This window comes from Myripristis murdjan, chromosome 11, assembly GCF_902150065.1.
Source record: "Myripristis murdjan chromosome 11, fMyrMur1.1, whole genome shotgun sequence".
NCBI classification, from domain to species: Eukaryota; Metazoa; Chordata; class Actinopteri; order Holocentriformes; family Holocentridae; genus Myripristis; species Myripristis murdjan.
Genome location: NC_043990.1, coordinates 22,456,450 through 22,528,538, shown reverse-complemented (window position 1 = coordinate 22,528,538; position 72,089 = coordinate 22,456,450). Strand labels below are relative to the sequence as shown.

General features: G+C 41.7%; 1 protein-coding gene across 1 annotated transcript; it reads left to right on the top strand.

Annotated features, from left to right (window-relative positions):
• The first annotated feature begins 21,466 nt into the window (after window positions 1-21,466).
• LOC115367300 (uncharacterized) lies at window positions 21,467-52,502 on the top strand. The gene is made up of 5 exons (XM_030062971.1): window positions 21,467-21,528; window positions 22,210-22,331; window positions 23,193-23,432; window positions 52,201-52,333; window positions 52,415-52,502. The coding sequence occupies exons 1-5, from the start codon at window positions 21,467-21,469 to the stop codon at window positions 52,500-52,502; spliced, it is 645 nt and encodes a 214-aa protein (XP_029918831.1).
• The last annotated feature ends 19,587 nt before the right edge of the window (window positions 52,503-72,089 follow it).

Sequence of the window (72,089 nt, the reverse complement as noted above, 5' to 3'; positions counted from 1 at the left end):
TCCATAGTGTATAGTATATACATCCTGGGTATGAAGATCTGTCAGAATGAAATCCTCTATAGGTGGCTCAGTTCTAGTAGTGACTGGACTGGAGGTGAGATGCTCATCTTTGACAACCCACTGCACATATCCTCTCCTCTTCCCCTTTCCCCGTCTTTCTATCTGAAGCCCATTGTCACGTCCTCTTGTGTCTCTTCCCTCCCTCCAATCTCAACCCCCTACTTTTTTTCTGATTTTTTTTTTTTCAACCCTGTCCCCTCAAGCCACTGAGCATCTGTCACTTATTTTCTCCCTTCCATTCCACCTTTTCTCCTTTTCTTTTCCGGGCACAATCTCTCATCTCAGTTTTCCTCTCATTCCTGCCTGTGTGTGCCACTATCTTCTCTTTGGCCTCTAGATTAGATTTCTTACCTATGGGTATGCCATGACTAGCACACACTCTCATATTCACATGCACACCACCATACACACACCCGTCATTTTTTTTTATGCAGACACACATCCTGTCTTGCTAGGAATAAATATGTCATTCATATATCACTGTATTGCCTGAGGCCAAGCTGTTAAGTCGCCTAGACATGGGCCATCATCTTGGAACCTGAAAAGGCTCGCATTCACTCCCACACACTCTTTCTTCTTCCACCATCCCTCTTTCAAATAGTGTGAGAGCATTTCAAACAGATTAGCATCAAACATAATGATGAAACCCAGTTGTAACACCACACTGTCAGTGTGGCCCTTGTCATTCAATAAAGTAGACATGAGTAAGGTCCTTGTACATCCTTTTATCTGTCTTGTGCCCTGACTAGATGTCTCGGCTTTACTTTATCTGCAGTCATGGCACGGTGGACAAAGAACCGGCACAGCAATTTGACACATGGCCTCAACAAGTTCTGAAAGGTGAAACTAAAAGTGCAGCGAGGGGGAAAAAACTGGACTTAAAGACACAGAATCTGTAGCCTCTAACAAACCCGGCTTGCTGGGCACAACGTAGCTTTACAGTGCAAAATTAAGTTCTGAAGATGCAGTCCGTTGTCAGGCTGGCTGAAGATGAGCTTGCCAGGCTCCATGTGAACAAAATGTTTCATTTCACAGTAAAGATTCATTTTGCAAGTGTGGAGTTGCTGTGCATGAGTCCATCCCAGCAGCTCTGCAGAGTGTCAGAGGCAAGAAGACACATTGCTCTCTCAGGTGATAGATTGGAAATCAAAGTTTTAATCATACACTCTGGGCCGTTGCCTGGCAACAGGCCTCCCCTTGCTCAACTTGTCTGTTGGCTGAGGAGAAGCAAAGATGTGAAGAAGGGAAGATGAGCCAAACAGAGGAGAGAGGATGAGGAGAAGCAGCTGAACTATGTGAGATGCCTAATCAAATGAGTTGCAATCAAACATAATATGACATGGGAACAAACTGTGATCAGCTAATTAAGATACAGCCTACACAGTACATAAAAAAGATGAACATAAAATATTGTTTTATTTATTTTCTGGGTATAGCATGCTAATGGGAATATCACTGAGGTTCCATAATGTTTCAATTTATCAGAGAACTTCCGAGATAAGAGTAATGGACAACTAAACTGGATTTACATCTTTAAATATGAGAAAAACAAGAGGAAAACAATAGGTATAACACTTTATACATACACAGCCTTTGCTCAGCAAAAGACTACAATTTCCATGGTGTGTTATACCACAGCACTGATTCCAATAAACTAACTCGCTCTCCAATTGTACAGCGTTTTACAGATCCCCCAAACTGTGAGAGAGCAGACTGTTACAGTATTCATGCAGATGTGCATTTCAGAGCCAGCTATCATGTCAAAACGGGACTAAGAGCAGAGTGACAGTAGAATAGGTTTAGAGCATAACAGCTGTTCAGATCGTGAGATTGGTCGGGAGTTAAGGCTTTGAGTGTCGTGGGTGTCATAGAAATGTCTGGCGGACTTTTCAACACAGTGGTTGAAACATTCAATCATCAGTTGTGGCACTCACATAATAGAGCCTTACTTTTAGAAGGTAGTCAGCCCACCTGATCTGGATTGGCTGTAATCAACAACTGAATGAAGTTGGATGTGGCTTGACATCGGGAAAAACTTTCTGGACCACTCTATCTTCAAGAGCAGCCAACCCAGTACTGAAGAAGCCTTTCATCATGGCACTGGATTCTGATACTTTTGCAGAGCAGATAAAAACTTTCATCTGTTTACAAAAGAGTTTTCAGTAACTAGCACTTTCCATGCATTTCTGTGCATGTTTCCCTCCATCTATTTGTCTCATGTGAACAGCAGCTCCGGCTACACACGTTTGCAGATACTACAAACATGCTATAATAGCACAGAGCTGAAAACATGATGCACTTTCTGCTTTCCACTGGACCCATGTAGACGTAGGTGTGTGTCTTGTACAATTTTTGTTCTGTAACATCCTCTGTCTGTTGCTTCCTCCAGTCTGCATCTTGACTTGACAGCCCATTCCACCTCTTGCTTCTTCCGCTTTGCACTGAGATGCAGCAGGCAGGCTGCGGGGCCCCTCACGCTGCATGCACATTTGCTGTCTAATATGACCTTTGCTGTTTAACATGACCTCCGACATTGTTATTGCTCATCATTCAAAGTTATTGATTGTGTAACGTCATTGATCATTGCAACAGTTTTTTTCCAGTGTTGACATTTAAGCACTGCTTACTGGAGGATGGAACATATACAGTTCTGAACTGCATGAAAATAAGCCCAAGCGCAGCCTACCAAGGCGTCAGATGAGTTTTACATTCATCTAACATGACAAGCGATGCACCCCTGCCCCCTCCAATTATTTTCTGACTTCTGCAGCTCAAAACACGGCCCATGGCTATGATGTCTTATGTTTGATAAAGCAACATTAGTGATGGATTTAGAAGCTCTGTGGCTCACTTGCTGCAGGTTTTGAACTGATAAAAGCATTTTCCTGCTAGATTTTTTCTGATTAGCGGAGATAATGATATGACACACCAGGATAATTTGCTCAGAACCCGATGCTTGGTGGAGCCCTGCCACAAAAGGCTGAAACTGTGGTTTGACAGCCTTTTTTGACAGGATTTTCACACAATAATTTCCGATGTGTAGCATCAGAATATCTCAGAAGTCCATGTTTGGCAGGCTCCACACTTAAAATATGTTTTAATCGTGGCACCTCACTTGGAGCCCGTGTAGAAAACAATTTGTTGATTTATCAGATTTAATATATAAATTTGTTCATACACAGCCATGAGGATGAACAATGTGTCTCCTCTTGGTGAATATAATAATGCTCTTGCTGTGGATGCTGTGTGTCAAATGTGTTCCACTTCAATTCCTGAATCAATTAATCTCCCTGAAACAACAGGTCAGCGATACTATGGATTTGCCCTGACCGCCGTCATGTCCGTCCCTGCCCGTGAACACGATAACTTCGATAGTTTTTATTTGACTGTTTTCAAATTTGCTGTGTACATTGATGGCCTGAAGAGGAAGGCTGTATTGATTTTGGTGACTCCATGATCTTTCTTCTGCCACCATCGGGCCAAAGTTTCAGCTTGTGAAGGTTGTAATTTCAGTAGTTTTTATCCAGACCTTCTCACTCTGTGTCGGGACAGGCTAGTCACGAGGTGCCATTAAGGATTCAGGTAGTTTCATTATTTCCAGTTTAATATTTTACTCCTCACTTGCAGTGAAAGTCAAGCTTGCTACCATTTGCTATGGGTTGAGGGCTGCGCAGTTCATTGTGTAAGCCTCTAATGTATTCCGTAAATGGGTTTGCATGGCCACAGACTGATATCAGAATGGCCCAAATCGAGAGTCGGCCGCTGCAGTGCACAGTTAAGCAGTTTTGATCTCTTTGCATTCCAAAATTCCTCGGTTAATGCCTCAAAGTTGTACTTCGGAATTCACACGGAGTCAGCAAGGCTTTCACAAATTGTTTTTGCCATGTATCATCGAGGGGATTTCTACAGTTCCCACAGTGAGCGAAATTTCAATACATCTGTCTCTCCCTAAGGCGCTTCCTTATTTCTTTGGTCCCCCTATATTTTTTGAAAACATCTCATAGGAGTCCAAATGCACCTCTGAGCACTTTAATAAAAGGTTTAGAGTCCTGGGTTCTGGGTAAAGGCCCCTATCTCTCTCATCTGCCCTGCATCATCCCCACCTCCCTCCATCCTCCACCCACACTGCCTACAACCTCTCCCCATTTTCCATAAATAAAATTAAAATAAACAAAAATATTTTCCACTCTTTGCTGCATTTTCACAGCCCTCCAAAGCACCTCGACTACCACTAAATAACCGCATTCTACAGGATATTGCTATGAGTCTGACCATAGATTTGACTCGCCACTTTTTGTAATACTTCCTTGAAATACGTTGCTGAAATAAAGTAGCAAACTGTTTCCTGTCAAAAGACTCAGTCGTGACCATTCACAACCTGATCCCGCTCTTGTACAAAAAAATCCTCTCCCCAGGGGGTTGGAGAGGGGCAACAGATGAAAGTGTAGATGCAGCAGCCGAAACTGACATCCTTGTTTCATCCCCCCCCCCATCTGTTTGATTACAGTTGTATCAGGGTTGCCGGTCCTTAATGGTATTCAAGCTCGCCGTGTCTCCCTTTGATGATGCGTACGATGGGAAACAGAGGGAGATTCAATCACAGGGCGCCCCTGCTCTCTCTCACGCTGACGTACAAAGGCAAACACATGCCGAAACCCGCCGTTGCGCACACACACACACATACACATCCACATATTATTCTCTTTCTCGTTCCCAGTATTCACTATATCATATTCTCTTTTTTTCGCAGCTTTTCTCCCTCTCTTGCACACAACCTTACACATGTACAAATCCAGATTTTCCCTCTCTTATCCCCTAGATGACGTTAGCGAAAGCCCTGAATTTGTCCCATGTTGATCCCCTCCTTTTCCTGACACGCACACACACGTCGACAAAGAGAGCCTGTTCTCTATCTCCAATAAACATTTGAGTGCGAGCAGGCCTTTAGTCAGTGTGAGTCACTGCGGAAAGGAAGTCTCCTTGCATGACAAGAAATGTGTTTATCTTCGGTGTGTGTGCATGTGCGTGTGAGTCGTGTCAGACGTGAGGTGTTCTGTTACAAAAGATGTGATGAAGGTGGCCCTGCCAGCAGTAAAGAGGATTCAGTGCAGAGTTGTGGTGCAGATTCAATTAGCCTTGTAGGCGCCATGAAATGGTGATAATACAGGCGGGTAATGTCGACAAGCATCAAATCTTTTTTATATTAACAGCAAAGAGGGGGAGAGAAGGAGCTCCGCTGAAAACCCCCGCCTTTCTCTGTCTTTGTTTCCCTGCACTCTGCATGTTTTGTCCTTCACGTGTGGCGGCGGTTAGGGTCACCATGGCCATAAATCGCTGGCTGTGGGACGCCTTGCCAATGTCATTCATCAATGTAATTAGCGTTGGGTGTACGACCCTGCTGCTACGGTTGCTGCCACGACATGGGTGCCTGCTTTCTGACAGGCTGTCTAGGGGTCTCTCTTTCTCCCTCTCCTGTCCTTTCTTTCTCTTTTACTCAGTTTGTCTCCACCGAGGGGCGGGCGCACCTGCCACAGCCTTTCACCTGGCCTGCTACATTGCTTTTCTGCGTGGAAACTTTGATTTGGGACTTTGCGTATGGTACGTTTGTCCAATGGTGTGTACGGACAAGACAAAGGGAGAGGGTTTCTCCGTCTTTTGCAGGGGCGTGTGTACACGGGCGCACACGGCAAGTCTGCATGGCTGTTACAATGAGAGGGAGAGAGCAGGTTGGAGAGTTGTGACATTTGTTCATTTGTCATTTCAGTTGAGTGGCGCAGTAATTACTGCCATTGGGGCTCGCTCCTGTGTTTGGGTCCGGGCCAGAGAGGGGAGAGCGAGCTGTAAATGGGAAAACACAATGGATGAGTTTGGGAAAATGGAGGGTCCCTGGTTATTTTACAGGAAAGGGAGTGCTTCTCTGTGTCCCTTCAATGATAACACCCACATGGTGGGAACAGCTTGGGCTGTAGTCAACACAGGTTTCGTTGAAAATAGGTTTGGATGAAATGGGATCCACATACAAGGATTCCACAAATGGAAAAAGCATCTGCAAGTCCCCCCCCCACACACACAATCACACAATCACACACAGGCAGAGCATATACACAAATATGCGCAGCATTGCACAAAGATGGAAGTAAAGACAGACATGAAGGAAAGACAAAAGCTACGCAGGATTAGAGCACAGAGACAAGAGAACAAAGTGTGAACCAAGTGTGAAGAAAGTGCTCATTCTCTCATTCATCCTTTTCCTCCCACGTTCTCATCCATTACACATTCTTTCTTCTAAGTATGTGCTGGTTAATTGCCGGGTCTTGGCTGAAGAGGTTACGGGTGTTATGCAGCACTGCAGTAAATGAATATGGCTTGTTGACTCTGAGTCACACTGGAGCGTGCTTTCAATATACCAGAATGCCAAGTCCATTAAAGTGGGAAGGGTTCATTTGTCACAGTTTCCATTGGTGCTGCTGTAATGACCAGGTATGTGGGTGATGAATGACCTGACCTTTTCCTCCTCCTTATACAAAAGTGTCCCTGGAAGATTCTTATTCTCTATTTGTAGAAGTCTCAAGTGCCCACACAATCCAGCGCCGACTTTTTGGAAACAGACTGTGATTTATGCTCTTTGAAATTCATATATCATTAATCTAAATATATCAGTGAAGCGTCCTCAGTGTGCCATGAAATTCGTTAATTTTGAGTCATAATTTGGGAATTCATTAAATTGGTGATTTTCACAGAAAAATACTCGCAGGATACAAGACCTATTATTCATGTCTGTTCCCTTTTTCTTTTTTGTTTACCTCCCACAACGAGGTAAAACCCTTGACACGGGGTGTGCGATTGCCCCTGTCCATCCATCCATCTTGTCCATCTGTCCATCACTCCATCAGCAGCATAACTGCAAGCAAAGAAATTATTAATGGAAAATATACTTTTTTATGTTTGTCTCCTTTTCAAATAACATCTTGTGAAGAATATGACAGGCAAACTTTAAAAACATCCAAGGCACACTGTTATGTTGAAAAAATGTTGATAGGCCTTTATTGTTACATGGCCAAGTATGATTTAAAAACCGGGCTGCTGGGTGCACCCTGAACAAATAAATCACACTTTTTAAGGCCTTTTAACATTTTTTTTTTCCAACTGAACAGTGTGTCTTGGATGTTTTTTTTTTTTTTAAGTTTGCCAGTTGTATTCCACATGGGATGTTTATTTAAAAAGCAGACCAACTGAAAATAATAATAATAATAATAATAATAATAATAATACATTTTCCATTGATCCAACCCTATCCAAAGAGCTTCTGATTCCTGTTTGCCTGTTTGAGGACCCACGCAGCCCTCTTAATCCCCCCCTTATCTTTTGTACCTTTTTTCCAGAAGAAATGATCATTTAGCTTTTAAGGCATACTCTAACATTTGGGGAAAAATACCCTTTTTGCCGACTTACTCAGATTGAGACAAGATGTTCAATACCATTTTCACCTCGGTACATCCACTGGTTCAGTTCCTATGTGTAGCATTTCATGTTAGCGTAGCATAAAGACTTGAAATCTATGGGAGTCATTAGCCTTGTTCCGTCAAAGTTAATTTGGGCTGGATCTAGCTGTACCTTCAGCAATGCACGAATCACTGCAATAGATGGAAGGATACATGTGCTCTGCAGTTACAGTTCCACCATCTAGCTTCTTCTTAAATGACTATCATTAAAAAAAAAAAAAAAAAAAAAAAGGGAAAAATGGTGATTTGGGCCAAAATGTTAGAGTATTTCTTTAAGGGGTTCATGCCAATGGATGGGGTTTAGAATAAATATGTCCATAGTTTTACAAATTCATCCACTACAGCCAAAACCCTGTGGGGTCAAAAGGGGCGTGTCCCATGGGAAGACCAACTAACCTCAAGGGGGCCTGGCAGTGGGCGGGGCTAAGCATAAACGAGGCTGTAGTTTTCAAATATATCATCACAAACGTGGCGATGGAAAGTTGGTCATGGATCAAGGCAGCAGGAACAAACTTTCTGCAGTGATTTATGAAAAGGGGCGTGTCCTACGATGCCAATGTTGCCGGCTTAGCACAAACAGGGCCGTAACGCCGAGCTGCAGCCTTGATGGAAGTCTTTGCTCTGCTAAACGCCTAACTGCTTTTTTCCCCTTCCTCTCTTTGGTAATCGTAGATGCAGAAAATCTCAAATGGTTTACCTTTTCACACAGCACTGATGTTTACCACAACACCCGCACAGCAGGACAAAGTACAAAAACCTGTAAGCATGCTGTGTGCCTTTCACAGCGGCTTCTGCGGTTCAAGTGATCTGTGCGGCTGTTTTTCATTTTTAAACAAAACATAACGCGTGTTGTTTTAGCTGCTACACAAATGTGTTGTGGGGATCTAGTTTTTTCTTCGGGGGCACCGGCAGCAAGGTCTCCACATCTGTTGTGCTGTGTGACTTTGTCATGTCTATGTGCTGTGACCTCCTCGCACAAATCACACTGCATGTCCTCATCACTCCAGAGCTATTGATCTATTGACTATCCATCATCCACCCATGTCATGTCTGCATTTGCGATGCGCATGTTTGCTGTGGATGACTTACAGTGGTGGTTGAGGCAATCAGTGCACATTATGGCATAAGTTATGCTGCCATTACAGGGCTGGGAAAGGAGTCATCGCACAAAAAAAAGGGTCAAATTCATAATAATAACTGGGAGGTGAAGATGAAAATTGCAGGTCATTTTGAAATGAGCACGGGCAGAAATGTACCATGCACTCTCTCACACATACAGCACACACACACACCAGTTTAAGGCTAGCAGTCTCAGAGGAGGGGTAGAGGTTAACACTAACATACAAATACTGTGTGAGAACAATGGCTGTAAAATCCCTGTTCTTCCCCCAGGCGCCGTGCCACACCGTCCTCCTCTGTAATTCTGTCATCCCGGATGATTGAGCCGGCAGCAGCGCTCCGAGGATTATGCTCCATGTTCGATCGTGAACAGGCAGAAAACCAAGGAATCAGCATATGTAGAGGCTGGCTGGCAAATTCACCATCAGCCTGGGAAAATAAGTACCTGGCAACAGCACGTAATTGAATGATATTAAGAAAATGATATAAGAACGGAATGGGGGCACACAGATCAGGGGCTTTGAGTGTCTATCCATGTGATAAAGCCACGCTGGAGACAACTGAAACGAGTAGGACAGATATGTTTCTCTGCCACGAATTCCAGTGTGGGTAATCTCTCCGAGGCTATATCAGAATGCAGTTTCTTTAGGCGACATCGGGGTTCATGTTTGTACATCCTGCGCTGCGTATGGTGGTAGTCTGGTATCATTTTAAACATAAAAATAAAGACATTCATGCATGTACAAACACAAGCAACACTGCGGGGTGACAGAAAAAGGCGCTGACAGACAAGGAGCGAGTGATAAGGAGACGGAGTGAGGGAGAGAGAGTTGAGGAGGCAAAAATAGGACAATTGAAGATGTACACAAAGCTTAGATTCCCCTCCCGTAATAGAGACAAAAAGAGCTGAATGAAAACCTATTTTCCAGGCCTTCCCTGCACACAGACAAAATCCATTTGCATTTCATTTCAATAATATCTTGAAAGCTTTCGCCGAACTAAGTTATGCCCAGGCACTCATAAATAATTAAATCGTTACTGTAATGACTTCAAATACTTCAAAATAACATTCATCTGTTTTTTTTTTTTTTTGGTGTTCACTTTTATGAATAATTGGAATGGAGAGCAAATGGTCTTGATTTGTTTTTCTTCTTTCTTTCTTTCTTTCTTTCTTTCTTTCTTTCTTTTTCTTTCTTCTCATGTTTTTTTTTTTTTTTCCCCAAAAAAGCCTCTTAATATTTGGGGCAGTTGAGGGGAGCTCCAAGAATGTTAGTAAATCTCCACCATCATCAAAATGGACCTGTTTAAACTACAATAGATGCTCATTATTATGGGCAGAGAGCCAGGAAACAATATGGCTTTGGAATGTGCTTTTCAAATGTCATTTATTCCAGCTCTGCAAAGTGCTGTGATGTGAATGGCTAACTAGGATATATCCAATTTCAGACATCATGCCACTCCTTCCCACATCAACTCTCTCCCATCCCTTGTCAAATGCAGGCTCTCTCTCTCTCTCTCTCTCTCTCTCTCTCTCTCCCTCTCTCCCACAGATTTTATACAGCATACCAAGTGACCTGCTGATTTGCTCCCCAGTGCCTGCAGAGCGAAGGAAATGGGGATAGAGGATGGGGGGGGGGCTTGACAGACATGCATACTAATATTCAGATGAGCGTTTATTCCTTATGGACCTCTGGCCAGCGCTTGAGCCCCAAGGGTTTTCACCACAACACTATTTATCCAACAGTAATGACAGAGTAGACTCCATCAGGTCAGGGGGGAGAGAGAGAGAGAGCGAGAGGGAGAAAGAGAGAGAAAGAGATGCAAATGTATTGATGTATCCATGATTACTTGCATAATTCTCATCACAGCTGACCACTACTGCCACTTCTGTCACATTTGCCGTCTACCGGATATGACCAGCACGTGCAGATTAAACACAACTTCCTGTAAAGAGTTGAGCTGGTGTTTGTATGTGTGTATATTTCTAAAAACGTCTATGGCTGACCGGCTTTGCCTTGTAATTCCTTGATTGGGAAGAGATCCTTGCTCTTCCCCTCTCTCTCTCTGGTAGGCTCCCTCTGCCTCCTCCTCCTCCTCTCCCACTCCTTTTTCTTCTGCCAAAGCAGGCTGAGGTTGGAATACAGTGTTGATTTGCTGCAGGGCAGTAACCACACATGCTGACCTCCACTACCAATGCTCCACAGATACCAGTGCCAAGCCCCCGCCACCCCACACAGAGACACCCCTCAAGGGGGAGAGAGGGGCTGGATCTCTGGCACTCTTGGCCTGGCAAGGCAACACTAGCACAGAAGGAAAGGGAAGGGTTGGAGGCCTGGACCGACCCTGGTCCACCATTTTGCCCATCTGCTGTTTCAAAGCCCGTAATAACAGACCAGCATACAAATGTGTGCTCTCTGTAGTTAGCATTCACCTGCTTGTGTTATACAAATTTGGATGCCGAAATGAGCTGAGCTTCAGATAATAGAACAGGGAACTTTTTCATAAACACTCCAAGGCCGCACTATGGGGCTATATTCATACTATGCTATTGCTTAATGTTCTCTCTTCCTACACATATGACCCACAGGAGCTTGCTCTCCTGGGGTTGTTGAAAGACATTCTGAAAAATTACAAAATAAAAGGAGACAAGACATAGTGTTGTAAAGATTGTTGTGAATTAATGATCTCTGAGAGTGACACATTATCTAATGGTTTATTTTTCCCTTCACGCTGCAAAGAGATGGCAGCTGCTACCTTTAGGCCTGCAGTTACCTCCCAAATCGGTTAGGCAAGGGATTTGAGGACAGGTGTCGCTACAGTGAGAGTACACATTCTGCGTTTGCTATGCTGCACTGTATTTAACATGCATGGGATGTGTGGAAAGTAAAGCAATCAGTAAATCCACCCATCATTTGTCTATGAGTGATTCCACGCATCACCAACACAGCTTCACGTTTTGTGAAATAGTGACACTGTGATACTTTCATCTCTGACCATACCTGCCACATATGGTAAACACTTCTAGACAACATATGGTCATGTTGGCTAGTGTGAGCCTTCATCTAATTTTCCACATCCCAAAGTGGTTTTACATGATAATTAATACATGTGGTCTGGCAGGACTATAATGCCATCGCAGGATTCAGCATCTTCCAATTCAAGCGATGTTAACTCATGCATAAAAACTATCTGTGCTCCCTTGAAAATTCTACACTGGGACATTTTAAGGCAAGCCTCCATGGTGTGTGTAAGCCTTTGCATGCTAACCAGTGAGTCACAGTTCTCACCGACAACTGTCGCACCGCTTGGCAAAATAATGGACTGGGCAGAGGGAAAAATAAAACAAAATAGAATTTGCATTACATGAGCGGTACATTAAATATTCATTTGGAGCAGTTTTATGGACCCAGACCGTGGCTGCTGGAAAGGGATTTGCTGAAGGGTAAGGCGAAGGGAGGAGAAGGAGGTTTCGATGTACTAACTTCCCTCTTGTGTAATGCATTTTCATAAAAGTCTATTATGGCGCCCTATTATCTTACAAAGGTACATTTGATGCCTAAATGAACTTTTAAAACATGAAGTGCTAAGGTTCAATTGCCCTTGTCCCATTCATGATGGTGAGGATTTACTCTGCAGTACGGTGCAAGTCCACTTGCCGCAGCATATTCACACATACATACAAACACACACACACATACACACGCATTGGTCACTGAGTAAAAGGCTGACACAGGAGTAAAACACTTTATGTTTGAGAACGTTTAAGTGTAACACTGACTCATTGGGCTTTCAAACAGCCATTAACCTGCTGGCATACCATAAAATGCCTTTCCAGAGATGGCGATATTGGCTTTTAATGCAGTCATGGGAACGGCCGAGGACACCATAAAGGCATGTAACCTTTGCTGAATCATTAGAACATTGATTAGTTTAGTTCCTGCATTGCAATATTAGCATTGCGAGAACTGGTGTCTGCAGTTCATTGTGCCATTTAAGCATGGTCAAGGACAAGGATACAACCAATACACGGCTCACAGGGGGGAATTCAAGGGAATTTCTTATATTATTTTCAAAGACAGGCCTTTTTTAAACAGAGTGCTACTGGAAAACATTGTGACTTGTAACAAGGCTTTCACAGATTGTGAGCATGAATATCCCAAAACCTGGCAACCTGGTATTCAGAAGGCTAATTTCTGATATTAAACCAACACATGTTGGCAGAGTTGCTCCAGTGACAATAACAACCAATTTTGTAGAGATAAAATATAATATGCCTTGATGAGTTGAACCTGTCAGATTATCTGGTTTTATCTCTTCCCATGAACCCTGAATAGAGCGAGAGCATGTAGCTTATTTACTGTTCTGTCAGTGGATCAAGTACTATATTGTTCAAACATCTCAAAAGTAAAAAAAAAAAAAACAAAAAAAAAACTGCATTAATATATTTGCAGTGTATGACAATTATTATTTAAATTTTTCAAATTGTGCCGTAGCAGATATTTCCTGTGTATTGGGTTTTAATTGTGTCCATTCCTCGTCTGGATGTTTTGTTTTGTTTTGTTTTGTTTCTTTTTTCCAAATATTGGTTTGCTCTGTTTTATGAACAGTGAGAAACCTGAGGTCCACAGTGATTACCTTAGTTGTTTTGAAATGTTTTTTTTTCTTATGATTATTCATCTAAATGTCTGTTTCTGTGTGTATGGAGTTTGAGTGTATAGCACTGATTTACTTTGAAGGTCTTTGTGACTCCACTCTCGGTGAACTCAGTGATTGGTGATTGCTTTCACCTGTTTGCCTACCTGGCCTACTTTAGTCAGGCCTGTGCTGCATTTGTATGTGTATGCACTGATGAAGGCTGGATGGCCAAAAGCACTTTGTGCCATGTCAGACAACTGATCCAGTAAATCTATGGCATAATTCATTTCTGAGGGTGACCCTCTTGTCTTAACATAGCCATGGGAGGCCGGAACAAAAGGAGTACAGGGTGAATTTTGATTGGTCTTTTAAGTAACATATTTCAAAGCTGACACTCAAATTTGCTTAAAATGAGCACCAATCGTTTTTTCGATTCAGCACAGAAGGGGGGGACTTTCTGATGTCAGTAGTGTCCACTGTGCACTGCTAACTATTTTCCCAGCCTAGTGATCACCTAATGTCATTAAAAAGCTTGGTACCACAGTTTTTGACTGTATGAAGTCTGTAAGGTTAATATCCCCCTCCCTCCCCCCTCCGTCATAATTATCTGTCCTCCACAGGCACCAAAAAAGGGTTTTTTTGTGCCTTTGTGAAGCTGTGTGTGTGTGTGTGTGTTTGTGAGACGCCTCGCCCTTCAGCAGCAGGTGTGTTTTAACAAGCTAATCAAACTGTGCCCACCTGTTTTTAATTCCAGGGAGACGTTTTTGAAGACCCGTGGGCAGCTGGTAAAGGCCAAGGATTTCACACAGCGACTGTAACACACATGGTTACGCCACAGAAAACACACACTGCCCCGCATGCACAGATGTGCATGACCACACACACACACACACACGCAAGATTTTATCTGTTTAACATTACACTGCACTCCAGGAAATATGGTTAATAGAAGTTCATGGGAACAGTAATGAGTGGAGCTGCTGCTTTGGGTGTGCTTATTAAAGTTCTGTCAATAACTGGGATCCCATCCAAATATTTGGTTGCAAAATATGAGGAAATGAAATGGAATGGCTGAATGGAATGACATTCTGATTAAGAATTTGCTGTTTATTACAAAAAAAAAAAAAGTTTTTAAGCTTGCTGAAAATGGAAAGATTTTTGATAATATGAGTTTGAACAACATCTGCCCACCATGACCTTCCAGAAATGTCATAATGTTTTAAGTTCTGTCTCTGTCATGTACCGTATAAGGCACCAGCCACCACGACTGCATGGCCATTAGTTGGTGCATTAGAATATTGGCAAGTGCATCGCTTTGTTTTCAGACAGCATGACATACGACTGCCATTAGCTGACGCAAAAGAACGGTACCAATTCCCCCAATAACCATCAGTTTGTTGACAAATCCTATTTTCTTGTGGATTTGATTTCTGATATTTATGTTAACATAACATTTGTTTTGTGTGTCATCTCAAACATTCACTCAGAATTGCTTGACATTTAGATAGAAATGCAGCTCATGCCACAGGAAGAAATTGCCTCAGTCGATAATATTGCCGTGCATGTATTCCTACTGTAGCTGTTACAGTAGACGCATTCAGCCGGTGTGTATGTGTGTGTGTCAAGTGTGCAGAGGTGCGTTTGCATGCAGTTGATTGTGATTTTGATTGCTCGTGTGCATGCACGGGATAAACCACACACCTGACTGACACATAATTCTGTCCCTTAGCCGTGCCAGGCCATCTCTTCCCCTTGTCTGCAGTATTGATTCATTAATTTCTTTCGCATTTGTTCCCCCATTCTTTCTATCCTCCTCCTTGCCCAACCCATTCTTATTATTTTAATGATGACAGACTTATGCATTGGCCAGGCGCATGTAGAGTAATTATGGGGAAATGAACCTGCGGGATGCACGGGCCATTGACCAGCATATTGACTTTGACTGCCACCACAAGCAATTAAACTTAAGCTGCTCAGCGTCTATAGCAGCCCCCACCTTTCTTTATTACACCCTCCACCCTCCACCCCCCTGGCCCCACCTCACATGCACACACACACATACACACACATTGTATGCAAGCTCTACCGGCCACTAGGGTCTAGTTAGTCAGCATTTCTCTCCAGGTCAAACAAACCAGCCACACCTTGCTCCCTAAAGATCAAAATATATCTTTCTACTCATGTGTGTGCATGTCTCTTTTCTCCCACCTCCAACCTCAGTGAGCAGTGAAGACACTGACATGCCCTTGGCCCTACCCGCGTTGTGGACTTCTTAGTTCAAGTGCTCTACAACTATTTTGACACACCTTCATCGAATACTTCTGTCCTGCAGCTGGCAGCACGGCGCCGACAACAGGGATATAATCCATCTGTCGGGGAATCTCTGAGTCACTGAGTGCTGGGTTAACGCTCATCCGGCAGGACGGATGGAGAGAGCTGAGTGCTGCAGCCATGGTTGTTCTTTTGAATCAGTTTTAGAAGCAGTATTAGCGGGACGTTAGCCGACCCAAAGCCACAGAGATGGAGCGAGCGTAGAAAAGCAGGGTTGTGGGAGGAGCGTGGTACTTTTTCCCATATCAGTGTGGAACTGAAACTGTTTCTGCATTAAAATCAGAAACACGGTTACCACACCGTTGTTTTTTTTCCTCTTGTGGCTGGTTGCAGAGATGGATCAATAAATTACACTGTTGCCCGGTATTTACTGACAACATTGATACACAGATTGCACCAAGCCTCACATCTTTGCACTGTTTAGTCGAAATGGTGTAAAACAGTGTGTGGTGTATGTATGTTGAAACAGAATACCAAACATCAAAACCTGGCATGCAGCACTTTAGCAGCATGACAGTAGTTGCCAAGAGGATTATTTTGAGTTATATAAATGTGTAACATTAGTTACTGCATTTTTAGAGGGCTGTTGCCAACAGGACCCACTGAACAGCAATAGCATGTCAATATGACAGGATAAATGAATATATATTTCCTATCTTGGCATATGTTTTTTTTCCAGTTCCCAACTTTCTAATGGACACCTCGGGAGATGCTTACATGCCAAAGAAATTCAGTGCTCTGTCACGATATGGCGGTGAAATTGTAGATTTACCCATTTATGTCCTCGGTGACAGAGTGGCACTTTACCCCCGCTGCATCTCCATGTGTGATGTACAATGTGGAAGATCCAACCCATGGGGAATTCCTATTTGCTTTGCTTATATTTATCAAATGTGACAGATGACAGGGTAGTTTTATAAAGATGAAAGGACTTGTTTTCATCTATCCATTAGGGCATCACAACATGAGGCTTCTCCTGGTGCCTTCAAATTATGCTGCGTATGTTTGTCTTTATTTTTATGAGCTTGTGTTATTGTAAGTAGGACCATGTGTCTGCCTGTGCGAACACACACACACACACACACACACACACACATACTTCCACATGGGTTTCTACATACATTAAGTACTATCCATTTCTATCCCTGTTTTTTTTTTTTTTTTCCTTTGGGGAGGGCGAGCGGGGTGTGTTTAGAGCAAAGGATTAGTGTTCGGTTCACTGTCAAGCAAACAGACCTGGTACTACACTGGCACTGTGGCTCTGCCAGTCCTCCTGAATGTCCTGGGGACTGTGAGCACATATTGACGAACACCTGTAGGACAAGGGTTTAGCTGGCTGCTGACACAGTGGCTGAGGGGGAGGATTTGAAACTGCCACAGTGCTCAAGAGGTAATCAAGTCACTCTAGCGGTATTTAATCCTGTCTCAGTGCGTAGTAATATTGGAACAGAAATGTAATGAAAATATATGATTTAAAAATTTTTAAAAAAGCATAAGACTCACAATTATAATGAGCCTGGAAAGATGTCTTGGACACATGGCATGTGCTCCAGTCTGCCAAGTACAGGACACCATACAGTGACACATAGAGAATGAAAATTATAAAATGACATTGTCCCTTTCCAAACTGAAATAACATAATTTAGACACTTCATCTCACTAATTACATTATGGAATGCAAAGAATAAATGGCGTGCATATTAAAATTATAATCCATGACTGTTTCTTATCAATATATGTCTTCTAATATTCTTTTTATAAGATTAATATAACAGAACGATGATTTAATCTATTCCTAAGCCATGAAAGCATCCGCGCTTGCTGTTCAACACACAATCGCAAATCCTGTTGCACACAAGAAGTGATGCTTTTTACATTTCTATCAGCAGCGAGAGCAGTTTGTGTGGAATAAACAGAAGAACTGCGTGGCTAACATGAGTAGCAATAGCCACCATGGCGGAACGGACAAAGAAAAGAGCACCACCTGCAGAGGCTATCAGTGAAAAATCCCAGTTTGGGTTACACAACGTGATTGACAAGTCTTCTCTGGGTAGTGCAGTGCAGAAACACCACAGCAACAATCACTTACAAAAAAAAAAAAAAAAAAAAAAAAAGACAAAAGAAAACAGGCTGCCTGGATTTATAAATGACCTCTTTACTTTACTTGCATTGTTGGCACATTGGTTCTCAAGTTATATGTAGTCCTATGCATTATACACCAGACAAGCGCATAAAAACATGTACAAATTCAAGGCCTGCAAAGTGTTCCTAATAGTTGAATGTGAATGTTAGCTGAACACTATGGTTAAAACCAGTAAGACTCCACATTTTAATGTAGCTAATATTATATCTATTTCCAGGACTAAGGTGGCGAGTCAGAGAATAATTGCATTTGGAGAGTAATTGAAGTTGAGGCCTGGGCTAAAAGCCCCTTTTAATTGATTACTCTGGATTCTCTGTGAAATAGGTTAAATACTCGCCTAAAATTAGCTCCATTAGTCTCTCGCTCACTATTTATATTCTTTTGCTCCTCTCTTATTATCCAGCTGAGATGGTTGTGATTAAATTGCTCTATACCTCCCCCGCTCCTCTCTCTCTTTTCCTCATCCTCTCTCTCTATCTCTTGCTTGATATCCCCCATTGATCAGACACCCCAATGTAGTCTGTACCACCTCCCTCCCTGCCTCTCCCCTCTCTGTCTCTCTCTTTCTCTCTGTCTCTCTCTCTCTCTCTCCCTCCCATCCTCTCTCTTTTTTATGTACCTCTCTAATGATAATAAGGTAGCTGTAATGTATTGGATGGCTGGATCCATGTCCACTGTTCAAGGCCTACCAACCTGTGCTGATGGTTAAATGACCATGGTCTCTCACTAATCTGCCTTCACTATAGTAACGGCTGGTCTGTTTATTGACTCTCCTCTCCCAACAGGCCTTTGAGCTATTGGATTCTATTTTCTAACTTTTTTGGAAACAGATCAAATTTTGTCAAAGCACCTCCCAAACACCCTGGCCTAACTTCAAGCAAGTCCAACAATCCAATAGAAGCCAATACTGTGAATGTCAACCGACTCTGTAGGCATCAGTTTCCAATTTGCCATTGGCAGGACTTTTGGGAGGAATTTCTCTCTTCTTTTTCTCCCCCTGTACCTGGCACTATTTCCAATGTGAAATTCCCATTCATCATAATAAGCAGTGTTGAGTGTCCATTTATCAAGCCCTGAAGACCGGTGCTTTACTGTGGCAAGTTGAGCCAAGGGGATTTACCTTCTAATGGCTGTTATAAAACCCTGTAGTTATGAGACAAATTAGATAACAAAGGAAGGGAAAACATGATGGCCAACAACCCACACCCTCTTAAGGGGCACTTCCCCTGTGAGACTGTCGTAAGCCTTGTAAACAGTATGCCTGACACGAAAAGTGCTGAGTGTTTTTCTGCAGTTGATTAGAATTCACTTTCACCGACCAATCTCCTTAGCAAAGAAGACATAGCAGCAAGAGGAAAAAAATGTTCACAAATCAGCAGGTTTCATAGATCTGACTCCATTTATTGTACCTCAAATTGGTTTTGCTTCTCAAAAAGGCGTCCATAGATCTCTGGGCTGATTCTCCGAGTTCATCATCTGCATTCAATGTATAACTTGTCATCTCCACCAACACACACATAGTTTTTTCTCTCTCTCTCCCCGTTTCTCTGTTCAGACTTTGTGACTGGGGTAATATATTAACGTGATGAGCCTCTGGTGAGCCACAGACTTAGCCTCTACCAGAAGACTAATCTGTAATGCATGTCTGTTTGAGCTTTATGCGAGCCAACATGAATTTGCCCAAAATGTGATTAATACAACCTCTGTATCCCAGAATGTACCGCTTTGATGAATTAACAAATCAGGTGTGAACGTCCCCCATTTAATCACACTGAGAGATGAAATGCCGGACTGGTGGGGCAGGCTGTGTGAGTGTATCCGCAGTAATCTTTTTCCATCCATATCCTAACCGAGATGAGAAACAAGCGATGTCTCAATAACCACTCTGGCTTGATAGAAACCCAGATGGTCAGGGTCAGGAAGAGATCTGAAGCAGTGTTTGGAACTGGGAATGACTGAAGTGTTTGCTTCAACAGTTGTAAAGTGCGTTTCCTGCTGAACGGAGTGTCTGTGTGCTGTGAGCGCCAGCTGATTGTACGATTGGTACTCAATCTGCACCTTTACAAGCACAGTTTGAAAAGCGCAGTCCAAATGCTGCAATGTATCTCATTCCCACAGGCGTGCAGAAGTTCACAGTAGTGTGTGATGAAGGGAGATGCAATAATGACCGACTGTAATTTCATTTTGGACTATGATTCTTGTTACATGGACATGTGCTTTGATGTTTGGTATTCTATTTCAACATACCTATGACACACTCTCTGTTTTACACCATTTCCTCTATACAGTGCATGGATGGGAGACCTGGGGCATATGTGTATCAACACTGTCAGTACATGTATAATTGATTGTCATACATAATTCTGAGGGCCACATCACTGTCAAGAATCTTCATGTCTTTTTTTTTTTTTTTTTTTTTTTTTTTTTTGCTTAATGTAAGGTTGAATGTTGAACATGCATACACAAGGGCCAGGTAGGTGAGACTTAATATTTAATATAAGTGAGACTTAAAACTTAATATCATAATTTTCAAGACATACTGCCCAAAGTAAAGCAACTTTTTCTCTTTCTTTTGGCAGCCTCTCTTATTCCCCTGTCTTTTTCCATCTGTCTGCCTGAGCATGTAAAAATAGTAAACAGAACAGCGAACAGAACAATCACTACGGAGTGTGAGGGGAGATAGATGGGTAGGTAGACAGACAGTAGCTCAAACTCAACACCCCCGACACCACACACATACACGCATGCACACACACATACAGTTTCTCTCTAACAATCTGTGAATAACTTAAGGTTATGCATGTACAATAGCTGTTCCAAGTGTTAGCATGATAACATAGATCCCACTTTGTTTGGATGTGTTTGTGCTTGTTCATGGCACTCCATGCACATGGATAAATATAACAATACAAACAGACTCACCATGGTGTACCCCAGCTTTGTGCAGATAGATGGGTGCAGACCCCCCTTGGAGCCTCAACTTCTGTTCAACAACTTGATCTAAGAAGTGTTGCAGCTTGTTGACAACAGCTCTGTTTCTTCAGTAATAGCATATGACCCTGAACAGAGTTACACAAGAAGCCAGAGCTAGAGGCCAGGGCCTCTCTTGTAATGAGAGGTGATAGTTGACTTGAATTTGACGGCTAAGGCAGTAACGGATCAATCTACAGCAGAGAAAAAGCCCAGATCTCTGCAGTAAGAATGGCAAGAACTCAACCTCCATTTTCAGATTACCGCTGGAAATCTATCATGTCCAAATATTACCCATGGACCTGCTGCCTATTGTATATTTCAGAGTAACTAACATCGTTAGGAATTCAAGAATTCCTCGGAGATGTGTATTGTTGTATCCACATTGCTATACAGGTGGAATATTTTATCCATTTCCTGGAGTGTGCTGTTACATGATACATCGTGAAGACAGCATTCTCCGGGAATATTCTTCTCTGCTTTGCTAATGCAGGTCTTTTCGATTAATCACAATGTATCCACACAAAGGCATTATGATTATGAATATTTCCAATCCATTTCTGTCTAAAATTGTATCTGTGGCTAGGTCTGCAGGAGCCCAGTTCCTTTCTCTTAGATCTCCGTGGTTGGAATTAAAGGAGACTGCAGTTTGCTGGCTGCTCACTGTAGATACCTCTCCTAATGCTTGGCTATCTCTCAACTCGCGATGGGTATTTTTAGTGGCCCTTATCTCTTTATGAAACATGAGGCATGCTGCAGAGGCTTACGGTATACACCTCGGATGCTTTGGCTTATGATAATGCAGGCATGTGGACGAGGGAGGGGGGGCAGAGAGATAGAATTATTGACTCCCTCGGCCCGATAGCTTTTGACTGAGTCTATTAGCCATTTTTTCCACAAATGCTTTCCACCAGCTGTTAAAGATGTGTGAAGGGTGGTTGGGGAGGGTGGTGGGGGGGTGAGTGGGGGTTAAGCAAAATAAGGAGAGGGAAAGATGGGCAGATGAATTTGGATGGAGAGGGTGGACTTAACTGTTACCTGCAGTCTGCCAAGTGCTCCAGTATTCTTCATTCAGCAAAATGGGACTTTTATTATTAAACTCATTTATTAACAACAGTGTGTGGAGTGTAGGAAATACTATACATGTTTTTACTCATTTTATGTGAGTAGGTTACTGATCTAGCTAACAACCCAACCATTGTTATTGATAGTTACCCTCATCATTAGTATCAATTACTCCTAAACAGCACTGGTTGTAACATTTCCTCCCAAAAAATTTGGATTCATACTGTGAGGAACCAAGCAGGCAGGCACAAGGATTCACAAGTTTGTTAGGAAACCAAAAAGACAAACTAGACAAACTTAACAAAAGTACATTAAACAAATGTTCAGGTTCTTAAGAAAACAATACAGAAAACAACGAGTAACAAATTATACTATGCATTAAAGATCAACTCCCCTGGATGAAGCCACTGGTGGTGCCTTCCAATCACTGCAATCAGGGGGATTTAATGCAGCTGCACACACCGGCTCCTCTTTTCCTGCCTGGACCACACACCAAGAACTAAAAGGTAACTGAAAAGACAACAGAATAACTAAACAGAACAAATGCCTTAACATATTGACATTTACAAGTAACTAAAATGTGCATTTATGTATGTCCTGGGTGACTTCAAAAATGTGCATAAGCTAAATGAAACAGAAATGAGGTGGTCAAAAAAAGGTGTGTGGAACAGGCAGTGCAATGTAGGGATACGTATTTGTGTGGCCGCAGGCCGGCCATCACACATACTATAAACAGTATTGCACTGTGTATGATCTAACTACACTGTACTTGAGTGGACAGAGTTCAGTGTACTTCAAGCCTCATAGCTACCAGATGGCTGCCAACTGGTTAAACTCTTAGAAGGTTCTCAGGCTCAACTGGTCATTGTTCATGTGCCCTAACAATCAAGGGCCTTGACCAGTAAGCCTTGCTCCTTGTCTCTCTCTTGCTGCAGTTGAGCAAATTTAATTAAAAACTACATTCCAATGGCAGGCCTCTTTTGGAGCCCTTTCCTGTAAGTTTGGTGTTATGTTTCTTTACTATTTTGTGACTGAAGATGCCCAAACTTGGCATTAAGTCACAGGCCAACAGACATAAACTTAGGCAGCTCTCAGATCTCATCAAACAAAGGACACACGACTATATTGACATTGACATGGCTACAGCCTTAGGATTCATCCATCATGGATCCAGTAATTTTGTGGACCTCCTCATAATCCTCCTTACCTCCTGCTGCTTGGATGGAGGTTGAGTTAAGGGGCTGAGAGACACCACGGAAACACATTGATCCCTCTCTTCATCCTCATGTAAAGTTCACTAACCTCTATGCGCCATGGACAATAACATCCTGGTTCAGCCTGCTTGTGTCTCTCCCCTACCTGCCTAGTGGATGTTCGTTCTGCTGCTTCTGGCTCTGCTGCTCTGGACCCTGCTGTTCCCAGCACTGCTCCTCCTGGCCCTGCTGATCCTGGCCCTACTGTTCCCTGCCCTGCTGCTCTTGGCCATGCTGCGTCTGGCAACATCACTTCTGGCCCCACCTTTCTCCAGATTGCCCTTGCCTCCATGACAAGTCCTCCCGCTTTGTGGGTTCCTCACATTGTCCTCCTCACGTTGCCCTGGTGTCCAGGTACATCGATTCCTTTACTGCCCTCTTACTGTCAGATTATCCCCTTACCTGCCCTGATAGTCTAAATATGTCATGAGTTATTATTATATGGGCTCAAATGGCATCAAGCTGCTGCAAATGGAATGGATCAAAGTTGATTTCAAGAACCTTATCAATACTATCCTTGACTCAAAAAAATCATTGTCCAACAGCTACACATCTGGCTGACAGGCTGAAATCCTTTATATGGACGATTTCAAATCACTTTTCTGGATAGACCCCAACCTGTTTAGCCAAGCTGGAGTTCACCCAAATAAGTCCAGCTGTCATCTGTTAATCCTTAAATATGAGTTTAGTCTGCAGTTCTGTAAGTCGCCATGCCTGCCTTCTGCCTATTCCCTTGCTGCTGCTCTGATAATCTCTACAGTAGTTTAACTTCACAAGTCAATATATTAGCCTGTGCTTCTTACATATCAGTATCTGCATCAAGTCTTACATGTGGATTGTAAGATCTTTGTCGAAGATTTTATTGTTAGTCTTTTTTTTTTCTCTAACGGCCTCAATTTTATGTTCTTAACTTAATTGTGGCTTGGGTGAGATAGCCCTTTAATCGAGAAATATGTTCCTAATTTTATATTTATAAATATATCTATATCCTCAGAACTACCATAGGGTGGTGGATTGTTGTTATCCACAACAGCACTATCAAACATGTGTTTTTAATTTCTGTTGAATTCAAATCCTATGAATTGCTACCAGTCAATATTTTGGGGACTTTCCACTATTTTCAGTGTTTTCAAAACCTCCAACACCGAGTTACAATTTACTCAATATCCTGAACCTTTTCTCTGTTACAAACACAGAATATGATTTTCAAGGTTATGGTTCTCATAATATGATTCTCTGTTATGGCTCTCACAATATGTTTCTCACTATTAGGTGTGTATACTACTGCTGAGGCAGGTCATTACCCGGCACAGTGAAGGCTGTGCTTTTACAAATATGCAGATGACACACTGATCTGCCAGGCATTATTCCAAACAAGGTCCCTCCATCAATCCATTTAATTCCTACACAACATTGCAATCTCACTGCCAAATAATTTTATGGTCCTCATGTGTTTTAATGATGCTGTTTTTTTTTTGTTTGTTTGTTTTTGGCTCAAGGGTGAATGGATAATGTGTTATAGTCATTGTAGTGCTGTTTTCTTCATTGTAAATACCTCAAATTTTCATCACATTTTGATGTTTTGACCATCAGCCTTCTGTCCCCTCAGAAACATTTAGAGGACACATGCCTTTATCTCAATTATACAAGATTACCACAACTCACGTTTTTATTAGAACCTAGAAAAGAGAACGTATTACTCCTATATTAGCATCAGCGTATCAGCTGCCTGTGAGCTTTAGGATTGATTTTTAAGATTTTTTCTGATTACTTTAATGGCACACATGGGTCTGGGCCCTGCTAACATCTCTGATCTTTTAAGCCCCTATGAGCCAGTGTGCCGTCTGAGATTTTCAGACCAGGCCTTCCTTGCTGTTCAAAAGTCTTGTCTAAAAACTGATGGCGACTGCCTTTTCCCATATGGACTCCTAGGTTTTGGAGCAGCTTGCCCAAGGAGCTTAAGCAAACCCTCTCATTAGTCTCTTTTAAATCACCACTTAAAGCTCACTTTGTCAACTGGGCTTTTGGTTAATGTTTTATTTATATTCAGGTTATATATTTTATTAATTTATTGATGAGCCAAATTGTTTTATCTTTGTTTTTATCCTTCTTTACTTTTGATCATTTGCTCGCATATTCCTCTGTTGCTTTTCTTCATCCCCATAATGTTGCTTTATTTGTAAAGCAGCTTTATTAAACTGTTTTTAAGACTGTTTAAAGATAAAGATTGTTGTTATTATGAACTTCAGGTGCCCTATAGTACAATGATTCAGTCATTAAGATACAACCATAACAGAACAATATTTGGCAGCACAGGTTTTGCTCTCCTGGACGCTTCTGTTGCAGGCAGCATGCTGAAGATTCAGCGGGAAGTGCAATGAGTTGGCAGCTTAAAATAGGCCGCCTTGTTTGAAGTGTCAGATATGATTGGTGTTTGTTTAGATAAGCTGATGGTCAGCTGATGCGCTGTACAGGACCTACATGTCCTGCCTGAACTGAAGTTTCAAAGGATTGGATTTTTAAATATCAGAAAGTTTTTAGCATGCATCCAAGCATTAAAAAAGTAGAAGGTATAAGCCTCCCAATCTTACCATCTGGCTGAGCTGCCTGTTACAGTTAACAATTCTGCTATGATTAGCTGTTTTGGGACAGTTTCTCTCCTGGTCCAGGAGTTAACACTGTCTAAAAAAAAAATGCTGCTCAGGTGGCTGATTGGCAAAGAGGCATACTGTAAGGTGCAATTGTGACCTGAGACCTTGATCATATGTCAGCTGTCTTCCTGCTTTCCTGTCACTCCTTACTGCATTATCCAATAAAAAAAAGAATCCAATAACAATAATAAAAAAAACAGCTCAGTAATTAGCTCCAAAAGCATATTTTGTGCACACTTATGCAACTGATGTTTGCGATACGACTGTTGACAAGGAGTCAAACTAGGACCAGCATGGTCCTTTAAAAATAGAGACACTGAAAGGAAACCCCTAAATGACATTGGTATTACCCATTAAGGTTATTAAGGTTATTATTTGTTTTCATTCCTCGTACCAAATACTCACCTTTTTCTCCTTTTTTTTTTTTTTTGACTTGGCCTACAGTTCAGGGGGAGCTAGAGATCGATATGGTGCTCTCAACAAGAGGGCAGATAGTCCAGTAGTGGAGCAGCTTAACAGCTCCACAAAGACCTGGATGTTTGGGCTGCAAGGCAGGAGATCAATGGTGTAAAATAGGAGAGAATTAACAATGGTTCCAGAGCAAGGGGAGGACAGTCTGCTTTGACTCGGTGTGTGTAGAGACGACAGGCTTCACCCTGTCGCACAGATAATCACTCCTCTGGAGGGGGATAAGGCCAAACAAGAATGACTGACAAAGTAAAAGCACTTTATTCTCTTGGTAAAGGGATAATTGCCATCCCAAACCATGTGTTATTTTAACACTTCTTTATCACATTTCTACCGATCATTAGTTTGGCACTAATTTGCAACAGCACGTTATCACACATCTCCAATATGTTGTTTACTTTATATTTTCTGTTGATCCAAAAAGGGTTGATTTTCTTTTTCATAGCTTCAAGACTGTTTACCCCATCAGACATGAGCAAAACTGTTTTGTACAAGTTCTACTGTAACAAAGCAACACATACATGTAAAGTAAAGGGTATATACACATCCACAACACTTCTTTGGCAGATGCTGAACCAAAAATCAAGTTCGACTGATGGGTCGACAAACAATGGGAGACACCGTCTTAAACCTGTCAGCAATCATGTGATGCATCGCTTGAGTCAAATTACCTCTAACCAAATGACTCCTGCCCTGTTATTCTGGTAATTGGGCTCAGGTAATGATTCACATGGCTCCTGACAGGTTTAAGATGGTGTCTCTCATTGTTATTGGGGTCTGATGGAGGGCAGTCAGGCTCTAGTCTTTTCACTATTTGTTCAACAAAGAGATACAAGTAACTACGTGTGTCTTCTAAAGGTCACAGGTGATGATTAGAATTTAAATTTCATGTCAAGAAAAAATGCACCATTTAATGCTACTAAACCTCAGTCCACACTGTGTAATGGCCACATTGTTTTGGCCAGGTGGAATTATCTGAGTTTCAGTCCTTGTTCTTACACTTTGTAAGCGTAATTGTGATAGAGGAGATATGTTTTTTAAATTGTATATTTGATGGCTCTGCATAACTTTAGAAAGCTCCTGTCTCTCCTCCAGCCTGCTCATCTCTGTTTCTACCTTTTTATTCTTCCATCTTTTCTGTTCAGTTCCTTCATTAGATTAACATTGATGTTCATTAACACCTGATCTACCCTGTGTGCCTGTGCATTGGGCTTGGCACTGCGCCTCCATAGGAAATCAATGGTGTTTTCATTCATCCAGAGTCGGGGGGCCCGGGTCACTTTCCTTCTACAACCAGTAGCTGCACTTGTGATTAACAGCTAGTAAAGGCAGGGACACAGTGATTCTTAGGTAAGAGCTGTGACTGCGGGCATCTAGACTCCAATCACATCAGTGCAATGATGAGTGAAACTGACATATGATGGAGCAACACATCTGAGCAAAAGGAAGGCAGAAATTTCAGGAGATGAAGAAAGAGTGGTATGAGAGAATATGAGAGGAAGAGAGAGAAGGAGAGAGGAAGAGAGAGACAGAGGCAGAATACATAGGATATGGCAAATCATGCCTATCATTTCCCCAAATCCCCAGTGGTTGCCCTTGAAAGTGACAAATTGCCAGGTTAATTACATCAGGGTCATGGCCATTTGGTGGGAATGAGACACTTTATTTGGAGGGAAAATCCATAAGTGGAGTTCATTCCCTATCTGCGCTGTCCTGGGCTGGATCTAATGAGGAATGGTCATGGTCCTCTGGGAGGCATCCTCAACCAACCCAAGCAGACGTGTACAGTAGATACAGTATATGACAGTGATTAAAAGCAGGCAAGCCTGGAAATCAAGTGGATTTTCCTCAATTCAGGGCCACCACAACAATATTTCCCAGTCAGCTGCATGACATAGAAGATGTATTTTCTCTCAAACTACCTACCCTTGGGATCAATTCCACTTCATTTTCTGTCTGATAGATGAGGCAGGGGACAGCTCCATTGGAGACCTATTGAATTCCTGGAACAGCATCCATCCCTAAATCTGGCCACCTGTGTACCCCCTAGCTTCTTCAATCCACCATCTTTAGTACTGCAAAGCATTTTCAAACACCTCTTAGACAATTGCTGAAGGCAGGCCATACAAATAATATGAATTTACTGAATAAAGGACAAATTCGCTATTTTGGAACTTAGGCCCTATTTACAGATTGTCTGGAATCATCCTTGGACGTAGAGACCACCATTTCCCTGGTCACTTCAGTATTGATCCTCATATATATACAGTATACTGCAGGCTCCAGCTTGGCTATAATAGTGGTCAGTTGGGCAAAGGTAAATGGCTTTGAAAAACAAAGATGACAGGACTTTTCCGGAGTGTGAAGCTCGGTCTATACTCTTGCTAATCTCAGAATCTTCCCCTGAAAAAGGTATCGCAAACTGAGCATTCTGAGACTCGTTTTCATTGTTTCCGTGTCGGACTCTGCTGGCTGGGCAGACGTCTAGCCACAGTTTCAAATGTAGTGGCTGGTTTGAAACAAAATCATTCTGTTCCAAACGGAGAATTTCTGTTGATTTAATGGTCGATTTGTGAACCCTTTTTTGCAGGAGAGCCCTCTTAGATCAATAAGAGTATACACCAAGCTTCACATTTCAGAAAAGCAATGGTATCTTGGTTTTTCAAAGCCATTTACGATTGCCCGATTGACTTCTATTGTAGCTGAGTGGGAGCTTGCAGCACATTGGTATCAGGATCAATACTGATGCGACCAGTGAAATGATGGTCTCTATGTCTAAGGATGATGCCAAACAATCTGTAAATAGGGTCTAGGTTCCAAAATAGTGAACTTGTTCTTTAATAAGTGCATGCTAGATGGAGTGGGGTCCCTGCTTAGCCATACAGGAGACAAGTATTTGGGACTTGTCAGGCTGCTGTTGGAGTGTGTGTTGGCATAGTTTCAGTGGTAACTATGAGCAGAGATTTTTCTGGGCAGAGGCAAACGAGTGGTAGTCTGTGTATCTGAACCAAAGCCAGTTCCACCCTCTCTGCCACTCTGAGATTAGGGGAGAAGAGGAAGCCTTTATACTACTGATTCTCCCTGCGGCATGATTGCGGAGAGTCAGGGAGCAAATGCAGGCAGGCTGTAGGGCTGGACGGCTGGTTGCCTGGCTGGCTGGCTGGCTGGCTGGATGAAGAAGGTAAGGGAGTTAAGGAGGTAACATGGGAAACAATGCAAAGGAAAGGAGAGTGAGCTGTCTTTTTGTCTCTAACTGTAAAAAGAGTGGAGTGGGAGAGTAGGGGCGTCCCCCAGGACTCTGATAATAGGTTGTGGAGAGCTGACAGAACTCACTCACTCAGTCACTCGCTCCTTCTCTCCCTGCTCTCTGTTCTCTCTTTTCCTTCCCTCCTTTTCTCCGTCTCTCTTCCGCTGGCTCAGTTTCTATGGGAGCAGCCAGCCAGAGAAGCCTTGAAGTCGGAGGGGAATGTGGAAGTAAAGCCAGGTGTGCAGGAGAACATGATGGGCCCTGAGGTTGGGCTCAGAGGTGAGGGACAGACACTGGAGTTTGTGACAAAAGGATGAGCTTCACTGCTAATGACTCCCACAGGGGAGGCCAGCTGCTCAGCTCGCTAAGGCTTACGCATGCACTGTTACACCGTGTAGGATAGCGCATGCACACATGCTCATGTACACACAAACTTTCTGAGACTTGGACATCAACAGGCACAGTCATGCACACACACACATGCTTACAGATTAGTGTATTCCTCTAATTCCTCCTTCTCTTCTGCCCTCTTTTCCCCTCTCTCTCTCTCTCCCTCTCTCTCCCTAGTTTGCAAAATGCCTCTCAAAATTTCTGGAAATCCTCTCTGTGAATTTGCGCTGTCCTCAATTTGCACTCAGGCGCCATGAGAGTTGATGCAGTGTGGCTTATGAATTCAGATGCTATATCCCATCAAGTCAGTCAGTGGGTTTTTATCCTCAGTTATAAAAGAGATGTTTTGGCACAATAAAGCATAAGCATAATCAATAATACATTGGACAGACATCTATGTGATAGCTACAGATCTCTAACCAATCCCCTGGAAAGTAGCAAGACTAAAAGCAGAGCTTTATGGCAATGCATGTGAGCCCTCTAGTGTTACAACATTTACTGTCATGTACTTGGATGGGGCGGGGGGCTAGGGGGAGGGGGCAGCAGCAGTAAGTAACTGTTGGATCTATTAGCTGCATGAAATGTTGCTGTGCCTTGCTCATGATTCACTCTGCCTTTGGATGTTGCTCAGTGTAGCACAAACCTTTTTAGCTTTCCTAATTAACTACATTCTCCAATGAGTGGTTGATCATGAAGGGATCAGTTCACTGCATGGGAAACACAGTTTGCATAGTGGAATTTACAACATCTAAGTTGAAATGTAATTTGCCTGAATAGAAGCCCCTCGTCAGCCCCATGTTTACTGGGGCATATTTCCCTCCCTTCATATAGCACTTGAAAAGGACATTTAAAATGGCATGAAGTCCATGACACCCAATATACAAATTACCATTCAGGTGACATTTGGCTAGAGATTTGTGTGAAAGAGAATTTCCATTGCTTTAGGAGAAATAAAAAAAATTAAAAAATAAAAAACCCTTGAACGCCTGGACTCCATCCGGTGAATAATGTGATATTTAGTAGATATGACATTTTAAAAGAGGCTTTAAAATCCAAGCATTGATCAAATGCGGGGTGACAAGCATCATATCATAGTTAATAGCTTTCTGGCTGAGACTTTCCAAAGGTTCAGTATAGACTGCGGGTATGTCATTGCAGTGCAGTATATTTCTGTGCATGTGTATGTGTGTGTATATGATTCTTTTAAGCATTCGTTGCTGTGCTTGTTGTACATGAGATTAACATTTCAGTGGAACTGACCCTTAATATTGGAGACAAACAGAGCCAGGAATGGGGAAGTTATAGTGGAATGCCAAGATTAATGAATAATAACAATGATAACAGTTTACTAGGTCTACCACCAACAAGCTGGTAATTCAGCTGAATGCTGTCATTTGGAGGAGGAAAGCTCCTCTCTTAGGAAGGTTCTACTGTACTGTCATTTACGGTGACATTTTTCTCAATAAATTCAGCTAACACATTTTATACAGTTACCAGCCACGTGCATTTCACATGCATATACTATGTTCACTCTCCCTCATTTACTCTAAGATGATTCAGTGGACCTTATTCTTCTTTGGAGGCTATGCAGGTATTCTGGACACTGAGCGACAATGCCGCTACCGGTTTATCTCAAAGGACATCTTGACAAACGATTTTGTGTCAGGCACCCCTTGTCTGAGACAGCCTTTTGTTACAAGTGGTGCTTGTTATACAGGGATGAGTAAATTCTTGCCAGGTAGAGAAAGAAACGGAAGAAAAATGGAGGACTAAACAGAAGAAAACAGAAGACTAAAATGTCTATTTGTACCACCTCTGTGTGCCTGCACATCATATGTGATGCATTTTCCTCTAATATTCATTAAAAGGCCCTGTGTGTGAAATATGCCACAACCACTGTTGAAACACTGGTGCTCCATCACTTGCTGTACATACATACTGCAGAGCTTAATCAGAAAAATCAGCCTTTTTTTCTTTTCTTTTCTTTTCTTTTCTTTTTTTCTTTTAACCTTGGCATTTCTTGTCTTAGCTTTTGGCTGGTAGAATGTGACAGATAAATACACTATAAATACACCATGTACATGTGATTGCAGGCATAGCCATGTGCCTTGCCATCTGCAGAGATTTTCTGATGATTCTGACCTTGTAGGCTATATATAGAATGAAAGTAATATATAGATGAAGTAGAAACTTTTGGAAACTTGTGCAAGGATAACTAACTAACTAACTGGTCATTGATTTTGGAAAGAACGATAAGACCTCTTCAGTCATAATTAAATGTCACCAGGTTGAAATAGTTCCTTTGTGTTTTAGCCAGTGGTGGATAAAATACACAACCCCATTACTTGAGTGGAAGTATAGACACTCCTTGTGAAATATTACTCCACTACCACTGAAGGTTGCTCAATCAATTTTTTTTAACAAAAGTTGAAGTACTTGCTTTTAAAAATACTTAAGTATTCAAAAGGACAGGTTTTTTTTTTTTTTTTTTTTTTTTTTAATCAAGGTATTGCTATATTGTTTTCACAGTGCATTTACAGAACCTCGTAACTCTCTGAAACCACATCATGACTGCACTGACTTGCTTATAGAAGCACTTTGCTACATAAATGTACTTAACACAGCCGGGTTATTCATTTGTACTGTGCTAACTAAATGGAAAAGATGCATTTTGCTTTGAAAATGAATGTCTTGCCTGTGCTTGTCTTACAGAGCTAGATTTCTGCTTTTACATCAAACCTAACTGAGAGCAGGTACTGTGATTGTTTTTTTCCTTTTGTGAGGAATACAGCATGTGGCCAATCACATTTAGAAAAAAAGAATGAACAGCTGATTTGAAAGCTATGTTTGAAAGTAATAGGGAACAACAACCTTCATAGAAATGTAGTGGAGTCAAAAGGACAATAACAATTTGTCTTTGAAATGTAAAAGTCAGCAACAGTAAAAGTCAGAAGTTTCCTACTCGAAAAATATGCTCAAGTACAGTACTCAAGTAAATATACTGTGTTAATGTCTGGCACTACAAATACTTGGCAAGGACCTACATGTTGATAAGGATCTCAACTGGAAAGACAAAACGAGTGCCTAAGTTTAAAAAAAAAAAAAAAGACTTTCTGTGATCAAAAGGAAACACCTGAATGTGTTTTATCAAAGCATCTTGGCCAGTTTTAGCCACACTTCTTTTTTATGCTGTAGTTATGCTAGAAAAGCAGGTTCTATAATTGGCATGTCACCCAGCTCCCTGGAAACAGTAATGGAGGTTAGAACCAGGAGGCAAGTTCAAACCATCCCTCAATATGATGGCTATCTTTTGTGTGGGATATTAAATAGTCTGAGCAGTTCCTTCAGCGGCCGCTTAACAATGCCAAGATGCCCCGCAGAGCATTTCAGGAAGTCATTTGTGCTGTCAGTTGGAAAGGTTGACAATGATTTTTAACATTTTAGTGATGTTGTATTGCTGGTTTTGGGTTTGGATGCAGGACACCAACCCAGTTCCCAGTGGTGGAGATTCATAAAGTGCATCTATTCTAATCTGATCTCTTCTACTTCTTTTGGTAGTACCTATAGCAGTTCATACCAAATGTTTAAGGTGCATTTTATCCTGTCTATTTAGGTTCCTTATGTCGAAACTAGTATATAGTGGAAGGAGGGAATCAGTTGGCCCTGGCGTCTATCCTGTTGACTTGCAAAGGTTTTAATAAGGAATCCAAAATATGTAAAGATACAAACTTGCATGAAACTGTCCAAAAATTAATGTCTGGCCTGCAGATGTCTAAAATCATGTGTATGTATGTGTGTGTGTGTGTGTGTGTGTGTGTGTGTGTGTGTGTGTGTGTGTATGTATATGTATAAAAGTGCTGTAATTATCTGGAGAAAATCATTCCTGAGTTGAACAGTTGCCTATAGATGCAACTGAACTTACCAAAGTCTGCCTATTAATCATTATGACTCATACTGCAACTGTGTGTGTGTGTGCGCACGCACGCCTGTTCATGACACATACCTGTGTGCAGCAGTGCAGCATCGTGTGTGTTTGCATATGCATGAAGGTGTGAGTTACATTATGTCCTGTGTGGTCTCTCAGCAGCCTGTATAGATGTGTAAAAAAAAAAAAAAAAAACAGGAAGTAATTGATGGGTTGGACATAAGGTCAGAACACAAGGGCATGATGGGATTGCACTGGAAAAAGGCCATTCACCTTAAATCGTCTGAGCTGCTGACGTGCATATCAGTCATTCTGAGTGAACAGTATAATGAGCATGCTTGATGGATTTTGTTCCCCTGCCTCACAAGAACATGGACAATATATTATTTTAATTATTTGTTTGTTTGGTTTTTCAGAAACAGTTTGAGCATTTGCCAGAATAAATCAAAATTTCATTCAAAGATATCAGAAAACACTAATTTCCATTATCATATGAATTATTCTATGTGTAACCTAGTGGATCAAATGAAAGATCAAATTATACTCAATACCCTTTAGAAAAAAAAAAAAAAAAAAAAAAACATATATAAGAAACATGAAAAACATGATGATGCTGATCATTTGCATGTGGCACTCAAAAGCATAGTTAAAATTTCAGATGTATTCCCCATATTGTCTTAGGTTTCATGCAAAAAGGCACTCTCAGTTCAACCAAAATGGAAATCAGTAACCTTGACATAAAATATTTGGACATCAGCATGAATAATCACATTAATGATGTATCGCTAGCCTGCTGTAGGTATTGCACAACTGCTCAGTTAATTGAAGGGATTCAAATTGATGGGACTCAACAACATCTACAACCTTGACACCTGACTAATGAACTGCTCGCGTTCTGCCAGTTATCATTCATCTTCCACACGCAACCATATAAGTCTACCAAAATTGTAAGATAAGTATGTTTTGGACTCATCTTGCTCATCCACTGAATTGCTTTGATGATTTCGATGCTGCCTTGCCTTCTTTATTGGCCCTAAGTGACCGTGGCGCTAGTTGTATTACACATTTAGCCATACTAATCTGGTTGTTAGGGTTGACCATCTGAGGAGCTGGCAAAGTGACCACAGCTAGTGGTACTGCCAAATTCTCTTCTCTGGCTTGCAAATAAAAAGAATGTTTTTTTTTGTTTGTTTTTTTTGGGTAGGGGGAAGGGGTAGTGGGTGGATGGGGAGGGATTTCTGCTTTATTAGACGGATACAGTGGAGAGAGACAGGAAAGACAGGGCAGAGAGAGGGGAGGACATGCTGCAGAGGGTCTGGGCCAGGTTTGAACCCAGGCCACTGTGGCTTCGCCTTAGGGGGGGCTTTCACGTCAGGGACTCGGGCCTGGATCTGAGTACACTGAGTACCCAAAGTCCAGCTCATTTAATTAGTGTGGATGCTGTGTACCATACCCTGACATGGATCAGCGTACCGTGCCTTTGTCCGCTTGGAAAAGGTGGCCATGACTATGGTCCATTGTGCTTGTATCGCGTGTGAACACCACTGTACCAAAAACGTGGAGGTGGACCGCTCGTTCTCTTCATTCAATCTCAAGCTTGCTCGACCACCATGCGCTTTCTGTCTCTCTCTCTCTCTCTCACTCTCTCTCTGTGTAGATATGGAGTGTGTACAACATTACTAATGTGAAGGCTGACCAGAGGGGGAGTGTAGGGGGGGCAGGCAAACGTACTTATTGTGAAAGCCCCCTTAGCATTACACGGGACACGCTCTGCACCGTGTGCCCATAAAAAGAATGTTTATCTGTATCCTTTGTGAAAACCTAATAAGAGACAAAGGGGGAAACGGATGAAGGCAGAGTACAGGAGGGACGGTTGGATGAATGGCTGCAAGGAGGAATCGTAATGGCGCAATCAACAGGCACACAGATCCTGGAGCTGTCTTTTGACTCCCTGGATTTTCAAAGGAGCACCTCCCCCAACTCATCACCCTTCATCCAAACATCCAGTCTTTCATGTGGACTTCTAAAAATCAGGGAGCTTGAGTTTGACTCTCTCAGCACAGTTTGCCCGACCGGCCAGCGTGCCGCGTGCTGTCCCAGGGCTACTGTGGGCTTACGCTGCCCACATCCCTCTCCATCGAGACCAGCTCCTCTGTGCTTCTTCAGACTAACGCTGGCAGCAGGACTGAGCGCTCTGTAGATGTGGAGAGAGACATAACAGGCAACAATTCCCCAACTCCCACTACAAAAGTCATTCTAAGATTAATGAGTGTTGCAACATTGCTGGCTGCTTGCTGGGCCATCTACAAGTTGGACCAGTGGACATGAGATAACTGCAAGGAATGCAGGGGGATTTGTTTTTGAAGTTTTTGGAATGGATTTTTTTTTAATCAACTCGTAAGAAAAAAAAAAATCTGTTTTGTTACTAATACAGTATGTACAGTATAAATAAGCCATTGTTGAAAGGATAACTATTCTGCTAATTTCTATTAAACATGAAACCCATGCTTGCTTTGTCCTACAGCAGACTATTTAAAAAGCAGCTTCTGCCCATCACCAGAAACTCAGCATGAGGTTTATAGGGAAAAGTAATAATGAGGAGATGGAGATAGCTAGAATACAGGACGTTAACAGATCAAGGTGGCTGGAATATTTCTTTTCCCAATGACAGCCTTGTTGCCAGGGAATTACTTTTTTCATCCGTATGCTTCTCATGAAAGCTGCCTCATTAGGCACCTAGGCATAAGAAACACATTTAATTTTGTCAGGAAGTCACCCGGACAGACAAATCCCTGGCAGGAAATGAAATAAATAAGGAAGTTAAGTGGCAGAAGTGCCTGGCCGAGGTGACATTTACTGTGATTACCGTTTGTGTAAGTGGTGAATGCATTTCTGTCAGCCTCTTGCTGACTGTCTTCATCTCTATTTCCCTGCCTCCTCTGGGTTCCCTCGTGCTCACCTTTCCCTGCTTAATGTAGATGGAGGTGACCTTTAGCTTCCCTGAATCAAATACAATAATAGAATAAAGTGAAAGAAATCCACTGAAGAGCACAGGTGCGGCGTAAAACAGCACAACTGATGGGGAGACTCGGAGGGGTGCTAAGGTGCCACCGCATGGAAGGAAGGTAAAAAGAGACACATTTTTCTGTTAGTATAGCAAAATTTCTATGATGTGAATATCAATATAAACCCATACCCCCAGAATTTTTCATGTTGACATAAATAATCTGAATTTGTGTGTCTGCCTATCAACTTGAGTGCATACTTCCAGGATACTTTTGTAGAGTGCATGTACATTTGTAGCATGCCGCTACCATTGCCTCTCCTCTCCAAAATATATCCAGAGTTCCCCTCCATCGAGGGCATAATGGTGCGATCCATCGGCTGATAATGGTGTGATCCACAGGTCGTCCAGCCCGGCATCAGAGCAGAACAGCCTCTCTCATGGCCCATTGCAGTCTGCTTAATGACCACACTGATGACCCAAACTCTGTGGCAGGCTGTCCTCTCACCGCCCGTTTAAACCAACGTTTTACTTCCATCACCAAGGTTCAATTCCCTCGTCAGCGCGCACAAAATGGCAGATTTGGATTCTCTGCCTTTGTCATCCATTGAAACCCTGTCATAAGTGAAACGCTACAAGTGAAATTGCAAACACACCAATTTAACATTTGAGGAATGACTGCTATGATGAGTGCACATCATCATTTTTCACCAACATTTTTTTCTCCTCTCAGCAGCATGGATAGAAAGGGAGTTAAGGTTTCATAATTATTGATAGCCTTGCCTTGGAAAAATCGCTATTAACAGAAAATTTGGAATTTTTACGTTCCCCTAGATGCTGCAATTGGCTTGGAAGTGGTTGAGAGATGAGACATCTGGCAAAGCAAGTCACACACACACACACACACACAAGAAATGTATACATCCACTCACCCACCCACACATCTGGTCATCTTTCACTGCCTGGTTTTGATGCTATACTGTGGCAGGTATAGGGCTTTGACTCCCACGGAGATCAATGCCATTCTGCCCAGTGTGTGTGTGTGTGTGTGTGTGGGCAGTTGTCTCTTGCAGCTGCTATGGCAGCCTGTGTGAGCCTGATTGGGGATGGGTCTCGACCAGAACGGACAGAGTCAGGAGCCAGTGAACAGATTGCAGCAACACTGATCTCTCTTCTGACAAAGCTGGCCACACATCGTCAATGCAGCAGCTAAAGAATTACACTTTTGCGTGAAAGTTTCTATGTGAGCACATGTACATAACCTGATTTCATGTTGATGCATGCACGTTATAATGCAGACATACAGGGAAATGCACACACAGACACCCCCACCCACACACAGCCAGACGTGGTAACCCTCAACGATACTAGTCATTAGTGGAATGTTTCTTTTTGCTCCAGTCCTGTTTCTCTGCAGGCAATCACAAGTCAGACTTGTTGAGAACAGTATGATGTCCACTAATTATACCTAGCCTCTGGGTCTAGCTAGAGCACAAAGGACTCTGACGCCTTTTTCTGAGACGCCAGGGCCACCATGGGATTTTTCTTGCTCCTAATCATTGCATTTCAGCTCAAAATTCTTCATCAATAGTCATTCCGTAAATGAGGCGTACACACTCACATTTGCTCACAGTTTAATTTGAATTACTTTAACTAATGCCCTAATACAAATGATCTTTTTTGGTTATTGACTGAGAAGTATGTGCTCTCGTGAGATGATCAAAAGCTGTAGCAGAAATGCTGCTGTAGCAGCAACCCTGTAATCATTTTGGTGGTCTGAAAGGACTCTCCTTATCCAGACTGAGAAATGAGTGGAGGATGCAGTGTTGTTTGGGAGGGGGTTAAGGGACCCTCAAATATCATTTCCCCTCCGCCTTGGCCATTGCCCATTTCTCCCACTCTGTAGCCCCCTCCTGTTTCTCTTTCTCACTCTCTTTCTCTCCCTCTCCCTCACTCCCGGGCTGTTATGACATGCAGCGAAGTCGTACGGTGACTGGAAATGACTGATGATCTCTCTGATTGAGTAATACAATTAGAGCCATGGGGTACTGGAGAGGGTTGAGAGAGGGAGAGGGAGAGAGAGAAATAGATCAGCCAGAGGTATGGGAGTGAATCTGGGTAGGCCTATCTTAATTTAGTGGGCCATAATTAAAAATCTGTTTGCCAGTTTCTCCTCTCCCTGCTCTTCAGTCCCGCCTCCCCTTGACAATTAAAGATTTAATCACCATCTGCAAAAAGGGGCAGGGAAACTGTGTCTGACCCAAAAACTCAAAATGCAAGAAGATACCGTTGAGGGATAGCAATCAGAATACTTGGACACTGTTTATCTGCTGTTCATTTTTTTTTTTTTTTTTTTTTAAGCAAAATATGAATTTGTTTACTGACATAATTAGTAGCATTAATGAAGCATTGGACACTTGTGACAGTATTTTCTTTTTGTATTTGATTACAGTTACTTGCCAAAACAGAAAACATCAGAGCTTTTAGTGATCTTGCCTTTTTGGCACATACCAGCATATAAACATCATGGTGTGAAAATTAGGAAATCACAGCACAGAACTTGGGCTCATTAACATATGTGTTTCAGAGTGAATAATAAATTGACAAGTTTTAGCGGCCTAACATGAATCTAAATATAATTCTGCACAAGCACATTTTGTTATCCAACAAAACAGTCTGTGCACATGCAGGCTCAGACAACTAGAATACCAAATGCACCTCTGTATTGTACGCCGGGAACATCATGTTCCACATCCAGCACCAATTTTTCCCTCTGAATTTGCCCAGAGAGACTGACAGCAAACCTTGAAAAGTAATACTACACAACCACAGCGCTTCAAACTGTTACATTTACATTTCTGACTGACAGCGTTGTCATGTGTACAGTAATACCACCTTGAGAATTTTTATTGTGATTTTATCAACATGACCATTCATGTAAAGTAGGTACAGTACTTTCAAGTGTTATTCAGGCTTGTTTTCCTGATTTTTTTTTTTTTTTTTTTCTACTGGCAATTGTAAACAGGCATCGTGTCTCAGGGATAAACTAAAACAAACTGAAGTATCTTGGTATATATGGAAGGAGTTATAGTGTAGACTAGGAGGATAAAAAAGTTATTTAGTATTATCCCTAATGGCAGTCACTGTTGGTGCTGTGCTGCTTAAGAACTCTTGTTGAACACAAATCCTGAAAATCGAAGATATACTAAAGTGAACTGCTTTGCAGTCACTGGACATTGCTCTGATTTAGAGATTGGAAGGACTTTTGCATCGGTGAGTATTAGTGGAAGGTATTTGTGATGCATCTGCAATATCTGTTTTGGTTTGTGATGCAGTGCTTGAAGAATTATCTTACAGTCTATCTCGATCACCACTGATTTTTCCTTTTCCTTTTTTTGGTTTCACCTTAATTGAACAAAGATCAATTAAGGGGAAAAATACTTAGATTACATGTTACTCGTGATCTTTTCTTCTTCTTCTTCACATTATTATATTATCATTATTGCTATTGTTATTAGCATTATTATTATTTTTTATTATTATTATTTGTTGTGGTAGTAGTAGTGGTAGTAGAAGTAGGATTGTGTGTGTGTGTGTGTGTGTGTGTGTGTGTTTGTGTGTTAGCACTGTGATGAACTGGCCTTCTGTCCAGGGTGCTTCGCTGCCCTCGACCCAATGCGCCCTTGCCCCCCTGTGACTGAATAGCAAATAGTGGGAATGGAAAATAAATAGATGGATTATTGATATATTTATGAAAACAGTAGTCCAACAAATGGGGGGGGGGGGGGAAACATGAAATGTGAACTAACTCGAACAAAAAATGAACAAGTAAATAAACTAGAAATCACTCAAAGCACATACCTCTGCCAACACTGTGCAGTTGTCAAGATATTCTACATGATGGACATTCACCAAAACTTGATCACTCCCACTGCCATGCCTTGCTTTGGCCAATCGGTGTGAAAGGTTAATCAGTTCTTCCTTGCCCCATGACCAACTTTTCCAACAAGCTCCATGCAATTCCATTCATAACTTTTTTTGAGATATCCTGATAACAAACAAACAAGCAGACAAACAGAATGGGGTGATAACCCATGTCCAACCTCAGTTGGTGGAGGTGTGTGTTTATGTCCATGTTCAAGTGAGGGGCTTCATTTTGGGATGACATCAACAATTAGTACATCAATACCAAAATTGCACGGAATTGACCAACCCGCTGTGAGCATGAATGTCAAGACTCCCGGTGATTGCTGCCATCTAGTTAAAATTCATAAAGATTTGACACATCATTTTTTGCATCGCTTTTGAAATTGCACACTTACGGATGCTGCTTCAATATTTGAGCTGTATCGTGTCTATCTTCATCTCTCTATAGCATGAGGTGGTCCACATTTGCTGCAAAGTAAACATCTTTTCAATTCTTTAGAACAGTCAGACACTAGTTAAGACTGGCTCATCATGCTGTTATATAAATTGTCCACATACATCCCTCAGCAGGTGAATGTAATGGTCAATAGAATGTCATTAATACAGGAATTAACCAGAATCAGGTGGTTAAAATGGGAAAACAGACTAAATCACTGAGTAACTTCAATATTTGCCCAGACCTTACATTTTTGTACCGTATGTCCAGAACAAACTAAATCCCCCTGTAAAAGCCGACTTTATCTCACATTTACCACAGGCTGTAATTAAGTCACAAAGTAGAACTGTCTGGAGTTATCTATGGGGAGAAGGTGGGCAGGGAAACTTTGAGACGGTGACAGATCATGAATTACAACTCAGTCTATTTCCTCTCCAACTCTTATCAGGTTCAGAGACCTGCTCTAAAGGGGAGCTTTAGATTCGTGTATCAGGCCAGTGCTTAATGGAATTGATGGCTCTGTATCAACTTTGGCCCAACGGATCGGGCGGATTGGCGCAGGTTGGATTCAGAGGAACTGTGCCAAAAACCTGAAAGTCTTCTCTGCCACCTTGACTCGCTACAGATATTGGTTTTGGAGTTGAGTAGCTAAATTACATGGTTCATGACTGTCAGACAGCAGGACTTATTGGAGCATTACCATTTTGTTTGCAATACATTGTGGTATTTTATGAGATAAATGCAGCCATAAATGTTGCTTTTTTTTTTTTTTTTCGGTCACTGGTCACAAGGGCCTGAGAGGAAAAAGGGAAACAGATGATGAAGAATCGAGATTATTATGAAAGCAAAAATCAGTGGTAGAAAATAAAATGAGCAAGAGAGAGAGACCAAAAATAGAGAACACGGGTTCAAAGGGGTGTTCTTAGGCCATGGTGACTTTCTGACTTGTTTTCTCTCGGCGCAAACTAACAAGGTGACGTTGCTTTTAGCCTGGTGCCCGGAGCAGGAGGGGGCTGGACTGGGCAGGGAAAGGCAAATTATATTCCCTCTGATACCTAGCATAAAACTCTCATAAATCTTTGATTTTGTTTACTGTGCAACGTGGTATGAAAAAGCCTCATCACACTCTGAGTCAGCTTGGCTTTTCTTACTGTGTTGGGAGCCTTAGGATAGGCTTTCAGGAGCACACTACAGATATGAGGAATAAGCATCACGGAAGAAATACAATGAAGAGTGGTTAGGAGACAGCTTTTTGCTTCGGGAAATGCTTTTTCTAAGTGTGTCAAGGACAGTATGAGTCTGGCAGGAAAGCGATTCGATTCTTTGGCACAACTGGTGATGCTGATGAAGTTCATTTTTCGCCCCAGCAGAACATCCAGCTTCAGGTTGCCAGGTGTTTCCAGGTAGTTATGTTGTTGCTCTTCTTTTCTTTATACAGTTACACTAAGGGTTTAAAGGAATACTCCAGTGTTTTGGGGCAAATAGCCTTTTTTCCAACTTACGCAGATTGAAGTAAGATGTTAAATATCATTTTCACGTCTGTAAGTCCAGTGGTTTGGTTCCTATGGGTAGCATTTTGTGTTAGCTTAGCATAAAGGCTTTAGGTCTTTGAGAGTCATTAGCCTAGCTCTGTCAAAGTGAAAAAATAAGCCTTACAGCAGTTCCACAGCTGTCTTATTTACATAATGAATTGTGTATTTGAAATACAGATGAAATACACAAGTTAGATTGTAGAACTGTAAGCACTAAACATATGTATCCTTCTGCCTATCGCAGTGATCAGTGCTGAAGGTATAGGTAAGTCCGGCACAAATTAGCCTCCTAAAACAACTCTTCTTTTTTTTTTCTTTTTTTCTTTTTTTCTTGTTTCTTTTTTTTTTTTTTTTTTGGTTTTTAATTTCAAGACGTGTATTTCAAATACACATGATTGATCCTTAAATGATTGGTACTCTTGTCAGTGTAAGTGGGCAAATGATGAATTCTGCTTGACTAAGATAAAAGGCTTTTGCTGAGAGGAATCAATCTATCGCCAACTGACTGTCACCGAATGTGAGTCACAAACTTTATGTTGAGTCCAAGGATACCAAATAGTGAGACCAGAGAGAGAGCAAGCACAGAACTGGCAACCTGATCTCACAGAAATCCGTGAAATGAGCACGACCTCTTAACAACGCATTGCGTGCTCCTGGCACATAACCTGTTATAATTATGTGTGGCCACCACAGAAACAGCGTCCACTGAAAGTCAATTAGGATCCGTGTCGTATGGCCACCACGCAAACGCTGTCCACTGAAAGTCAATTTCACGTGGGTGGTAGTTCATAGATCCCGGAAGTGCAAATTTAATCAAAATAAAATAATAAAATAAAAAATAAAAAATCGCCAGTTTTCTAGACTAGGCCTACCATATTGACCCGCATAAAAGACGACCCTGATTTTAAGATGACCCCTCTTTTTCAAGACCATTTTTTGGAAAATAGGCTAGCCTACTTTTTATATGGACAAAATCTTGTTTGGATAAAAAAAGCCACCGGCCTGCATCAGGCGGGTCGGCCGCGGCACCGGCTGGTACCGCGCCCACCCGGTCAGGTCTGCCGGATCTGACAGGTGAGCGGTCAGTGCCGCGGTCGGCCCGCCTGGTGCCATGGCCGGTAGGAGTAGTAGGCTATCTAACATGGAAGGGCGCAAGCCAGTAATTTCGCCTAGGGCGGCACATAGGCAGAACCGCCACTGTATAGTTTATAATGTCATCATTTTCATATTTTTCTAGTCCACAAAAATCACATTTTAAGCCATTTTGAAATCAATGAACGAAATTTTATTTTAATCTGAAAAACACCGGCGTTACCAAGGCAACGCGCTTCATGCTACCTGGTGACTCCCGGCTTCTCGGCTTCAAAGACGTCACGCCGTGGGTGGTGGTTCATAGATCCCGGAAGTGCAAATTTAATCGGTATTCTGAAAAAAAGGTCTGATTATTAGCCATAACGTTGTAACCACCCAAGGCAGACTTACCACGAGCTATGAGGATGTGTAACGATGGCATGTGTCCACAAGTCCCGTATAATATCAACTTTATTTTAAGAAAACGCGTTTTATTTGCGATATCATATCACGGAGAAGCACTACATTACCCATAATCCTAGTGTTTATCAGCGACGTGTCTGAATTGACAGCTTTCATCAATAAAGTCAATAAAATCTAATAAAGTGCATGAAAGTTGATAATGTGCTGATATGTTACGCCATTGAACACAACCCTTTCAGTCAGCGAAACAGAGCGGGTGGACAAACCGTGGAAACACGTCAAAAATAGCACTAACGATTTATATAGTCTATAGGCCTATATATATATATTTTTTTTTCATAACACATCTTTACTCGTGGTATAAACATAGGCTACATGTTAAGGTTATGCTTTTGCTGTTGAAAAACTACCGTATGTATGGTTTTTAAACCTAAATTCACAATGTTTATCCTAACCCGGAAGAGGGGTACCAGAACTACAATTCGTGCAGAGTTGCAACACACAGAGCTGTACTGCGCCATAGCTTTTGTAGTTCTAACATGTTATGTCTATTATATGAAGTGGTGATCACTACTTTTGCAATCTTAGTCAAAGTTTTTGGGTGTGGGAAGAACGCCTGAATGGTCAGATTTTAATTTTTTTTTTCTTAAGATAGTGAAATCATGTTTTTTCCATGTTTTGACACTAGTCGGTGGCGCCCCCTATTGGTTTGCCATCGGACATGATAGTAGAGGTCAAGAGCTTTCCAAAAATGTTGACCCCATGTCTGTGCCATTTTTTGTTGCTGCACTGTAAGCCTTTAAAAGTGTCTCAGGTGCAAGGTTCTAAGGGCACTTGTGGGGAGCAGGAACTGCGCACTTGTCTCACACTGAGATATGTTACTCCATAGGTCAAGACCTTTCAAACGATGTCTTCATTGTTGTTCTGTGACAAAGTTTGATTTTCATCGTGCTCCAAGCCAAGGCTGTCTCAGGTGTACATCTGCAGACCTCTTTTAGGGCCAAGCTTGATAAAATCAGTCAAACTTCTTTAAGGGGGTATGTAATGGCCAAATTTATTTAGAATATTGATGTTAGTCATATACACAGTCATACTTTTCAATTTGGACCATTTCAAAGCTTTTTTTCTCCATAAAATACTCAATGTTTCATATTTCAGATTTTCCCATTAACTTAATATGGCCACCTGAGACACTTTTAAAGGCTTACAGTGCAGCAACAAAAAATGGTACAGACATGGGGTCAACATTTTTGGAAAGCTCTTGACCTCTACTATCATGTCCGATGGCAAACCAATAGGGGGCGCCACCGACTAGTGTCAAAACATGGAAAAAACATGATTTCACTATCTTAAGAAAAAAAAAATTAAAATCTGACCATTCAGGCGTTCTTCCCACACCCAAAAACTTTGACTAAGATTGCAAAAGTAGTGATCACCACTTCATATAATAGACATAACATGTTAGAACTACAAAAGCTATGGCGCAGTACAGCTCTGTGTGTTGCAACTCTGCACGAATTGTAGTTCTGGTACCCCTCTTCCGGGTTAGGATAAACATTGTGAATTTAGGTTTAAAAACCATACATACGGTAGTTTTTCAACAGCAAAAGCATAACCTTAACATGTAGCCTATGTTTATACCACGAGTAAAGATGTGTTATGAAAAAAAAAATATATATATAGGCCTATAGACTATATAAATCATTAGTGCTATTTTTGACGTGTTTCCACGGTTTGTCCACCCGCTCTGTTTCGCTGACTGAAAGGGTTGTGTTCAATGGCGTAACATATCAGCACATTATCAACTTTCATGCACTTTATTAGATTTTATTGACTTTATTGATGAAAGCTGTCAATTCAGACACGTCGCTGATAAACACTAGGATTATGGGTAATGTAGTGCTTCTCCGTGATATGATATCGCAAATAAAACGCGTTTTCTTAAAATAAAGTTGATATTATACGGGACTTGTGGACACATGCCATCGTTACACATCCTCATAGCTCGTGGTAAGTCTGCCTTGGGTGGTTACAACGTTATGGCTAATAATCAGACCTTTTTTTCAGAATACCGATTAAATTTGCACTTCCGGGATCTATGAACCACCACCCACGGCGTGACGTCTTTGAAGCCGAGAAGCCGGGAGTCACCAGGTAGCATGAAGCGCGTTGCCTTGGTAACGCCGGTGTTTTTCAGATTAAAATAAAATTTCGTTCATTGATTTCAAAATGGCTTAAAATGTGATTTTTGTGGACTAGAAAAATATGAAAATGATGACATTATAAACTATACAGTGGCGGTTCTGCCTATGTGCCGCCCTAGGCGAAATTACTGGCTTGCGCCCTTCCATGTTAGATACTACTCCTACCGGCCATGGCACCAGGCGGGCCGACCGCGGCACTGACCGCTCACCTGTCAGATCCCGCAGACCTGACCGGGTGGGCGCGGTACCAGCCGGTGCCGCGGCCGACCCGCCTGATGCAGGCCGGTGGCTTTTTTATCCAAACAAGATTTTGTCCATATAAAAAGTAGGCTAGCCTATTTTCCAAAAAATGGTCTTGAAAAAGAGGGGTCATCTTAAAATCAGGGTCGTCTTTTATGCGGGTCAATATGGTAGGCCTAGTCTAGAAAACTGGCGATTTTTTATTTTTTATTTTATTATTTTATTTTGATTAAATTTGCACTTCCGGGATCTATGAACTACCACCCACGTGAAATTGACTTTCAGTGGACAGCGTTTGCGTGGTGGCCATACGACACGGATCCTAATTGACTTTCAGTGGACGCTGTTTCTGTGGTGGCCACACATAATTATAACAGGTTATGTGCCAGGAGCACGCAATGCGTTGTTAAGAGGTCGTGCTCATTTCACGGATTTCTGTGAGATCAGGTTGGAACTGGGGCATGGAATTGCCCATGCAGAAATCAAGAAGTTTACTGCAGTTGTGTGACTCTGCAGGGCAAAAAAGACTTAAACTGAGCGATGGATAAATTATACATTACAGATTAAATATTTCATTAAATTCTATGTCTGAAGGAGAAAGCTCATTTTGTACTTGAAGCTCACCTGTGGAAAAAGTCCCTGCATTTTCATTCATTCGGTATGACTTTTATGTATTGTCTGCACCATTATGTCGTAGTGTGCCAGGCACTCAAACAACTTGCTCACACTGTCGAATCTTTACTTGACATGGCAGTCTGAAATTAAACAGACTCAAGCGTGTGGCATTTAGATCATCAGAGCTGAGTGCTTAACATGGTTTCCTCAGAGATTTATATCGCTGAGACACTTGAAATGGCACTGTCAGTTGCCACCACGTGCATCCCTGACCTAATCGGACACGAGTCTGCACACAGTTTCCCACACTTAACTATCTCTCTCCTTTTTTTTTTTTTTTTTTTTTTTAATCTCCCTCTCACACCGAAAGCACACAGTGGCCTACTGATATCTATCAGTTGTGACAAAGGTGAAGACATGTCTCTCACAGCAGTGCTGATAATCCTGAACCTGTGTTGCCGTTAGCTCTGTGTCAGGACCATTTGGAGTCCCAGGCAGACTCATGGATCTATTAGTTGGGCAGCAAAGGGCACTTTGCCTATTCGTCAGTGCTATAGGACCATTGACAGAAGGGGAAATAGGATGGATATTGGTATGCTGCTTAGTTGTTTGGAGATGGCAGGCTATTATCTTGTGGTCAAATGTTATATTTAAGGTTGGACGGTGGGAGTTTAAGGTACAAAAAAGCGCCACACTTCCAGTGATTTAAGGTAAATTATTAGATGGGGCCTTGTTCTTGGATTTTGGATTTTTATTTGCATCTATGTATATTACTTTACCAACACCCTGGTGCAGCATAAGCATTAGTTGTTCCTGGATTTCATCAAAACAAATCATTATGAAAAAAACAAACCAAAAAAACAAAAACAAAAACTAGTCATTTCCATTTCAAATGCACAACATAAAGACACAGTAAATTAATTTTCCTTCATAAAAATATAATTTTAACAAATGCATGCATTGATTTGATGTGACTTTCCCCGAGGGTCTGAGTAATACTTGCAGCATTAGATGGGATGAATGAATGAGTCACTCCATGCAACAATTACTATGAGATTGTTATGCCTTCCTTACCTAACCCTCTTGGAGAGTTTGGTCCGTGCCATTATCTCCTTAAGGCTGGACTAATGCAACACACTCTTCGTTGGGATCCCTGGCAAGAGTCTCCACAAACTCCAGCCAGAATCTTAATGAGATTTCAGAAGTACAGTCCTATCACCCCCATCCTTTACCGACTGCACTGGCTCAGTCTCCCTCGGGATTGAAATTAAAACCTTTCTCCTGACCCACCAAGGCACTTCTGCACATGCACCATTGTACCTGAAAGAACTGTGTCCAAAACTCAAACCCCCGAGCTCACAGAACAACAAGGACCTTCGTACCCCCAGGAACCAGCTGTGCCCTGTGCAGGACAGGACATTAAAGTCAGCAGCTCCTCGTCTCTGGCCCTTAATTCCACACTACCTGAGGGCACTGCAGACTGTGGACTGTTTTAGAGCAAGCCTTAAGAAGTTTTGTTTACAAAGCAGTTGGCCCTTTAACCTTTTAACCAACATTGCAGCTGCACATCACATAATGTGCTGCCCCCTCATCAATAATGCATTCATAAAAAAACTGTAGGCGAAAAGTTCAAGTCAAATATGACAGTGTTAAGGTATGATGAGAGTGAAAAGAGCCTGGAAATACTGAAAAGTTCAGACATATACCTTTGACAAAGATAAATCAAATACTCACCTGAGACATTATATTAAAACTTACAGTACCTTTATTAACATTAGTATTGGAGACATTATACATTTTGCACACTTTCGGGCTCTATAGTGAATAGATTGAGGTTAATAATTGAAAAACTTTTCAGTGTTATGTACAGTTGGTGTGGTGGTTTTATCAGCTTTGTACAGAGAGCTGGCTTATGAAGCAAGTATTTCCCTGTGTAATGTCTGATTCACTGGATTTATTAGATAATTTGCCATTTATATACATTTTAAGTCTAAGGAATTGGTTGTTGAACTTGACCAATAGCAATGATAACATGTCTGTGATGGCACAAACCATTTCTTGGCATAAAGCTCAGTCTTCCCTCAACTCTAACATTTCCAACTCTAGCAAAAGAACGAACAGCTATGATATTAACTTACTTGAAATTATAGATTTTACAAGAGATTACACTGAATTTCAGAGGGTGAATACATATTGAAATGTCAGCCCCATTTCTAGATAAAAGTGCATTCTTCCCAAAACTTTTCACGCCCTCCATATTCCCTCTAATGAGCTGAGACATCCTGTTTATACCCTCCATACTTCAATCATAAGACTAAGTTAAGTATTGCACTTTGAGGAGATAAACATGTATAGTGGTAATATGAATCGGTCTAAAATAATTCCCATTGTCGATAATCTGGGTTGACCTGTTTGTGCCAGAAATATGCACTCAGTCGTGTCCAGACCTCCTCTGAATCCAAACTGCTCAGCAGCGATGCATAGCCCCACATCTTCTGTTTGCAATTAGTTATCACTGTGCTGCGTCGAGGACTCCGCCACACTGCAACATAACCTCCATTATCCAACAGTGTCCTCCTGTCATATCACCAGCAGACACAGACACAGCAGCTCATGATATACAGACGCCATGCATGCATACAGCCAGAGGGAACAACACACTGCTTACCTTATTAAATTTATTTAAATGGGATGCAAAAATTAGTAGAATCCAATTATCTTGTGTCATAATGCATTGTCTGGACAACATTCCCTGCTGCGAACAGTAAGTCGCGTTATGTTTCACTAAATGTAATCACTAAATGTTTGTTAATGTTACTCGCAAGCAGAGATGGAATGGTTACCAGTTTTCCTATAAACTGTGTTTAAAAAAAAAATCACATGTTTAGTTACACTGTAAACTTTAATTATCACAGTATTTTTGATTGGTGCAGATAATTGTCAAATCCAGCTATCCATTATAGAAAGTGTGCTTTTAGTACTAGTCCTAATGGAAGTACAAAGTACAGTGCAAGTACAAGAAAGTAGGACGTCAACTACATCAATGTATTCAAAACGCGTTGGTTGTTCTTCCATGTTGAATAAAACAGTAACTGTGATTTTTGAATGTTCATATCATAGTTTGATAGTCATAAGTTTGCATACATCCACAGTGTAATCCACATGATCATTCAATCATATGTAGCATTATGTCGGCTGTTGCACATTAAAGAACAAATAATGAATTTAAATTTCTCCTTTTTTTAAGGTCCTGCTCATTTCATGTTTTCGCTTCTTGCAGGAAGGTGGGCGAGGTCAGGTAGCATTCTCACTGGATATGCCAATTTGAAGCCGGCGCCTCGGTGATGGCACAGCTGAACATAGCAAAGGAAGAAATGACAGGAGAGGAAATGCAGTGGTGTATGTGAACAATCTCGAAAGCAACCAGAGGAACACGTCCTCCACACCCTTGAATTGTTACAAGAGTTGGGAACGGTTAACATCATGAATGATTCAGAGGGCTGGTACAAGGAAAAAGACTCAGCAGGCTCAGTAGCATCCCAAAATTACATACTCCAACTGTAACTTGCAAAGCCACTGTCAACACTAAGCTGAAATCCAGACAGCCTAAATTAAATAGCACAAAACCTTTTTCTTTATCATGTTTCAACTTGCCGCTGGAGAAAGTAGAGGAAAAATTCAACTAAATAGTCTGTCACCACACTACTACACTAGTCCATTGGTGTGCCTCAGTTTGTAATATTATATATTAAACAGCAGTGTCAGTGGCCAGAATTCACTAGGGGAATCCACTTATCCTTATGATGGCGGGGGTGGGTGGCTGCTTTTAAACCATATCACTGGCAGAGGGGGTTGGCATTTATTCAAAGAGGAAAATAAAAGATTTTAACTTCAGTGTAGGTTCCAGATCCATCATCAAATCTGCTTCTGAACACTGTCCTGCTGCATTCCAGCCCAGTGACAGCCCCGGGTTTATTTGGCACCTACCACAGGATCCGAGTGCTGATTGAGATGATGTCTGAATCTGGAGCCAGGGAGAGACAGGGATGTGGGGTGGAAAAGATGGATGGACATGGGAAGAGAGAGCGAGAGAATTAACATTAGACTTTTACCAATATTTGCACACTTGATGATTACTTGTTAAGTGCAAACTGGCAGGGATCCGTGTGTCATCCATTGTCAGGAGTTTGTGACTTGTGGAGCCTCAGTTTTTCTGTCGTGAATTATTGTTTCGACAGTAAATTAAATTGGTGAGCTGGCATTCAGGGGACCATTTGTGCATAGTGGAATTTTAACAAAATGTATTTGTTGATAGATGGCACTAGATACAGCAATTTTATTAATACCTTGAGTTTTGAAGTGAATGCTAAATTCTAAAAAAAGCTAAAAAAAAAAAAAAAAAAAAAGTTCAAATTCCACTGGTTTAAATATCTTTCATTCCCAAAGTGTGTGGACTGGTAAGCTTCTGATCAGGAACGTCTCATCAAAGCCCAAGAGAATGAAAAAAAAAAAAAAACCACACAACAAAACAGAAACGATGATGCACAACTTAATTACACTCTTCTTTATGAGCCTCATAACCCTGACATCCTTGTGATGTTTTATTGCTTCTTTGTCACCTTTCTAACGTGATGAAAGACATGTTTTAGGCAGTGAACGTGGTCGCTGCACATATTCACAACCAAAACGAACACATTGTCATGTTAGTCACAGCAGGGGTGGCGCTGGATGGAAATAAATAATAGCCACACGTCATCTTATCACAGCGACACAGTCATAGATCTGTGTGTTTACTTAACAAACAAGCACTTTTTGTAATTCCTGCAGAATCATAATGGAGCAAGATAGCCGAGCAATACGCACAGAGGCGTAATGCGGGGTAAAAGGGAAAAAACAACAAACAAATCAATATCCTAATGTGTGATTTTGAATTCCTTCCCCTCTCTCTCTCTCTCTCTTATGTGGGAAATTGGCTCGCCTTCATTTCAGCAGCAGGTTCTGTCACGCAGCACAACATGTGCAAAGAGTCTGATCCGCTTCTGTACAGGGAACTCACCCGTGCCGCTAGACGGGGTGCTGCCATCTTGAAGCAGAGGTGCATGACAAAAGCCTGGGCTGGCAGGTACAGTGCTACCCTGGGTGTGCAGCAGTTGTTACCCTGCTTGTCTTTGTTGCTGACCCCCCATCTCATTTGTTGTTTCAGGCAAAGACAGGAACTTAATAGACAGCGGGGCCTCATGAACCTGCAAATGATATCCACAGGGGTTTGGACTGAGGCATTGTCAGAGTAAGAAGGCATAAATAGCACATAATACTGTGTGTGTGTGTGTGTGTGTTTGTGTGGCTTCAGAAACTACAGTTTATTGGGTATATGTGTCTGTGTGTTTATCACATTTATAATGTGCACTGTATTATTTATCTATCTATTTATTTATTTAAAATTGACTTGCCTTCTGGGATTTACTAGGCTGTGTGAAATATTTGTATGAGGCCTTGCAATGTGGAGCCAGAGAGAGCGAGAGAAAGTGTGTGTGTGGGCATCTTGAGCCTCAATGAACTCTTGCGTTCCGTTGAGCTTTAATTTCATGGTTAAATGTAGAGTTAATGGCTGGTGTTCCAACATAGTGGTGGCGGTGGATCCAGTGTCTCTGACACAAGCCTCCATGTCCCTCCAAGTCTTTGTGGCTTAAAAAAAAAAAAGAGAGAGATTTGTTTTTTCAAGCTTCATAGCAAACAGCTATACCCCTCAGCTGTTCCCAGAACGTGTTGACTGATTGAGTTTTGCATTCATTGGACAAATATGGCAGTAGGCTATAAGGTCATCAACAAGTGTCAAAATGTACAGAACCATGATCAATATGCCTTATGGTTGTACCTACTCACTTATTCTAATCATCAGTAATATTCAATCTTTCTTAAAATCCAGGGAGTGATAGATCACTGTTAATTATAGGAGCGTATGAAAAAAAGCCAAAGTGAGTTATTCTACTACAGAAAAAAGGCACACACACACACACACACACACACACACACACACATACAGTATATACACAAGCAAAAAATGTTGATGTAAAAGAAATGTTGAGAGTGATGGAAGCCTTTGGGAAGATTAGGGGGGGAAAAAAGCTTAACTTTGCGGAGAACTCTCCAAACTATGCTTCAGAAACATGGTCTTTGAAGTACAATGAATAATGTATCCATGTTCTACATTTGAACAGAGGGAGCCGTCAGGTTCGCAGGCTTGCCACCATTACGTCTCACCATTTGCACTAATCCAATCAAAGCACTCAGTCCACTTTCATCTCGTTGTCCTTATTTTGTATGTCCACCAATGGCACCAGGAATACTCCATGGCCACTTTAAACTCTCCACTGTAACTCCTCTAATCACTATGTCTCACCACATAGTCATCCTTAGGCAAAGTGGATGTGGCTGCTTTTTTAACAGCCAACTTAAAAGATTTATTATGATGATTTTCATCAGGAGTCAGGAGTCCGGAGATTTGGCTTAAAAATGAGGGGTAAGATCTCAGTGAGAGTGTGGTTATGAGCAGGGATATGCATTATGGATACATCTGATTTGGAGAAAGGGACTATGTGAGGCTGTATGTCTGTGCATGTGATGTGCACACATAAAAAACAGGCAATAGAAGCCAAAAAAAAAAGACATAAAGGTTGAGGTGATGAGGAGAGGGACAGGCCCAGGGAGGGGACGAGATAAAGGTTAATATGACAAATAATTGGAGGAAAGTACAGCCACAGGCGTCGCATATTAAATTGAATCAGTGGTGGATGTGAGGACTGCTGGTTAGATTAAAGGCACCGTGAGGTGTTTTAAATTGGGTGCCAAACATGCAGTGCTAAATCTGAGAGGACAGTGGGTATCTGGACCAACTCGTTTCAACACGGTCCCTGTGTTCTGCTGCACCCACAGTTCCATTTCTTCTCCAACATAAGGACAGCACTCTCCAGAGTGTGAGAGGCGAGGATCCTGAATATGGAGAATTAATAATTTATGATGCCACACACACACACACACACACACAGAGACACACACACAGAGACACATTGCAGCAGGTATTAAGGATCTGAATCTGAAGGTCAAGAAGTAGTTGATGTCCCCTACTTGTCAGTTACTTATGATAAAATTAAATATTGAGTTCCTCATAGGGACAGGCTTCAATACTCAGTTTGCTGCAGTGGGGACTGAAATGGCCACTCTAAAAGAAATGAGGTAACCACTCGCAAATGGCCCTACCCCTCCTGCAGGATGACTAATGATATAGAAAATCCCACAAAAATCAATTGGAACATATAAAATCCCTTTCGTTGAAGCCAAAACAGTGCATTAGACAGCAGAGACTAAAACCAGCATTTGAGGTTGATGTTTGAAAAGGTTAAAGACAGAGACAGTTTCAAGTGCGGAGCCTCAGCACAGACCGTTCCTGCATATGACAAATGCCACTCCAAGGTCTCAGGTTCATTTGTTATAAAGATCATAAATCCCTCCCTCTGGTCAGTGTACATTTGGAGTGGGTGTGATTTAGATGGCCATGGTTTACCCAACTCTGCATATAATAACTTGGCTTTAAGAGCTTTAAGGAGACCAAAGAAATCCATAGAGTGAAGCCCCTCTCTCTCTCCCCTGTCATCTCAGCAGGGACGAGGTGTGACTGATTGCGCAGATTTGATCGACTACTTTGCATGACGTACAATCAGATAAAACGGCCATCACTCGGCCTCTATCGCATCATAAATCACCACTGGGATATGGAGGAATATGTATTCACTTTCTCCATAAATCATGGTTATCCCTCATCTAAGAGTCAATTATCTAACGCGCAACAAATGGCTTGGCAATAACCTTGAAGACAGGAAATACATGCAGGGGGGCCAGCGTGTGAATTGTTAAATCTGGTCTTTTTTTTTGTAACCACCCATCACAATGCTGCATTATTTAAGGGCTGGTTGAGGACAGATTTATGGAGATTTAAAAACTTTTTAAGTTTTCTTGATATGTGCGATCAGAGTCTGATGGCTCATTGCCCACACTGTCATCTGGGAGAGGAATTTGTGTCAGTTTTGATAAGTAAATGGATGGCATTTCATACTGTGCCCCATGTTTTGATGGCACAGTATTTTACTGCTCGACGGGCAGTGGAACTTAGAGAGAGGAAGAACTCACATCGGAATGAAGGCATTCGGTGATCAGAGGACATTCATGGACACTACCGCTGATCTGTACTTCTAATTCAAGCATATCTCTTGTTAGAGCAGCAGAGGAAGGAAACAAGGCAAATCATAATACATTTTCTTCTTCTGTACCATGGCGATGCTTGTAATTGCTAGCATATGAAAGGGGTCACAGGAAAAGAGATTGTCTTTGTTCTGTGTCTGCGCCACACTGGTTTCATCTGGGTTTCAGAGTGTATGCATGTTACAAGTCCGCTGACAGTCCCCTAGCAATAATTGGGTGCTTTAGGCTGAGGAACTTCAGACAGTCACAGACCCAAAGTAACAAGCTTTGATGCAAAAAAAAAAACAAAAAAAAACAAAGTCAACAGAGATACAAAGGCTAATCCCCAAGCAATTATGGTATTCAAACTATAAATATTTTGCTGCTTGCAGAGCATACATTGCAACGAGAAGCTTGCCGATCTGCGCGTTCATGATACTGTGTTTGATTAGATAGTCAAATACATGCTGATCTTGTTGGCGTAAGTGTTTGCTTGCAGTTTTAGCTGCTAGGAAATAATGGCTAAAGATGTCAAAGCCTAAAATTAACAAGAGTTTAAAATTCAGCCCCAGCCTCTACTGAACATATGGGGCTGCACTGTAAAACAGACATTCAAGAACACATAACATGCAAGGCATATTTTTATGCCCATATAAGGGACCCATCCCACATAAAGTCCAATGTAAAAATTGAAAATTTGCCCTGACTCTTTTACTTATTCATCTCTAGATTCATTGGGGTGCATTTTGCAACTTTTTTTCCAACATAGTGGAATACTGTAGATTTACAATGCCTACATGTTGATTTTTAACATTGCTATTTTTTGCAGCGATGATCAGAGATGTATTAAAAAGGGGGAAATCATTGGAATGGAGACCTGATAGAGATTAGACTAGACATTTTAAAGGTCTCCAGCATGTACTCACATTAACAGGTTACAGCTTTCCTCACACAGGTCTTATATTATAATTATAGTTCATCATGTGTCTCGTAGAAAAGGGTGAAAAGGAAACGGCAGTAAGTCCGAGCAAAGGCCTGAGAGATTCTAAAGTGCCCCACGCGCCCCTGTGGTTTGCTCACATTCTTTCAAAGAAAACAGTGTCAGAGGATTGGCGAAGTGTGCCATAACATCTCGTAGGTCAGAGTCACTTAAAAGGCCTTGGAGTATGTCACCTCAGCATGCTTGAATTCATCTCATTGAGACCCAATGGCTTAGAAGACTGTCTCAATTCTTCCTCGCAGGCAGGGGGTCTGAAATCTCTCTGTCTCTCATTCTGTTTTACTTTTCTCTCTGTCCTTCATCTCTTCCCGCCCTCCTCCCATTTCCCCATTTCTCTCTCTGTCCCAGTGCTTCTGGTAAATGGATCTGCACACGGAAAATTCTCATCTCTTGCAAGACAGGTTTACTCTCCAGATAAAATCTCACTTCCCGTCCCTGGGTGCAGACCTCTTCTTCGCCTTAGGGGATGTTTATCAGTGATTGTGGGGCACCGATTCAGCACCAGGGTCACTCTCTTCCCATCTTCACCTCCCTCCTACTCGTTCCATCCAATATAAATTGAAAAGGGATTTCTCCAGACAGGTTATTACAGTTAGCTGTCAATTGATGTCAGTGACCCTCCAATCAATTAAGAAACCCAACAATTACCAGAGTTCTTTCCGATGTTCACTGGGGGTTGAGTGACTGGGAATACATGTGCTTGTAAGGATGTGGAGAAATAGCACATAATATGCTCTGATGTAGATGAACAGCATGAGCGAGTGTGAAGTAGATTGGTATGGGGGAGAGGGGATGTTGCAGATGGAGGGTGGCCAACTTGAGAGAAGAAGGTGGGAAGTAGAAGGAAGAAAGAAGGAGTCGGGTAGATGTGTTGTGCATCAGTGAGGTGAGAAATTGTGAGAGCTGCACAGATGGCATGCTCTCACCTTCATCAAGCCTTCCCTCCATCCGTCTTCTTTGCCCCAGTGCCGATGCCACATAACATGGCCTACTTAATGCGTCCTTCATAGGTGCATCTACAGCACGGGGTCTCAAACCATGTGCCATGGAGGCCCACGAGTGCGCAGGTTTTCATTCCAAGCAGACACCACACCAAGAGGTTTCACTGATTGGCACAGCTTCAGTCAGAGAGAAGGAACTAATCAGTGGAGTCACGTGCTGCAGTGTTTGGTTGGAGAGACTTGCTGCCCTCCATGGCACATGGTTCAAGATCCCTAGTCTACAATATGCCAACTGGCAACTGACAGAGATAGGAGGGGTGACTTTGGATTGGTCAGACATGGGCTTCAAGAGAATATTGTTTGTGTGTGTGTGTGTGTGTGTGTGTGTGATAACTGCTGATGTAATGATTTCCCTAAAGTAATAAGGCATGACATTTACATGCAAATAAATGCACATTCTGCTACTCTCTGTCCATGATTGATGTTAAACAATTGTGATTCAAATGATCATGAAAGCTTTCACATTTGCAGTTCTATACATCGGGTGCTAGGTAGGTGTGTGTCCTGGGGAAAAAAAAAAAAAATGGTTAGTATGAGCAGGAGAAGCTTCTAGGGCTAAACAGACAAGACAAGAAAGCACCAACTGCATAAATATAAAATTCATCCACAGAAAATACAAGGAATCGTAAGAAGTCACAGAAATCACATAGCAGCAAAGATGGACTATCACTTTACATCAAATGCATGCTGACTGCTCTGTGTGTTCTCCCATGTACGTCTTAATGTTTATTGGTTTCTATGAAATTAAAATCTGCTAACCTTATGAGCCATCTGGATCAGTCGGGGTTTCTTTTCAGTTCAAGGAACCCTCAAGATCCAGATGCCGGTCAGGATTAATAGTCCAGTGCATCCTCAGCTGCTAAAAGTTTATAGCATTGGTAAAATCCAGGAACAGTTTGTTCACATAAAAACATTCTAGTCATCCCTGCTGTCCTCACAAACTCCCAGTGACTCACTGGAGACATTGTGGTCTGTCTACAATGCAGAGGAGGCCACAGAGTGACACGTCTTTATCTCTTTCTCTCCCTCCTCCCATCGCCTCACTCTCTCCCCATCTTTCTCCCTAGGAGCAGAACAGATGCATAGGCTGCTCTAAAGCAGCAGCTGATTGTGTTTGTGATGTTTATCGCTCCCTCAGCTGCTGAAGATTTACAATAAATATCTCAATTACGGCTCATGCCGGGCTCCGCATTTATACTGGTGCACCAGCTCCTCTTGTACCTTCACCCCCGGGACGCCCCAAGTCAGCCAGAGGCCTGTAACCACGATTTCCTCCCTCTGCCAAATGCAGTCTGGGACTCGAAAGGACGCATCTTGCATGTGCATCATACCATTAATTGCAGGATCTTACAACGGCTTGTAAAACACTGTTCACTGTAGATTTGCCCAGCAGTAAATATACATGGCATTTATTAGATGCCATTCCTTTTTTTTGCCTCCACTTGAACAAACAAACTGTGACATAAAAGTCAGGGTGAAAGCATTAAATTATCATATTGTTAATCCTCATAATGATAATAAAGGAAGATCTGTGGAACTATGGGGATCCAGTGCCTTTGTTCAAGCTGGCATATTCCTCCAGTTGAATCAATAATTGCATGCATTTGAAATCTTGTTATTTGTATTCATGGGAGGAGTGAACTTTCACCACAATTTGCACATGTAAATGAAATCCCGCTTTCAGAATCTGCTTTTCCAATGTGACATGTAGGAGTTGAGAGCATAAGAAAGCAGATTGAAAACTTACTCACAAGTGTTTGCATGCTTGTGTGTGTATGCATGTGTGTGGGGGGTTGTGTGCATGTGTGTGTGAGAGAGAGAGAGGGCAAGTGATCTCATTTAGAATAACGGTGTACATCATTTTCAGCTCTTTGTTAAAATGTGGCTGTATACAAACTAATTACGGTTGCATCTATATTTTGTTATGTCTCACGTTTCATCAAGCATGGTATTAGCAACATATTAGTGTTAAAATACAAATTTGTTTGTGTTGTCTGTGCTAAACTTTTTAATTTGACAATACGCTTGCAAATATGGCTACATTTGATCAAACTTAAGTCATTTACTTTTCATCACCAGATTTTTTACCACACATTGCCTTTCTCAGTTAAAGTCTCATTATGAAGTGTGGTGTAGAATCAGCAATACACTTGGATGATACTTTAAACTGTCAGCCAACCACTGAAATACTTTAACGTGCTGGTCTTGGAAAGTGGAGCATTTGAGGAGAGGATAATATGGTGAAATCAATGCACTCATCTCCCTCTTGGCACCAGTACAAGAGAAGATTTCCTGGATTGCCCATGTTTTCATTTCATGGTTCTGGCAACGCTTCCGTCTCACCATTACCCACTCAGCCAGTCTGTTATCATGCCTTGTGGAGCATAAAGGGGTGAAGGGGTTGACGGGATGCGGGTGTGGGTGGTGGTGGGGGGTGAGGACTCGCATGGGTGTTCGCATAAAGGTGAATGATACGGAAACTATCTGTCCCTAAAGGAAGAGAAATGGTAGTGTGTGCTGGTGGAAAAAAGGATGCAGGGTGATGGAGCTGGCGATCAAGGGACGGGGTGATGAAAGAATGCAAGTTGGAGGAGGGGGAAGTGATGGAATGGGGGCCTCCTGGAGTCCAGGTCAAAGACTGAACTCTGAAAGCACCCATTTGATCATGACATGTCAAGGATGTGAGTAGAGAGAGAGAGAGAAAGAGAGAAAAAGAGAGAGAGAGAGAGAGGAAAAGAGTGGGAGAGAAAGATGGCACAACAACGTGAAAAAATGTTCATCATTTGGCACAAGATTGAGTGATCCGTTTCAGGAACTAAAAGTGTGACCATATCAGTCTGCGTGTGTGTGCGCGTGAGTGCATGTGTGTGTGCGCAGGCGTGTGTATGTGTGTGTGAGCATGTTAGCGCTTATGTGCGCGTCCATGTGTGCTTACCTCCATTTCATGCACTGTCTTGCACCCATCACTCCCTGTGGGTAGGTGGTGTATTGCTTAGGCCATAGATTTGACAGACGGCACATCAGAGAGCCGTATCGATCTGGGAGGCAGTGTGTGTGTGTGTGTGTGTGTGTGCGCGTGTGTGTGGTGGGGCGGGGTGGGGGTTGGTTGTTGGACGTCACAGACAGAGAGATGGAGGATGGTATCAGGCATGCAATCTCACAGCCAGGGACCCCGGCGTGGAGGGATAGGTCGGGGCCATCCATCTCTCTGCATTACCCTCACCCGCAAGGACATTAAGCCAGAGGGATAAGGGCCTGTCTGGAGGTGTTTAGAGCTCTGCCTGGTTATCTCTCTGCAGGGACCAGGAGGCTTGAAGCCAGTGTTACACCCAGGCAGATGGGCACTTTCTCTACTTTGATGTCTGTCAAAATATGGGCGGAGGAGAGGGAGAGTGCAAAGCAAAGGGCTTTCACTCTCTGTTTCTGTGCATTCTGTTATCCCTACTTTTATGCTGAGATAATTCAAATAATGTGCGTGCATGTTGTGATGCTGTATCCTGAAATCATAACCTTCACTACAAAATGTATTATGGAAAATACATGGTCATGATCTTTTTTTTTTTTTTTTTCCTCCTATGTTCTTTCTGTAGTGTGTAGACAGGCAAATAAGAGGGTGTTGGTGAGTAAGCCCAGTGAAAGGCAAGGAAGTGTCACCTTATCCCGCGTTTTCTGCAGATCAATTGTTGCTGGATTAGAGACACTCAGGGGAATATGGTTAAAATGAAAACTTAGAGATAGAGATGGAGGACTGGGAGGGAGAGAGAGAGAGGGATGGAGAGATCGAACTAGTATGGTGGCACAGACTGCAATGTCATATTTGACCAAGAGGTAGTCTGGTAGTCTGTCAGTCACTTTTCTGATGCCTTTAATGGATTCATGCATTTCAGTGCTTATTTCACCACCTGAGGTTAGTCATCTGGTTATTTAATGTCACACAACACTGAACATTTACTTAAATCGATATGCTTGCACTAAATATTTTAATCCTAACCAACTGAAAATACATGTCCTCAATAGTCAGTGGCAAAAAAAATCGAAATATGTTTTTGAAAACGAACTCGTCATATATAGCTGTATAATCACTATAGCAGTTGCTGTCATGTGAGAGCTTTTCTCATGTGGAAAGTGACATGCATCACTTTAGCAACTAGCATAAGTGGGTATGATCCTTATAGAAGCATTTAATGAAGAAATCCTTACATTTCCACAATGCTTTACAATAGTCATAAGCAGTTTGTTAACACAGACAGAGGAAACTTTTTTTTTGTTTATGACAGTGAAACTTTTGTGAATGCTGGATTTGGCTGAATTTTCAGTGCCTTATGCATTATGCACTAAGTGCTTCATTCCGCAAACCATCCTTATTCTCAAAAGAATTCTAAAGCAAAATAAATTATTTGTCAAATAAAACCATGACTTTCATTAATTTAGGCTGTGAGGCTGTGAAAATCCTACTCCAAAATGAGCAATAAATTACCAGTGCAGCACACCTGAAAGGCAGTGACCAAGACCAACCAACCAACCAAACAAACAAACAAACAAAAATTGATCAGCACTACACTCTAAGCAATCCTGAAACTAACCTGTGCTTTGTTATGGGCCTTTCTGCACCTCTGATTATACAAACCAGTACCAAGTCACTAGGCCCAGCCATTTTGCTGTTTTTCACCTCTTTTCTGTCTTTGTTGTCAGATTCTGGCGCAGAATGTAGGTCTGCCCACCTCGTCTTTTCAACTTCATTCAAAGCATCTCTCAAACCACACATTCTGCACATAAACGTATCCAGATTTCAGATCAGTTGTGTGCCTTTGTCACTACAATCAGCAATGAGTTGTCATTCAAATCATTCAAAGCAGCTTACCTTGTCACTGAAAATATGCAGCTTCACCGTATTTTCAAATTGGAGCTCAGGGACAAAATAATCCGAGTAATCCATCAAGAGAGTGAAATGCAGCCCTCATTTCAATCTCAAAAGCATTTTTTCCCCTAACGTTTTTTTTTTTACAACCAAACTGTTGAAAACCAGAAGCAGGACTGACTCTGTTTGTTAACAAAAGTTTGAGCTCTCAACATCCTCCACTGGTCAAAAACTGCTTACTGCACCTTTAACCAATAACAGACATCAATGATGATGAATGGAATCTGGGTTCATGGACTTTCCTGTGCACCTATCACGGAAAATCAGGTATCTAATATCAGCCTGAGTATGTTCAACATGCAGGTTACAACCTGTTTGGAAAAAAACAGTGAGATGACCACTGTGTTATAACTCCCATTTGCAATATCAAAGTGAAAAACCGCTGCAGACACGCAGCATTTCCCAGCAGACATAAAGACTGTGTAGACAAATGAGTAGGGGAGCGAGACTCTGTGGTGGCCCTGTCACAAATGAGTCTGGGGCCAGCCTGGCGTGATAAGGGGGAGATAAAAAGAAGTGCTGATGGGTCCCTGAGGACTCTCCAAATGAGACAGGGATACTAAGGCGATATGCAGGGTGTTTTTCACTCTTTCTCTGGCCCTGGCTGCCTGGCTGGACCCTCCCCTGGTGCCATGGTGTGGAGCTCCAGCAATCAATGAGTCACACTATCAGGCTTGGTCATTAGTGATTAGTAGAACAGACACACATCTGTGCAACCATGGCCAAATGCACACACACATACACATGAACACACACACACGTCATGCGCATGCAATAATAAATACAGCAGCAAACAGAGGACTATGAGCCTTTAAGCATAAAAGAGCACTCATTGCCAGTTCATCTGTGCTACTTTCAAAGTTGTTTTATTACCGTTATACTCAGTCATTAAAAAAAGTTTAGTGTTTAGATATTGAACATAAGGTACGGTTAATGAATCTTATCTGCATTCATGTCTGCTTTTTTCAATTTCTTACATTCAATTCACATCCAATGTGAACTTGTGAGTCACAGGGAAGCAATGCGACTGGCGGTGAAATTTGTTTCCTTTAACTCTTAATTTGCATATTGGTCAACGGTGCAGAATTAATGATCCGTTAAGTTATTGCAATCTCCCACTAAAGTGCTTATTGCAATTAGATCTAAATCATTTGAATAGATTTTGCATGCATAGTGGATAAACATTTGGTTGAGTCATTCCTGCAATATACATAAAACCATGTATGCATTTTCAAAGTAACTCAGACTTTCAACAAGACTAAGAGTCTAACAGCTCTGCTAGCAATTTGTATAAGAGACCAGACTGGTTGTATAGGCTGTGAGAGCAAACGAGTGAGTTAGTGATAGGAGACCTGTGTTGCTGGTCATAGGGCTACTTATAGTTTAGTTTGTAGTGGTGGGTAAAGTAAGTTCTTCACAGAACAACTTAATTATACAAATACTGCGCTTGCCTTACTTTACAGTGAACATGGGTCAGCTTTACAAGAGTGCAGCTTAAAGGCGCATTGTGCAAAATTGAAGATAGATTGAACTGAGGACTATTTGAACTCAACCTATAGAAAACAATGGAATAAGCCTGTACAGTTTATCAGTGAGTGAAGCTGATGATGAGAACCTTGCACTTTTATGCTTATTCTTATTGTACATTCCTTTTTTTGGACTGTTGACTCTAAAGGGTTCTTCCTTCAACACAGTTTTAGGGTCTGCAGTGCTTTAACAAGTTAATCTTGTTATTAAAACACTCACTTCACATTTTCTTGTGTCTGCTTGTGTTTGTTGCCTGCACACATTTCAAGGCTACAGTAGCTCTGCTGCAAGTTGTAAATAAATTTGTATTATGGAAAAGTAAATTTGTGCTATGCAGTACATTTGTGCTATAAACTTAATGCAGGGTCACCACATCAAAGCAAATTTCTCTCTCCAAACTGCATAAGATACTATTGTAAATCTGTTACGGTTAGTTGCCATGGGTAACTAACTGTTGCTTGCCCTTAATTTTGTTTTATTGATTGATTGATTGATTTTACAGCAAAGGCATGATCTGGGAGGTGTCTTTTCAACAGCAGTAATGCTCCGACATGACTATGGAAACACAGCAGTATAGGCAGCAATGTGTCTCTGTGGTTCTCTTGCACTCTGCAATCACGCGTTGCTGATCCTTTTGATTATGAAGTTGTGTCTTGGCAGACATAAGCTTCATTTTATTTGATAAAACTGAAAAACTGATTTTTACCATGGTGGGCCACCGCAGTAGAATATACTGTGTATACAGGGCAAACTGATTGATCTCAGATCACATGACCCAAATGGTGAAGAGACAGACCAACTTGTCCAACCTACCAAATGATTAGAGGCTAAAAACCTAAGCACCATGCTATTCCAATGTCACTGCGTCCGGAGAATGCGGAGGCACGCATAAAAACCAACAGATGTTGAATCTAGGTTAATTGTGATGATAAAAGACGTCATAGAACAGAGGCAGCAGATCAGCCTTTTTATTTGCCTGACAATAAAAAAAGTGCAAAACCATGCAGTCCCACAGTGCACACTGCACATGCATCCATATAGCCTAAGGCATCAGTACCACCATTGTGGGAAAAAGGGATTAAATCAGCATTTTGTTCTTTGTTTGGGTTACTGAGGTATACTGTGAAAGTTAACATTGTTTTCTGGGCAGATTGAATTTCATTAAAGGATCCAGGCAGTTGGTATCTGATGGGTTCAGGAGACCTGAAAGAGACATCACTCTCCTTTTGCATCACTGTGACATTGTGTCTGGTGCATTTTCTATGCTGAAATTTCTCCCTGTGATCACTAAGACAATGGCCTGACAAATGTTCCGAATCCAGCGCTGATCATGATTGACTTGACTGGATGCTGAACTTTCACTGCCATTTGGTTGTTTTGGAAGTGACACACTGGCTGACAGAGCTGTTTGAAAATGCTTGTTATGATCTGGTCTTTCTTACATATCAGAAGGGTAAACAAAAGATATTTCACAGCATCATCTGGAAGATGGACAATCTCTACTCTCTGTCACACACACACACACACACACACACACACACACACACACACACACACACATATTCTCTCTTGCACAGAAGCTACTCACACACTTTAAGTCAGATGAGTGGAACAGCAGCCCATCCATTCCATTTCATGGTGCATTCTGTCTGTCTGTGAAGGCTGAGTGTGTGTGTGTGTGTGTGTGTGTGTGTGTGCGCCTATGTTTGTGCACATGTGTGAGTGTGTGTAGATGCATGTGCACGTTTCCAAGTATGTGCCATTTTGTGTATTTTCCTTGAAGCGGGTTTGTGCATGCCTGCTGAGTGTATTTGCGTATGCCACACAGTCTCAGTATGCATATGTACACACAGCTGTCTCAGTAACTCGACTGTGCTCGCTCTAATTCAAAGGCAGTTTTAGGGTTTGATAGACTTTCATAGCAATGTAAGGGGATACCAGGTTTGTCAAACAGACCCTGATGCGCACGACACTAAACCCTCTTCTTAGGTAAAAGTTTTGTTTGAACTGTGCAGCACAACTATCCTTTACTTGTGTGTGTGTGTGTGTGTGTGTACATGTGCAGCAGTATGCATGCACATGTTCTGCTGTTTGCCCTCACAGCAGCAACGATCTCTGCCATGTCAATAACAATGAGAGCAGCCAAGATTTTAATGGGAATATAATCTCCTGTATATTTGTTGTTCTTTGGCACTCGTATGTATTTAGCCTGCCTGCTGTGGTTCAGAGATGAGAGAAGAGAGGGATGAAAGAGCAGAAGCTGGATTTGGACCAAGGAAGGATGGGATGGCCTGTTGGAGAAAAGAGGGAAGGAAGGAGGGATAACAGCTGGATAAAAGGAAAGGAAAGAAAAGCAAAGGGAAGGAGAGGTCGAAGGAAGAGAGGAACAAAGAGGTTGGATTTCAAAGATGTCCGCATATAAAATTCTTCAGTAATGACAGCAATGTAGCATTTCAAATTCAGCCCAAATTCAAAATTTATATCAGTTCATCTGTGTTTTTATAGAGATGTATATCCGCTTTCCCCCTTAAATGTACCCTTGAGCACTCTCAAAGTTTAAAAAAAAAAAAAAAAATCCATAATGTATGACAATGGCACATACTTTCTTTATCTGCTGCTTGTAACACTTCATCGAAGTGACATCGGGCTAAATGTTGAGTGAAATATTCAAAACCAAGATGCCATTGTTTTATGGCTACACCATTACATCAAATAGGACATATCCTAGATGTCTTGTGCATTATTTTATACACATTTCCCTGTAATTCAATAGGACATGTTTGGCATCTTTGGAAACCTTGGGATCTTAGCTAGAATTAAGAATAAAGTTCTGGAAGTTTGACTAAAGCTCAGCCATGCAGCATGCATTTGTAATGATGAACCCACTGAAGGAGACGGCTCAGGAGAAAAGGTTTCCACATATTGAGGTTCATTCTATCCCAGCTCCTTCCACTCTTGTTCCTTCCACTTGTGCGTTTGTGAAGGTATCTTCCACCTTTAGTGCTTTCCTGACACGCAAACACATTGTCACAACCAGAACCAATGATCCCTTCCATGGCCTCCGCGAGACCAAAGACCTTTCTGCTGGGATATAATGAGTTCCCCCAGCAGAGAGAGAAAGACAGGGTAAAAGCGAGATAGAGAGAGATGAGGCCGCTGATAGGGAGGAGAACAATAACAGTCAGCAGTGCACAACTCCCCCTCTCTTTCTGTGACTAATACTGTTGTCCTTCAGGTGGCAAGAGGTATTCCTCCGTTAGTTTGTCTTGCCCTCTTTCTTCCTTTCAACCCAAGGATACGCCAACTGTGGCCGGCCAGACCATTTCAGCGTGCAGTACTGCATATCTGCGTGTCCATCTATGTGTGTATGTGTATGTTTGTGTCAGGTGGTCGTGGTGATCGCACATTGTCCCCATCAGGGCAGTTCTAGGATTACAGCCTGTTGCAGGCGGCACAACATTCAGGAGACAAATTAATGCAACAAACAGCCCTTTAAAAAATATTCCATGCTTTTTGTGAGATTATTGAGATGGGTGCCCGGACCCAATGGGACCTGACTGCTCCTGTTATAAGGTTTACTAGACAGGCGCAGTGGAGAAACACAGGAAGGGAGAGGGAGAGGGCAGGACATGCAGCAAAGGGCTGGGTATGGAATCAAACCCAGGCCGCTGCAAGGACTTAATGATATGTTATGCATAGTGCTAGTTGAGCTTTAGCCTGCTGCTACTTACTGTAACAGTTAATGGACACTGCATATACCCAGTATTTTGTCTGGCATGGATTGATGAAAGAATTCATGAAAGTAGCATTTAAACATTTTTTCATGGTTTTGCGATGTATTTGTCTGTTACAGTAAAATCTTCACCTAGGTGACAAACACTACAGTTAACAAGCAAATTTCTGAAATGTAAATGCTGGGTTTAATTGAAGCTCCAGCTGGGTGTAAAACATTGCCATTTTAAGTTTCTGCAAACCAAGAAATCCATTAAAATGTCAACATTTCTGAACTAAAAATACACTGCATATCAGCATTTAAACTTCTAGCCAAGTTGATGGAACCTACGTCAATGTCATGTGACTGGTAACGGTCATGCATACATGAACACTAGCTAATGCAGTTAACGCCACCAAAACTACTTGGTTAAGGTTAGTAAAATGTTTGTGGTCATAATTAAGGTTAGGAAAAGGTTATTGTTAATGTTACAAAATATTGTCTAATAATTGCTACTTACGGCTAGCTAGTACGAACATGATCCTCACTTGACACAGGACTCAATCCATGGTCTGCAGAAGCAATTTATTATGCCATCCTTCAACCCACTGACCTCCTAAAGTGTCATTTTTTGCTTGTTTTATACTGTATCATGAAACCTGAAAATGTGAAACGTGCAGAAACGTGAAATGCCTGCATTTATTCCTGGCGACTTGGCTGCAGGTCAGGTTCAACAAAATTTTCTCAGTCTCAGTTGGGTCATTTTTAAAATGTCAAGCTCAAATCAAGCTATAATACTCTGTCTTCCGTTACCTATCAAGTTCACCTTCTATGGAAACAGAGAAAGACGTCCCTGGCAGACTGAAATGCTATGTTATTTCTGCATAATATTTCATGTAAGAGTCTATGTCGTCATCTTAAGCCATGGGCCAGTCCAAAATTTGTGTGTTTCCCTCTTGTAAATAATCCACGAAAATTCAATTCAAACAATTTAAAACAACTTCTTTATTTGTACCCACTCTGCACAGGGATGTGTTCTGTTAGTTGCCATAGAGGAATAATGTGTCAAGCCTTTTCTATGCATTCACTGAATAAATGAATTACACTGTACCCACGGTGGTTATTAATTTGGACGCACAACTTTGAGGTGGCAAGAGGGAAACACAAAGGAAGAGGGGTTTTCATTGGAAGAGACCTTAGCTGACACCTGAGCTCCTGGCAGCCGCAATATGAGAGCAATGGTAATAGACGAGGCTGGAACAGAAATGGGGTGAAATTGTAATTTTCCACCCACAGCTGAGAGAGGATGTTTCAGATGTGTTCTATTGCTCTTAATATTAATATATGGCTGGGACAAGCAGTTTCAGGCTGTACGATACAGCGGAACAGAATGAGAATAGATCTAGCCCGCTGTGAGGCTGAGCGTTTCAGAGCAGATGTGGGAATCCACTTCTATTAGCTGTTTAATAATGTAAATGCTCACACTGTGCTCCAGCAGTACATTATATCACACAGTGCGAAGATGAGTCAAGTTGTAACTGTCAAAATCGCACAAAGGGCCGACCTCTTTTATTGCAAAGTCAGGAACCTTGCAAAGTAAGATCTAGATTTGATCTGTATGTGAGGTCACTATATATTCATGTTATGCTCGCCCTTAACACATAGCCTGGACTTTGAAACTTTGCAAATTGCTCCTTTAGTTTGTGTCTGAATTGAGTCACTTGTAAGATTAGTCATGAACTGTCTTGTTACCTTTGATTTTGCGGTACTACTCATCACCAACACTGTCTTTCAGTGTCTGAAAATCACTGTTTTGCCCTACTCTTCTGTCAGTGCCTTGTTCCACCCCGACATCCAGCTTTTCTTTTATTTATTTAGTCAGTCTAGCAGACCATGGGATTTGCTGTGTCTAATGTTTTAAGGGCTATACTGCTCGGGAGCGGAAGGAGTAAGGTAAGCTGCAGTATTTTCCTGCTGGATGTCTTCTGTATTGGGGAGAAAAAAGAGGCCTTGCTCAACTGAATTAGTCTAAGTGCCTCATCTCAGGTGTTAACAAAGTCAGGCATTTAGCACAGGGCCAGTTTTGTTCACACTGGAGACAATACAGAAACCGATTCTACCACAGCTACTGGGGTTTACTGGAAAATACAACCCAAGAGTTTTGTGGAGCTTTATGGATGATGGCACCATCTGAAATATTTTAGGCTACATTGTTAAGCCTTGAAATACCTCAAAATAAAGAGCCCTGGTAATTTTGTGTACAATTTTTTGCTCTGTGTGAAAATGACCCAAGATTATGGCAAAACACAGTGTTAATGCAGTGACCTGCTGGCTGCCCGGCTGCTGATTGTGGTTATTTTTGGTTTGGCCACTCACAGCAGTACTAGACCAAATTGGCCATAGTCACACGAAACAAAATGTTGGCTTTGAGGGAGCCACGGCTATTCGAGTACACATACAAACAAACTTAGGCCACCTTTAGACCTTGCATTGAGGTGTCCAGATTGCATACAGATTGCATACATTATCCAGAAGCTAAATTTTGTTTGAAATGTTTAAATAATGCATGTAGATTTCACATTTCTCTTGCAACAGAAATGCAAGGATGAAGACAAATGCAAAACAAGACTACAAACAACAGAAACTGTCTGCACAAAATCATTTCATATATGCTATATGAAATGGAAATAGAAATCGAAACACCTCACACACAAACACCTGAGGATAAAATTTACAGGCGGATAAACATTTTGCAAAACATGTCTTAAAAAGTGGACATTATAATAATGCCTGGATGAATGTCCTCAAAAAGGTGAACATCCAGAGGAAGCTTGTGCCATTGTATGCATGCCATAAATTTATACACAAGAGTAAGACTGTATTTTTAATTTGGCTGATTACAAATAAATACAATCAGATAGTTGTGGTTAATTTCCTTAGGGTAATTTATTGTACTGTATCACTGCATTGATTTTTTTTTTTTTTTAAATTTATATAGAGTGATTGCTAATCACAATTTTGTTGAAAGCACAAGTTAAGTTGTACTTCTGGGTTAAGATACCTCGAGATGCTCTGCTCAACTTCAACAGGCTGCCTTGAATCATCGAGACAGGCCTATAATTTTGCACTCAAGATGTCTCAAGATGTCTAAAAAGTGAAGACTTACACGTCCTCAAATCAAATTTCAGTTTGACATCTGGAGATACTTAAATATCTTCTCTTAAGACATCTTGAGATATATTGACATACTGCAAGTGCGGGCTTAAACACGAGCACAAGTATGCGCGCGCACACACACACGATCATCAAAATGATTCAAGTGAGTGTATAAGCTTACTAATAGAAAAAAACAAGTAATATGGACAAAGAACATGCAAGAACAAGGAGAAATTTGAAAAAACGATTCAGATTCACAAGGATATAGATAAAGAGATAGTTTCCCTCCTTGTCAAGTTATTTGATCCTGGGTATGTTCTTGACACTCCGTACGTGATGTGCAGTCTTGATCTGAGAGTTGTTCTATTAATAAAGGAGGAAGTGCTGTGTCTGCACAGGCCTTTGATACCAGCTGAAGGCATCTCCCTCTCCTGGGCAAGGCATTAATTATATAGAAGAGATCCAAGTGGAGAGGGAGCAAACGTGTCACCATTAAATCTTTGAGGAGAGTTCTGATACCACCCACTGTAAAAGCAACCCTACTTACTGTACCATCCTCCTCAAGAAGCCCCAGTTCTCTCTCTCTCTCTCTCTCTCTCTCTCTCTCTCTCTCTCTCTCTCTCTCTCTCTCTCTCTCTTTCTCTCTCTCTCTCGCTCACAGGAGTCACAGTTGCAAAGTCTGCCAAGGCTGTTGTCTAGCCTCAGAGAACAAAGTACTTTTTCAATCCAACTTTGTTAGATGTTGGATGTGTGGGTGTTTGTTGTTCCCCATCATCCTGCAGTGACAGGCTGGAGGAAAAGCTTTGTGGTCTGCACCCTTTTTTTTTTAGACATGTGATGTGTCAATATTTGTATTGGACTGTGCGTTCCCAAGTCAAACCAGTGTTGTGTAAAAATACCCCTTATATTACTGACTTGACGCTGTGCCAGGACACGTATTGGTCTCTCTTCTAATAATGATGCAACATTGACTTAATCAGGGAATGGGATTGGTAAATACTGAAGGATAGAATCAAGATGGCAGGGGACCTAAAAAGGCCATCAAAATTTAATTAAATTAATTTATCTTGATTATATAAAAATTGGACATAATTATCTGCAAAATACAGAATGACACTGTATTAACGAAGATTTCTGCCTGATGTGGTAATTTGGTCAGCCGGTCAGATGTCCTAGAAAGACCTACAAGGATGCAAGATAACATTTCGGTGTTATTTTTCAAGGCAAACTTGTGATAGGGAAAGTCACCTTGATTAGGCTGTGGATCAGACTGCTGATCAGGGCTTGTAAAGGATGGGAGGTCTGGTTGTGAAACCTATTTAAGCATCC

What these genes read in the sequence shown, in the direction of transcription:
- LOC115367300 (XM_030062971.1), top strand. Translation starts at nt 21,467, where the DNA reads ATGGGTATTTTTAGTGGCCCTTATCTCTTTATGAAACATGAGGCATGC. An exon ending in CACACACCAAGAACTAAAAG is followed by an intron (nt 22,332 to 23,192) that starts GTAACTGAAAAG and finishes CTACCTGCCTAG; the next exon opens with TGGATGTTCGTTCTGCTGCT. An exon ending in CACGTTGCCCTGGTGTCCAG is followed by an intron (nt 23,433 to 52,200) that starts GTACATCGATTC and finishes CCTTCATTTCAG; the next exon opens with CAGCAGGTTCTGTCACGCAG.